At 44.3% G+C, this 62,678-nt stretch overlaps 1 protein-coding gene across 1 annotated transcript; it reads left to right on the top strand.

Moving 5' to 3' along the window:
• Positions 1 to 15,331: 15,331 nt before the first annotated feature.
• Positions 15,332 to 62,429, top strand: SLC6A12 (solute carrier family 6 member 12). Its single transcript, XM_082240524.1, has 15 exons — positions 15,332 to 15,598; positions 23,500 to 23,711; positions 24,829 to 24,963; positions 26,592 to 26,732; positions 31,104 to 31,191; positions 31,729 to 31,861; positions 33,946 to 34,080; positions 37,099 to 37,202; positions 38,251 to 38,375; positions 39,754 to 39,866; positions 41,691 to 41,828; positions 43,338 to 43,440; positions 49,499 to 49,599; positions 50,230 to 50,400; positions 59,047 to 62,429. The coding sequence occupies exons 2-15, from the start codon at positions 23,504 to 23,506 to the stop codon at positions 59,191 to 59,193; spliced, it is 1,842 nt and encodes a 613-aa protein (XP_082096650.1). The 5' UTR covers positions 15,332 to 15,598; positions 23,500 to 23,503; the 3' UTR covers positions 59,194 to 62,429.
• Positions 62,430 to 62,678: the final 249 nt, after the last annotated feature.

Genomic DNA, 62,678 nt, shown 5'->3' with positions numbered 1-62,678 from the left:
GATTTATATCTATTGTAGGGACACGGTGGTGCTGTAGGTTAAACCACAGAGCCTAGGACTTGCTGATCAGAAGGTTGGCGGTTCGAATCCCTGCGACGGGGTGAGCTCCCGTTGCTCGGTCCCAGCTCCTGCCAACCTAGCAGTTCAAAAGCACTTCAAAGTGCAAGTAGATAAATAGGTACCGCTCCAGTGGGAAGGTAAACGGCGTTTCTATGCGCTGCTCTGGTTTGCCAGAAGTGGCTTGGTCATGCTGGCCACATGACCCAGAAGCTGTACGCCGGCTCCCTCGGCCAATAAAGCGAGATGAGCACCGCAACCCCAGAGTCGGCCATGACTGGACCTAGTGGTCAGGGGTCCCTTTACATTTACTTTATATCTATTGTAAATGTGGAGAACCAAACACGAGACTGGAAAAAAGAGAAGGCGAAATCAACATATACGCCCATCCCTAATCGCAATGAGCACAAGCAAGGGCACGGAACATTTTCCTCGTTATTGGCAGTATGGATGTCTTCCTACATGCAGAATTCCTTTTTGAGCTGTTGCTGTGGCTTCTGAGCAGAATAGTGGCTGTCTAGTGGCCCATGGAAGGGGAAAGATTAATTATATAGCAATGCTGTTCAAATATTCAAAGCAAATGTTTTTGCTGAAAATGATGGCCAGCTTTTTTTTAAAAAAAACCAGAAATCCTGCAAGTATTTGTTGCCACAATATTTTTTTTTTGAAAGAAATCATTTTTCTTTTGTAGTCCAGGCATGAAGGCATTTGTTATTCAGCAGTTCATTATTCACTGACTTCATTATTTGTCCATTATTCAGTATAGGTCGGGAAGCTGCAGACTGATGAAACTGCATCACATGATGAAGAAGGAGGTGCTGAGGTGCTGTAGTGTGGAATACTAACAATTATTTGGGCAGCAGTCCAGCATATTGATGGAGCATTGTAAAAAGTCCTAGATTCTTTGAGGGAAATGGATTGAGGATTAAATCTGTAGATTAAAATTTAAACCTCCTATACACGTGTGGGAGAAATGGAAAAGTAAGCAGGCCGTGAAGCCAATGTAGCTGAGCAAAAACACTTATATGTTTTACAGTTTGCTGAAGCTTAAGAATTACGAAATTATAGTGTTTTATCCCCTTTTATTTGTGATCTGCTGACCTTCCTCTCTTCACCCCTGTTGCAGAGAATGAACCAGACATTTTTAGTAAGACAAGCAAAAAGTTTTACTTACATTTCAATGAAGGCAGCAAATGCATCAAAGTAGTGTGCAGAAAAATACTTCTAAGTTACTGTAATATAAAAGTTGGTAGTCTCAAAATAGGTGTGCGTGCGTGTGCATGCGTACTTGAAGCCCCAGACACATATCTGCTTAGCTTGGGAGCATGGTGTAAAGAGAGAGATGCAAAGGAAGTGGCCTCACAAAGAGGGTCCTAGCAAAACATGCACTTGTGATTTGGCTGCAAACCCCACAGATTCCATGTATGATTTCATACATTTTATCTCACTGGTTTTCCAGCTCTAGCTAATTATTCTATTCTATTCTATTCTATTCTATTCTATTCTATTCTATTCTATTCTATTCTATTCTATTCTATTCTATTCTATTCTGTTCTATTAATACACCACTTGATTGTAAAGAAATATATCACAAAGTGGTTTAGAAAAGATAAAACAGAAGCAAGAAACATACAAAAGTTAAAACGCTAAAATTAAGATTACAATTACCTCAACTTTCAAAGCATCTGCAGCAAAGAAGACTGCACAGTGCAGGCCACTGGGGAAATGACTTGTAGAATGAAAGAACACTTGCAGCCAGGGCTGTCTTAAGCATATCCGGTGCCGTGGTGCAAAGATCCCTCCGGTGGCCCCCCCATCCGGTTTCCCAGACTTGACCTTTTTTTAAGCAGGGGGGGGCCAACCCCAAAGTTGTTGACCTTTTTAAGGAAAGGTTCCCCGGACATTTCTGAGATCATGGTCTTTCCAACTAGTGGCTTTGTTAATTGTCTTACTTTGTGATGATCCTCTGCCCTTTTAAAATGTGGTTTTGGGAGTGGGAGCTTATTAGGGCTGTTGTTTTTATTTTGATTATGTATTTTGTGGTTTTATATTTTGATTTTATTCAGTGAAGCGCCCCGAGACCTTGGGGTATAGGGCGGTATATAAATTCTAACAATACTAATAATAATCCCACTTCCCACCATCCACATGCCCCTTTTTGTCCCTTTACACTGTCATGTTTTGCACCAGCTTTCTTTCAACTAGCATAAATAGATAAAACTGAAAGTGGGGGGGAGAGAGGTAGCAGTGAGAGAAGAGAGACAGACATCCCGTCCCATATCCTATGCCTTCCTGCAGCACTACTCAGAAGTAAATCCGACTCTATACAATGGGGCTTACTCTCAGGTGCATTTACATAGGATTATCATTGCTGCAGAAATGATACCTTTATATTGCTTTTAATTATCAGCTGCCCCAGGAAGGTGACCTTTGCAAAATGAAATCGCAAGGCTGTGTTGCAAGATCAGAAATACCGAATATAAAAGTGGTCAGCAAGGGGTGAAGGGTGGAGACAGATGGCTGGTGACGCACAAACTACAATGCTTCACCCAGCCAACATAATAGAAACGGCTCCCCCTCCCCTTTTAATTTCATGGGGAGGGGAGAGCAGGGGACCCTTATCAGCCGCACTCAATAGAAATCATACCCCACCACATAAAGGTAAAGGTAAAGGGACCCCTGACCATTAGGTCCAGTCGTGACCGACTCTGGGGTTGCGGCCCTCATCTCGCTTTATTGGCCGAGGGAGCCGGCATACAGCTTCTGGGTCATGTGGCCAGCATGACTAAGCCGCTTCTGGTGAACCAGAGCAGCGCACGGAAACGCCGTTTACCTTCCTGCCAGAGCAGTACCTATTTATCTACTTTCACTTTGACGTGCTTTCAAACTGCTAGGTTGGCAGGAGCAGGGACCGAGCAACGGGAGCTCACTCAATTGTGGGGATTCGAACCGCCGACCTTCTGATCGGCAAGCCCGAGGCTCTGTGGTTTAACCTACAGCACCACCCGCGTCCCTCTCCCCACCACATATCCAACTATTAAAACTCCCTCTTGCCAAGCAGCAGGCACAGCAACGGAGGAAGTCTCTTGGCACTGCCCATAGGGACGGCATGTGAGCTGCCCAGAAGGCAGCAAAAGGGGGCGTGGGGCTGGGATGGACGCAGACCTTGTCTCACCCCCCACCCACAGCCACCTTCGTGTCCTCCTCCTCCTTTCGGGGCAGGGCGGGGACTCGGAGCCTCGCTGGAAGCTGGAGAAAGCCTCTCTCAGCACAGCTCCTTGACAGCCCTATGCCAATCCCAGGCACGCAGGGAGGAGCCAGGAGGCCACCTCAGCGCCTCGCTTGGCCCCGAACTCACGCAGAGCTGCAGTGAAAGAGCGCCCCAGCGCCCCGGCAGCCCATCACTGTGGTGCCACGTGCCACTAGAGACAACAGTTAAGACGTTCCTGCTTGCAGGCAAGCTTCAAACATCTCAAAAATGTGTGATGAAAGACTCTGCATTCCCCCCGCCCTGCGAAAACTTCACCAAAATTATGTTAACTTTTGAATGCAGTTGGTTTAAAATTAATTGATTGAAAAATAGTCAGGAAAATAGCAGGAGAAGGTTTTGGCCCTTACAATTCAGCATTACTTAAGCTCAGCACTTGAACACAGTAAAGGTGAGCTACACCTGGGATCTTATAGGTACGGAAGGCTCGCATGAACTTGCCTAGGTCTAGAGCAGTGGTTTACAGAGGCCTTTGCTTTTGGCCATTTGATTATTATTATTTAAACAATGAGGGACAAAGAACTAGAATACAGTGGTACCTCGGGTGACATATGCTTCAGGTTACAGACTCTGCTAACCCAGAAATAGTGCTTCAGGTTAAGAACTTTGCTTCAGGATAAGAACAGAAATCGTGCTCCGGCAGCGGGAGGCCCCATTAGCTAAAGTGGTGCTTCAGGTTAAGAACAGTTTCAGGTTCAGAACGGACCTCCAGAATGAATTAAGTACTTAACCCGAGGTACCACTGTATATTGTAAATCAGAGGACTTCTGCAAAAAACAACAACCCCAAAAAACAAACAAACCACACCCCCAAACCCCTATAGTACCAGTGGGGAGTTTTATTTACCAGGAACGTCCATCGCTCAGTGGTAGAGCATCTGTTTTGCATGCAGGTTCAACCTCTTGGCACCTCCAGGTGTGGCTAGGAATGCCCCCTACCTGAACCCCTGGAGCTCCACTGCCTGTCAGTGTAGACCCTTTTGAATGACACCCTACCAAGGGTCTGACTTGGTATATAAGGCAGCTTGCTATGTTCCTACCAGGCAAAAATAAATAAATGACCATTTGAGTACATATAGCTCCCATGATGTCTTACTGATTAGCTTTGTGGGTGATATCCCTCAGCAATCTCTCACAGCAGCAGCAACTGGGATTGCATTTTAAATAAAATTATAAACTTCATTCTAGCAGCCACAAGGTGTCCCCAGTACTTTAGCTCCTTTTGGTGATCTAGGTGCGAAGCACAGCAATCGGATTGGAATTTGGGAAAAGCAATTTAAATGAACTTTAAACAGTTGGATTCAAGGGGGATGCTGAGTCTTCCGCAGCAACAGGATTCCTTTACACTGCAGAGAGTCTAAAATATGCACATGGCATGTACTGTATTTCCTGATCCCAAAGCATCATCCTAAGGGTTCTTTTTTTTTTAAAAAAATGACTCTATGATGGCTGAGTACCCTTGGGGAACTTATTCACGAGAAAGGCTTTGGGAGTAAACCCTGAGGAAAAATCTATACCCACTGCCTTTCAGGACATATTCAGGAGAAGAAAAGGCTAAGGAGTAAATCCTACCCACATCTGGAGTGGAGTCCCTAACATCAGTGGCGTAGCGTGGGGGGTGCAGGGGGGGCTGGCCGCACCGGCCGCAACATCTGGGGGTTAGGGTTAGGGGGCGCAAATCCACGGGTTAGGGGGCGCAAATTACTTGCCTTGCCCCGGGTGCTGACAACCCACGCTACGCCACTGCCTAACATGGTTGCAAGGTGCCTTGTACGCCTCCTTCCAGCAACTCCTGCAGCCAAGTTGGGCCAAGCATATTGCTCTGCTTTCCTTTTGGACCACATCAGTGAGGCCGGGTAGCCCAGGACCTCCGTACACGCTGCTTGTGTCTCAGAGAGGTGACTGCAGCAAAATCAATGCAGGAGGCAGCAGTTACAAGCTACGAGTCTCTGCAGCCACAGAGAATCAGCGCTGTGATTCTCCAGCGGTTTGACTTAATCTCCGGAGGCACACTCCATTGTCTCTCGAGACAGACAGTTGCCAACAACAACAACAACAACCCTTGGGGAACCCAGCTTTCCTGGGTACCCAGTCACTATAGCTCCCACGGTGTCGGATTGGGTAGGATTAATCAGATGGGATGAATCCAGTCAATGAATGGGTGGTACATAAAGGAATATAACTTAAAACTGGCAAGTGGTGTTTATTACTTTATTATACAAGTGGGGAGCCTTTGCACCCCCCAGGTATTGCTAAACTACAGCTTCCATCATCCCTAGCAAGCATGGCCTATAGCAAGGGGTGATGGGAATTGTAGTTTAGCAACATTTGGTGCTTTTTTTAGCTGCTCTGGAATGTGTTTTTGAGTATGGTTTTGCCCAAGGTAAGGTGCAACATCCACCTTACCTTCAAGGAATGGTGTGTTTGCACATGTAGGACCTGCACCATGTACGACAGTGCAATGTCAGGATGTTCTCCTGTTCAGGCTTCCTGCCAACTTGCAAAAAGTGTGAGGAGCTCAAGCAGAACATTCTCTACTCCCTCCCATTTTCCATTTTCCTTCTCCAACAAACACCCAGTTCTCCCTGTGTGTGTTGAGGTTCCTTTGGTTTTTGGCCCCAATAGTGGCGTTGTTTTTTTAAAAAAGGTTTTGTTTCTACATCTGCAAACGCCTGCTCCCCTGTGTAAATGAATGCCTCCCTCTTTCTCAGAGGTCTCATTCTAGCTCTATTTTTTGTCAGCACTCATCATCCGCGTTTGCTATTAGAGGGAGTGATTAATGATCTAGCAGGAATCTTCTCATCTGTCAGACGGTGCTGCTGTTTTGGTTCCTTGCCTAAGACAATCTTGGCGACACAGAAGAGCTGCCACAGTGTGTATGATGCCAGGAGGAGCTGCCTCAGCAGAAGGATTTTCAATGCCGCATCTCCCCTGTGTTTTGGGGAGACTTCTCCTATGCCTCCTGAGATGCACCGCAGCACACAAGGGGTTCCTTGGCAGGAAGGCAATTCAGAAATACTCCAAGTAAATAAATGATGGAGCCTTCTGCATTATCTATAAGGACTGCAGACTTCCTGCTGTTCAGAGGGCTTTACCCTAAATGTTTGATTGCCAGGCAGAATTCTAAACCTCCAAAAAAAGAGAGAAGAAATATTTTCATTTTGCAGTTGGATATGGAGGGTGATTTTAGGTGTCCAAATGGAATACCTGTTGGCCTGGTTCATGACTTGGGCATAGGAGTGTTATGTTACAAATGGCTCAAAGTTTAGAAAAGGATGGGCTGCTCCATGTTACAGAACTGGCTTGGACAGCTGTTTATTGTCCAGGACAGCTGTTTATCAGCTCCATCTGGTACGCAGGCTGAGATCCTATCTGCCCGCAGACTGTCTCGCCAGAGTGGTGCATGCTCTGGTTATCTCTCGCTTGGACTACTGCAATGTGCTCTATGTGGGGCTACCTTTGAAGACTGCAATTAATCCAGAAACTGCAATTAATCCAGAATGCAGCAGCCAGACTGGTGACTGGGAGCAGCTGCCGTGACCATATAACACCGGTCTTGAAAGACCTACACTGGCTCCCAGTACGTTTCCGAGCACAATTCAAAGTGTTGGTGCTGACTTTTAAAGCCCTAAATGGCCTCAGCCCAGTATACCTGAAGAAGCTTCTCCACCTCCATCATTCTGCCCGGACACTGAGGTCCAGCGCTGAGGGCCTTCTGGTGGTTCCCTCACTGCAAGAAGCCAAGTTACAGGGAACCAGGTAGAGGGCCTTCTCGGTAGTGGCGCCCGCCCTGTGGAACACCCTCCCACCAGATGTCAAAGAGAAAAATAACTATCAAACTTTTAGAAGACATCTAAAGGCAGCCCTGTTTACGGAAGCTTTTAATGTTTAATAGGTTATTGTATTTTAGTGTTTTGTTGGAAGCCGCCCAGAGTGTCTGGGGGGACCCAGCCAGATTATTATTATTATTGGTGAAACCAGAGCTACAGAAGCTGCAGATGAAAAGTCCCTCATTTCAGAAGCCTCTGTGCACACTTTGGAAACTGGTCGTGGGCATTGCAGAGCTGATGCCAGCCACCTGCCTGGACCTTCCTGTGGTGTAAGCTGTGCCAGGCATAGAGAGGTAACCAGCAGCACCATTGGTGGTGCCATTTCTGTGCACTGCAGGGGCTTTCAGAGGCCATCAAGTGCACCGCTGTGCCTTTGGAAAATCTCAGAGCAGTTGAGCCCTAAAATCACTGGTGGTATCTCTTCCCCAGATTTCAGGTGACAGCATGGAAAGCTTAAAACATCTGCTTGCTTGTTTCCCCAGCCTTTGAGTAACAAATCCCTTCTCTGATTTTCAGCTTACATAGCATAATCTTGACAAGTGGATCCTTTGGCAGTCTCCTCTTCATGGAGATGCAGCTTTCCCCCCCTATATTTCTTCTCTACTCTTGAGGGGGGGGAAAATGTAGTTTCCATATAAACTAAAATAAATTGGAAAGAGAGCTCCACTAAAGCCCAGGCTTAGGGCACCATTCATGTTTAAAGTGCTATGATATGACTTTAAACAGTCATGGCTTACCCCATGGAATTCTGGGAGCTGTTAAGGGTGCTGAGAGTTTCCTGTGAAAAGGGATTTACTCTTAAATGACCCTGAGAATTGTGGCTCTGGGAGGGGAATAGAGATCTAGCAATTGTTAACAGCCTTAACTACAGCTCCCAGAATACTTTTGGGGAATGTCATGACTGTTTGAAGTGTCATGACAGTGTTTTAAATGTGTGGGATGTGTGTGACTTAGGTATAGAGTCAGGCCACAGAAAGATAACTGGCTTTGCTGATCCTTAAATATAATGGACCGTAGTTCTTGTTCATTCAACCTTCCCCAAGCAGGCATTAGCTGTGTCACAGATGAACACCTAGAACCTCTATAACAGGACATGTATCCAGATGCCTTCACACAATACATTTTTAGCTGTTTACAGATTTCTTGATGAAAGAGTAATGTTTGAAATGTCTAAAAAGCAACAAATGTGCTTTACAAATGCACATCTCATACAGGTGGGCACATCAGGGGGCTGTGATTGGCTAATGACCCACAAGCCCACATTTACTTGGTATGGTGACTCATTGATTTATTATCCCATTAATTTTGGACCTTAGGTCTTCAGCAGCTGCCTGCTTCATGCATTTTAACTTCAGGTTTGCCAATTTTATAACCATGACTTGAGGCACCGAAGCAAAAAATTACTTAACTCCTATGAGCATCTTATGGCAAATGCTCACTGGATCTTCTGTCAGCTGCCAGAGAGTGGTTCCCAAGTGTTAAAATGTAAGACCTGAGCCTTTCCAAAGTTCAGCTGCAGATGTCAACCCAACATTATAACCATTGTATATAAGCTGTAAGTGATATCCATCATACCAGTTAAGGATTGTAACCAATAATTATTTTGGGTTTACTTATGGAGCCTGCAACCCACTTGCACAGGTGAGCCCCAGGTTGGGAAGTGCTGAGTTAGAGACCTGGATTCCAAGTGCTTAGCAACTGATGTAGCACATCAAATCCAAACCATGTGTATATTATCTGGAGGATGTTTCAGAATGCAATCAGGCACATAGAGAACAAATAAGAACTCAAATACTGCATCTAGACTGAGGTTGGTTTTTTTGTCCGGCATCTTTCCAAAACCCACAACTTGCCGGCCAGGATCATGATGATTGACAAGAGCAAACCTAAGCCAAAGAAGCAAGGAAGTGGAAAAGGGTATACCAAGCACAGAAGTACCACAGGTGGAAGTCCAACCATGGGCAATGCAGGAATCTCAGCTATAGCATCCATGACAGATGGCCATCCAACCTCTGCTTAAAAACCGCGAAGGAAGGAGAGTCCACAGCCTCCTGAGGGAGACTGTTCCACAGTTGAACAGCTCTTGTGTGGACAACAATTGCTTGGTGCATGGTCACATAACTTCCCCAGAAACAAATCAGAATGAATTATCACCGAACAGCCAGCATTATATAACGTCCCCATAAGCTTTTGCAAACAATTCAAGATTAATTCTCAATTAATAGGTGGCCTGGAGCTGACCTCTGTGTGGACTTCTGCTTTCTCTGTCTCCAGCGCAAGGCTTGTGTGACAGGAAGGGAGTTCCCTGGAACATCTCCCAATGGATCTTTCAGAAAGACATCCGCAGTGTTAACAGACCAGGTGGGAGGGCCGTGAGTCAGCCCAAGCAGTTCTATTAAAATCTCTGCACCTGTTTCAGGAAGAAAAGGGCCAAGCAGAATAGGAGACAGAGGAGGCTCTGCCAGCTGGCAAGAGATGAATAGAGGAAGAAGAGGGCTTGTCGGAAGAAGAAAACTGCTGAGATGGAGCTTGTTCCCATTGTTAGGTTTAGTATTTGGTAAGACAGGAAGGAGACTGCAGCACAACACAGGTTGTGGAAGAATAACTGAATCCCGACTCAAACACTGGGATTAATCCAGCAGTGGGTGATGGTGTCAGTCAGGGATGGTAGGGAGGAAGACAGCTGGTCTACTGGTTGGTGGAGAGACAAAAGCAGGCAGGTGGGAACTGGCTGAGGGCAGACTTGAGGCTGGTGGGGCAGTGGTCCATTCATCCTCATGGACCAGCCCCCAGCAGATTAGTCTTCTGCCATGTCTGGTGTGCAGTTAGCAGGCCAAATGGAGATATTTTGCATAGGGACAATAAAGAATGCTGGGAACGCATGTAGTTTTTGATACTATAAAAAGTAAAGGTAAAGGTCCATTAGGTTCAGTCGTGGCCGACTCTGGGGTTGCGGCGCTCATCTCACTTTATTGGCCAAGGGAGCCGGCGTCCAGCTTCCGGGTCATGTGGCCAGTATGACAAAGCCACTTTTGGTGAACCAGAGCAGAGCACGGAAACGCTGTTTACCTTCCTGCCAGAGCGGTACCTATTTATCTGCTTGCACTTTGATGTGCTTTTGAACTGCTAGGCTGGCAGGAGCAGGGAACCGAGCAACGGGAGCTCACCCCGTCACGGGGATTTGAACCACTGACCTTCTGATCGGCAAGCCCTAAGCTCTGTGGTTTAACCCACAGCACCACCCGCGTCCCTTTTGATACGATAGTGTTTTTTAAATAAAGCAAAAATTGGGGTGTATGGGGGTGTTGGGGGACACAGTGTGCTCCTTGTGGGGTAGTTTGACCACTTTTGGCCCCCACTCTGTACTCAGCCTGTGGCTCCTAGAAGCTGCCATCAGGCAACAGCAGTCACATCATGGGAATGGCTTCAACTGGCTGGCTAAACCAGGTGAAGGTAGCCAATGGGTCTCAAACTCTTGGTGAATTAGGAACTTCCCTTGCATTTGAAGACAGGCTCTGAGAGATTGAGTGGATGAGATCAATAGTGGGTCCAACAGTCAAGAAAGCAGTTTCTGCACATGCTGGAGAGGAAAGTGAGGGGCAGATGGGGCCTGTCAACTTGGGAAGGTAGTGCACCTAGGAGAAGGAAAACTCTGATCCTTCAAGATAGTGGCTTACATTGAAAAGCAACATTATAAAATGCAATGTAATAAAAGCAAATTAGTTTACAACAATAATTAAAATACACCCAAACACATTTAAAACCAACAATTAGAAACAGCCCTGACAGCGGTCTCCAGTGATCAGCATTGTATATACCTTAATTTTTGGAATTTGTTGGTGGAAGGATAACAAAGAGGGAGCCAAGTGAGCCATTATTGGGAGAGAATTCCATAATATGGGAGCAACCATGGAAAAGGCTCTCTCTTCTGATGATGATGGAACAGAGGGAAGATGCTCACTCAAAGATCTTACCGCCTCGTCAGGTTCATACAACCATATAGGGCTTTATAAGTCATGACCAGCACTTTGAATTGTGCCCAGAAATTAGTAGTTAGTGAAATTGTTTTAACCAAGGGTCAGGGTTGGGGCTTTGTCTTCTGTAACTAAAGGTGACTGGGGCCTCTCCTTTCAGAGGATACTTTATAAACTTCCTAATTTGGCTAGAACAATATAGGTGGCAGCACTAACTGACTTTTAAACTTTTCAACTACAGATCGACAAACTTCTGTCCGTTGAACCCTATTATTGCACTTTGGAACTTTTTTTGTCAACAAAGTTTTTAAATAGATTGTGTAGCGATGTGGCAAGGATAGCAAATTCCCAAATGAACTTCGTATAGTATTCCCTACAAATACAAAGGTTTTCTAATCCTTGTCATAGGATATCCTCATTCATGCAAATCTTCAGTTTCTGACTCTCTGCTGCGATTCCTTCAGCAGAAAAAGATTGCCTCTTTAAAGAGTCTTGTTTAAACAATTAGCTTCTTTAAAATGTTGGCATTTTACTCTAGACCCCTGCCATAAGCAATGATGCCTAGTCAACGTTGATTTTTTTTAAAAAGCAAACCATCTGGCTGCCTAATCATATTTCAATGAAAATTGCTGCTGAATTGCAACTCATTACCAAACTTAAAACCATGGAGAGACCTGGTCTGAACAAAGACATTGGATTCTTATCTCATTATACATGACTAAGCCATTTCTCACCCCTTGCCTTTTCCTGTAAGACCTATTGCAGTTGTTAAGAGTCGTCAACAGGCTCATCTCAGCTATCTGCCAATCTCCCATTCCCACCACCCTTCTGAGTAATACCCCTCCCCACCTTCTCACTATATAGAAGGATCTGGCAACTTCTGTTTCAGTGTATCTGAAGAAGTGTGCATGCACACGAAAGCTCATACCAAGAACTAACTTAGTTGGTCTTTAAGGTGCTACTGGAAGGAATTTTTTTATTTCAATGAAAATGTTATTGTATGGGGTAATATGGTTTGGTGGAATTTTTATATAGATATAAAAAGAGTATCAGGTACCTAGTGTGGTTTTAAAAGGGTTTAGGATATGGCACATGGGTCTATTGTTCATTGAAAAAGTACCCCTAGTTTCAAAAGTGATTTGCCATATGGTACTCAAGGTCTGCTGCCTTAGAACCTCAAGCCCAGAAGAAGAAAAAGAAGAGTTTGGATTTGATAACCCACTTTATCACTACCCGAAGGAGTCTCAAAGTGGCTAACAAGACAGAAGACAGAAGTACTGTTTTTGGGGGACAGGAGGTGGGCAGGTGTGGAGGATTCTCTGGTCCTGAATGGGGTAACTGTGCCCCTGAAGGACCAGGTGCGCAGCCTGGGAGTCATTTTGGACTCACAGCTGTCCATGGAGGCACAAGTCAAATCTGTGTCCAGGGCAGCTGTTTACCAGCTCCATCTGGTACGCAGGCTGAGACCCTATCTGCCTGCGGACTGCCTTGCCAGAGTGGTGCATGCTCTGGTTATCTCCCGCTTGGACTACTGCAATGCGCTCTACGTGGGGCTACCTTTGAAGGTGACCCGGAAACTACAACTAATCCAGAAAATGGCAGCAAGACTGGTGACTGGGAGCGGCCGCAGAGACCACATAACACTGGTCTTGAAAGACCTACACTGGCTCCCAGTACGTTTCCGAGCACAATTCAAACTGTTGGTGCTGACCTTTAAAGCCCTAAACGGCCTTGGTCCAGTATATCTGAAGGAGCGTCTCCACCCCCATCGTTCTACCCGGACACTGAGGTCCAGCGCCGAGGGCCTTCTGGCGGTTCCCTCACTGCGAGAAGCCAAGTTACAGGGAACCAGGCAGAGGGCCTTCTTGGTAGTGGTGCCTTCCTTGTGGAACACCCTCCTACCAGATGTCAAAGAGAACAAAAGTGTGACTGGCCCAAGGTCAGTGGAGGAGTGGAGACACGAACCTGGTTCCCCAGATTACTACTACACCACACGGGCTTAACCACTACACCACACGGGCTTAACCACTACACCACACAGGCTTAACCACTACACCACACAGGCTCTCATTTCTTCTCTGTTGTATCATATGAAAATACAGCTGAGGGAAGAGTGGAATATAAGATATCATAGTCAAGATCAGGAATGTATAGTAGTCAAAGGAGAAATTGTATTTGTTAGGAAAACTGATTGAAAACAAGTCGGACCCAGAGCCTGTTTGCCATGTTGTTCTCAGCATCCTGGCCACTGGGAATTAAGGCTGTGACATTCAACATTCAGCTGCTGTGTTCCCTCACCCCACTTTTCTGGTCAGGCAAACTGACCCAGTCTCCTCCTTATTTATGTCTTTTAATAACATCTATGGGCATTTCAAGGCAGTGGTTCAGGGAAGGTGCTCTAATGTTAGAAGGGTCAAGTGGGTGCAACTGGGTGTGGTGCAAAATGTACAATAGCAAATAATGTGAATATTGTATGAAGGGTTTATCAATTCGGAAAGGCGTGGTAGCGCCCTTATTGCCAGATGTTTTAAAAAGAGCATAGCTTCTGTTTGCTTAACTTAACTGTGCCATTCTGGAGTGTTGCTGATTAGCAATATGCACTGGGAACTAGAGAGTAATCGCTTTTTAAAGAACCTGGCCCTGATTTGGATGTGGTATAGTGGTTAGGCCGTGGGATTTGGAACAGGGAAAATCTGGGTTCAGCTCTCTGATCAACCATCAATTCTCTGGGTTACCTTAGGCAACCCATGACTCTTGGCCAAGATACTATTACAGGATTGTTTTGGAGGACGAACCCATGAATAATGCCCTGATTTCCTTGGAGGAAGCAAGGCATACAATTAAGAAACTTGCAGCTGAGAGGTCCACTACAATTATCTGTCCCCTTGCCAGCCCTTACATTAAATGCTAGTTTTATGGCCCTGGCTGCGTGCCCTAGTCTCTGCAGCCAGTTGTCGAACATTAGTTTCCCAGCTTTTAGAAATCTCCATTCTGGCTGCATAAAGCCAATTAGATATTTATGTGACATTCCTTCATTCTCCCCTTCCCATACATTTAGCAAGCTCTTGCTTTGTAAATTTCATTCCTTGAAAATTAACTCCCAGTGCAATGCCAGCACATGTGAAGATATAAGCCTCTTTGATTGCATTCCCTACCGCTGTATCCATTTACAAATTTTCATAAATAAGTATCCTGTATGAAGTTTCCCAAATTGTTGCCAGAGTGGACTTGATGGGCTGTTTCTTCCGCAATCTAACCAAAGCTAATAACTTTTAAATCCTGTTTATTCAACAAACAAACAAACATTTATTTAATTTATTTCCCAACTCAACTTAGGTCGAGGCGTGATTCGCTTGTCAGCCTCTGCCTCTCAGTTTAAGCTGCCTCCCAGGGTTGTTGTGAGGGTAAAACACTGCCATCCTGAGCATTTTTGAGGCAGGAGAGTGGAGAATAGAAATGAAGTGGATAAATCCAATGCCATAGTTGCAAGACACAGGCCCACTTTGCAGCTCAGTTTCATTGTCCATTCAAACAGCAATAATGTGGTAGCATTCAGGAAGAATTGCACAGCAAATTAAAGCAGCATGAACCCACTGCTGATGCATTATTATGGTGCAAGAACACCCCCCACAAGGTCATGCCCACACCATACATTTATTTTTGCAAAACACTTAGAGGTGTGTGTGTGTGTTTTACAATCAAGTGGTACAGAAATCTTGCTTAAAGAAATACATTCACAGCACCTGGCTTCCTCCAGAGAATCCCAGGGACTGTAGATTACACCCCACAGAGCTACAATTTCCAGACCCTTTTTTAAAAAAAGCATATGGTTCCCAGGATTATTATTTTTTTTGGGGGGGGGGGAGAGCTATGTGCTTTATACATGCTAGAAATGTATGGTTCCAGTAGTAACCTCCCTCCTTCCCTCCCTCTTTGACAGCCAATTGCGATGCCTTTTTACTTGGGCACAAGTCCCACGGAGTTAACTTCCTAGCAAGCACATTTATGATGGCACGGGTCGCATGTGTGAAAAACGCCCCCTCAGCGTTGCGAAATGATCACGGTCTCCACATTTTTGGCCTGCCTGCTGGCCTCCCTCCCGCCTTCTCCTCTCACTGCTTCATAAAGAGAAGTATTATAAGGCAATCCGAGAGAGAGAGAGAGAGAGAGAGAGAGAGAGAGGGCCCTTTCTCCCCCCCCTCTTCAGAAATGCATATACACACCCTGCCCCTCCACCCACAAGAGAACTCTGGTGATAATTCGCTTGGAATATCTCATGTAAGGGGAGGGAAAAGAGGAGGAGAGAAAGAGGAGAGAGAAGGGTTTGTTTGCTCAGCCAACTCTCTCTCCCTCTCTCTTTAGTGGCTCCGGATTTTCTTTTTCCTTAATATTTTGTTGATGTTGTGGCATTCCCCAGCTGGTTTGCGGTGACCTAACAGGAACAGGACGCAGGCGTTTGTGGGACCTCAGGTGAGTGGCTTTTCCTTTCGCCTGTCACTGATTTTGGTGCCCTGCTTCAGGCGAAGAAGCCTTGAGAGGCAGCGCAATGCAACATGGGAAATTGTACCGGAGACAGCAATGCAATGCTTTGGCCCAGGGAGAGTAGACTAACAGCGCAATCCTAAGCCCCTCTGTGTTCAGTGGGGCTTTGGCCCCATCGGCAATATACGTTCAAAACAGCACCATGCCACTTTAAACAGTCACGACTCGCCTGCAAAGAATCCCGGGAGGGTCTAGTTTGTAAAGGGTGGTGAGTGTTGTTAGGAGACCCCTATTCCCCAACATGTGTAGTTACAATTTACAGAGTGATTTAACAGTCAATGCCTGTTCCCAGGGGATTCTGGGAAGTGCAGCTCCACGTGTGCCTAGGATTGCAAGCTGAATTGGCCTTGAGCGAACTCTAAGCAGGATTTCCCCCCCTTTTTTACACTCCTGTCCACTGGGGAGCCCAAAGAAAATGGTGTTGAGAGTAGGGATGGATGAGAAATCTGATTCAGTTCCCATTTGAAGATGAACCCACCAAAATTTCACTTTCTGAAACAATATGCAAACTGAGACCCAGCCATTTTCTGAAATCCACACTTCTCTGAATTTTCAGTGCAGCCAAGTAATGCGTACCAAAATTTTTTTGCATATACTAGGGTAAAAATACACATGTCAGTGGAAAACACCCGCCAAAATGTGTTATATTAAGGAAAATTGCTTTGCAAAATTGCGTATATTGGGAGAAATTCTCATTTAAAATGCTGGTGAATATTCACAAGGGCCATTTAAAAAGAATCACACACACACTTATGTGGAAATGAGGAGAACTGAATTTAAGGTTAGAAAAATGAAAAACGTGGAGAAACTGAAATGGACAGGCTCCCTTATACCTAGTGATGGAAATGGAGAGGAACAGGGCAATGAAGAAGTTGTATGTGGGTGTGGAAGGACAGGCCATGACAGGGTCAAGCAATATGAATCACAGGCTAGAAATGAATTGTGAAACACTGCAGACTGAAGGCCCAGTGGTGTGTGTGTGTACATGTATGGAAAACAGCAGACCGGACTCCAAGAATTTGTTTTCATTTCACTGAGGTTGAGAAATCACATTGCTTCCCTGAAAACAAGCACCTTGGGGAAAACATGGTTTGGTGTTTGGTGTGTGTGCGAGAGCCAGGCTATTGCCTCTGTGAAACAAATCTAGGCTCCTTGATATATTCTTTTTATTGTGCATCCATAACGATTTGGTGTCATGATGTTATTGGAGGGGTCATATGCAATACCATTGGCACTTGCCAACATTTGGGGGCAGGGATACTGCTCCATTCACACCTCTTGCTCCCATGATAGAGGGGACCCAGGGCCATGTGACATCAGTGCAATGTATGTGCATGCCTCACGGTGTGCCCATGTTTTTGCCCTCAAATGAGCACACATCAGCCCAGTGCTGGGCCGCCCATGAGGCCAAGTGAGGCGGCTGCCTTGGGCAGCAGAATCCACGGGGCAGCAGATCCCAAGATGTATATCTTATTTCCCACCCCCTCCTCTTCCTGATGTAGCTTTTCATGCACCCATTTTTTCCCTGGTGGAGAGGAGGATGCCATTCTGTGGTTTGCCTCAGGCACCCAAATGTCTTGAGCAAGCCGTGCATCATCCCATGCGGGGTTTATTGCTGCATATATCAATTTGTCTGTATGTGAGCCTGCAGCAGATAATTTGAAAGAGTTCCTAAAGGAAGTCCCTTATCTATTGACCTTAATATTGCTGCTGTGAGCACAGTTGCGCCACTCCCTCAACTAGCAATTGCTGATACAAGGTGTCAAACCTTGGACTTTACCTCAGGGGCTGTTCCTCAACCGGGCTTGGCAGGCCTGTTCTGAACACTGGCAAAGAGAGTTGCTTCCTTAGAGATGTGGGCAGAGATTAACTTGGCCAAAAGTCACTTGGGATGAACTGCAAATGTCTCGATTGCTTAGCAAATTGACTCTCTCACCTGCATAGGTGTGCAGCAGGACAGCCCACCCACCACAGGGAATTGTGGGCAGTCCAGAGGGCACTGTTGATGATCCCTCATCTCAACCAATGCCATCATCTGAGACAGGGCTATGCCAAACCAAACATTTAGGAATCCCAACCAGCCACCCCTTTTAATGGAACAATTGGTGGTGGTGCTGGTGGTGGGGAACCCTGGTGTTATAGCCATATCTCTGTCTAGAAGCAATCCTTACTAAGTTAGATGGGACCTGCTCCCATGTAAGTGTGGATAGGACCCCAGGTGTGATCTAGTCCAACCCCCTGCAATGCAGGAATCTCAAATACAGTGGTACCTCGGGTTAAGTACTTAATTCGTTCCGGAGGTCTGTTCTTAACCTGCCATGCTGCCGGAGCACGATTTCTGTTCTCATCCTGAAGCAAAGTTCTTAACCTGAAGCACTATTTCTGGGTTAGCGGAGTATGGAACCTGAAGCCTATGTAACCTGAAGCATATGTAACTCGAGGTACCACTGTAAAGCATTTAAGACAGATGGCCATCCAACCTCTGCTTTAAAATCTCCAAGGAAGGGGAATCCTTGGTGGTCATCCCCATTGTGTTGGTATATCTTTTATGGGACTTTGTTGATTTTATTGCTGCATGTATGAACAGGAATTGAAGGCATGAGCGTGCTACAGTGCAATCCTCTGCATATTTACTCAGAAGTAAATCCTACCGAGTTTGCTTACTCCCAGCTAAGTGTGCATTGGATTGAAGTTTTAATTAAGGATCCCAAAGTGCAATCTGCAAGCTCAAAATGGAAGGTCCCCTGCCTTCCATTTCGGAAATGGTCATTCTTTCTAGACTAGTAGGATCCTTGGGGGAAAAGGTGTTTTGCAAAATTTCTGGAAATGGGAATGCAGAGTCCTCCCCTTAGGTGTCTAGTCTAAAGGCAGCAATATATACTGCATACAAACTCTTATAATGTAAACCTGATACCCTTGTCTTATACGGAAAACTTTTTAATTGGACTGCTGTCTCTCTTAAAAAAAAATTTATACAGCCGAGGGGGACCCAATTTGGATTGGAATGGGGGTGCTATGGCTGCTGGAGGTGAGGAAATGCAACACATTTTTTAAAAAGGATAAAAGAGGGTGCAGATTTGAATACATTTTGCATATGCTAATTTATACCTATAAATGTGGATTTAGGAACATAAACACACACACACACACACACACACACACACACACACACAATATTATAGAATAAACATAAATAAATGCATCACACCATACTGGAAAAGACTGTGACTAGAGGCATGTGCAGGCTTGCAATTTCCAGGTGGGATGCATAAAAGGTAAAGGGACCCCTGACCTTTAGGTCCAGTCGTGGCCAACTCTGGGGTTGCGGCGCTCATCTCACTTTATTGGACAAGGGAGCCGGCGTTTGTCTGCAGACAGCTTCCGGGTCATGTGTCCAGCATGACTAAGCCACTTCTGGTGAACCAGAGGAGCGCACGGAAATGCTGTTTACTTTCCAGCCGGAGCAGTACCTATTTATCTACTTGCACTTTGACGTGCTTTCAAACTGCTAAGTTGGCAGGAGCAGGGACCAAGCAATGGGAGCTCACCCCTCACGGGATTCGAACCGCCGACCTTCTGATCGGCAAGCTGTAGGCTCTGTCGTTTAACCCACAGTGCCACCTGCATCCCTTGTGGGATGCATACAAACCAGCAAACTCAGGTTGCACGATTATAGTTGAATGGGAGGTCCTGCGTTACCAGCCAACTTGAAATTGCAAACTTTTTGCAGTAAATAAAATGAAGGGGGAATAGAAAACGAGCAAGGTCCCAACCAATGAAGAATGGTAACTTAAACTGATGGAATATGCAAAGCTTGCAGATTTAACATGTAGAGTAAGAGAACATGAAGAGAACATGAAGAATGAAGTAAGGGAATATGAAGAGAACATGAGGAATGTACATTTAAAGAAGTCTGGAAAATGTTTACTGAATATATGGTGAAAATTGTGTTCATTTAAAAACCCTGGTAGCATTAAGATAAATTCAACAGTGTAAATAAGTTTTGATGGATGTAACAATAGATTACTGAATGGTTTGGTTCATGTAAAATATGCAGGGATGTATGATATGCAAAATGAACCATGGAAAGAGAAGAAGGAAAGTCATTGATTTAAGGTTGTTTAAATGGTTATTTTGAAATATAAATAATTTTATATATATATATATATATATATATATATATATATATATATATATATGAATATGAACTGCACATGCACACATGCACCTGCAGGTGCACGGATCCCTACCTTTCCACCTAGGCATGCAAGAGGCTAGATCCTATTCCTGCACCAGCAAAAGGTGCATGAAAGCACCGACCAGAGGTGGGGAAAGGTGTAGTCTGGGGAGTGGGTATGGGCTGAAGAGAGTCCTGAGGGCCAGTTAGAGAAGCCTGGAGGGCCACATTTGACCTCCAGTTGTAGCTTGTGCAGGGATTTCCATTAGTTTGTCCATTCTGATTCCGATTCTTGTCTACAGAGCTCAGCAAGCCCAGGTCCATCCCTGTAGAGGCGCCAGTAAGGAATGGCGCTGATGAATCCTACAAACAGAGAGACACAATTCAGGCTTTAATCATACTGGACATATGACTTGGGAGTGCTTTGCAAGCGTCATGCCACATTATACGATGCGCTTAAAATAGTCTTCTTAGCAATTTCATAGTGGTCTGTGAATCTTGCAATGATAAATCGATCTACAGAACTCCCCTTTCTCCTCTTGCCTTTAAAAGAATAAGTCAGGAAGCTGACTTATAACACATTTTGGCCAATACGCTCTTCTAGCCCAGGGCTGTTTACCTTGACTGGCTGCTGTTCTCCAGGATTTCTCTGGCAGAAGTGATTAAACCTTGAATTTTGTACATACAAAGTTGCAGGAACTTTGAATTCTGAATGGGGAAATTTTCCAGTAGTTTTTGCTGATGTAAACTACCTTGTGCAAATCTGCATAAGGTCGTTTGCACCAAAAATGTTCCTGCTGCCCTAGAGAGGGATCCAATTTAGCACGTTTGCTTTACTTGCATTTATATGCAGTAAACAAAGTCAAAAACTTTTGAAACTGCCAAGTTGGCTTAATATTATATTTGCACTTGGCATCCATTCATTTCTACTAACAAACTTATGAAATGGACAAAAAAGAATTCTGCAGAAGAGATTCTGCTCCGCATCGCTGTAAGCCCGTCAAGGTTTGTGCTTCATCAGAACAAGTGTCTGATCAAGTGTTCTCATAATGCAAGTAAATAGTTATAAAAACAGGTTGGCAATGGAAACAGGCTTTGTTTTCATCCCTAATAAGCAAATAAATTGAAGTTAGATCTTCTGCTGTCTGCCCATAATGACATTGCTAATAAGCATTGTCCGAAGCATTGCTCTGCTTGATGATATGCATTTGGCAGACACAAATTGGAATGCGGTGAAGACTGTGACAGTTCAGAACAGGTTCCATTACAAAGCATTGGCTTTCGTTCACTTGACAAGCCATGGAGCTCTGACGAGATGGAGGAGGCATCTGCGCTGAACAGGCATTTTCCTTAGCTGATCAGCCAGATGGCATGTTTGCAACAGATCTGGATACAGCAGATGACTCTCTTAGCAATCTGAGGATCTTGGAGAAGCAGGGTGGTGTGTGTGTGTGTGTGTGTGTGTGTTTGCAAGCAGTGAAGCTGATCCTCAGCACAGCAGGTGGCAGGCCATCAGTGAAAAAGGACAAGGTGAAAATAGGGTTCATTGGGTCAGGGTCATTATACAGCAAGCATATCAGGTTTGCTGACACATGCGAGGCACAGACAAGGGAAGGCAATATGGGATAGGACAAGGAGGAGAAGAAGAGGAGTTTGGATTTGATATCCCGCTTTATCACTACCCGAAGGAGTCTCAAAGCGGCTAACATTCTCCTTTCCATTCCTCCCCCACAACAAACACTCTGTGAGGTGAGTGGGGCTGAGAGACTTCAGAAAAGTGTGACTGGCCCAAGGTCACCCAGCAGCTGCATGTGGAGGAGCGGAGACGTGAACCCAGTTCACCAGATTACGAGTCTACTGCTCTTAACCACTACACCAGACTGGCTCTCCACACTGGAGAGGAGGGTGCAGGGCCTGGGATGGAGGAGAGGAAACAGGAGTGAGGGGGAAAGGGGAGAAACACAAATAGTTTTGTGTGCTGCCGCCATTCAGCTTCCTGTGGCGGCCCCTCCCTACAACTGCTGCCGCAGGGATTTCTGAGGGAACATCTTGCCCTGAGGAGAGAAGCAGAAACAACTTCAGGAGTCAGGCTGCCTGCTGCCTTATATAAAGTTTAAAAAGAAAAGATGCTCATTGTAAGGAACTTACGCAAAGTGTCTTGTGAGTTCTGCCTAAAAAGTGGTATATAAATATCTGGAATGAATGAAAAATGGTGCCTTGTAGGAAGGGTATTGTGTGCCTTGTGGTGCTGGTGGGGTTGTCAAGAGAAACTGAAGTTTTTAAATCTTGTCTCACTGCAATTTATATTATGGTTAGGTATTTGGGATTTTTTAAAAATATAAGTTCAGAATTTGAATCACTGAAATTCAACAAGACTGAGTTCAAATTGCACATACAAACCACACTCTTTGAATTTAGTCTTTGGATTGAATTAAATATTGGTGTGTTATAATTGTGCAGGCAGTAGGATGCACACTGTTGTTTTTTTATTTGGAATGATGAATTTTCTTCAGGTTTTTAATCATATACAAAAATGGCTTCACAGATATAAATTAGCTTGCTTTTCACTATTATTGCTTTTACTGATAGATGAAAGTTCTCAAGGTTACTACCAGGGCAAGCCTATATTTGCCTAAGCTGTTGCGAATTAGACTGAAGTGATGCAAAGCTTCTGAGGAATGGTTCAGCTAGATAAGGATTATAGAATCCGTTACTTCTGGTTAAACAGTTACATTCAAAGTTTTAAATTTTAGTTTCATTTTCTTTCCTTTCCTTTTCCTTCCTTCCTTCCTTCCTTCCTTCCTTTCTCACTCAAACTCTGGCCATTGCTGATTCACATAGATGTGAAGAAGTGGTTTTAGACCAGTGAGGGCTGTGGATTGAATCCAATGTAATCCAATCCATAATTGGAGTAGACCCATTGGAATAACGGACACGACTTAGGTTTATTCATTTCAATGGGTGTACTATGAATAGAGTAGATACATCTCTGTATCATTTTCCCCACAAAGGTCTGCCTCAAGTATCAATTTCAGTAGTCTATATTTCTCATTTTTCCAACCTTAAATTCAGTTCTCTACATTGCTGCATTTAATAAAAAATAAAATAAAAAATAAAATAAAATGTGTGTACCTGCTATACCTGCAGGCCTCAGGTTGTTGTTATTTTTTAAAAAGATCCTCATGAAAATTCACCAGCATTTTAGTGCAAATTTCACTGAATAAATACATTTTTGCATGTGGTTTTGACTAATGTACACATTCTTTGCTGATAATTTCACCTAAAATAATGCACTTTTGGATGTTATTTTCATGAATATATTTATTTTTATGCACATCATCTCTAATATATGCATTTTTTTAAATTTTGAAGGATGGCTGTGTTTTAGTTCTCATGTTATTTTGGAAAGTGCAGATTCAATAGATTCACCCTTAGATGCAAACTGGATCCAATTTCACCCTCCTCCCTAGCCCCCCTTATTTTCACTGGCTCACTCCTTGGTTCATGCTCACCTTGAACATAAGAAACTGTTTGGACAAAGCAAAGCAAAGCAAAGCAAAGCAAAGCAAAACAAAACAGCTTGATAGGAATCCTATGAGAATTCCCCATGTCATGTGATCTGCCTTCCCCTCTGCCATCCCTTGCCCTTCAGAGCCATGGAAAGCAAAGGACCTTGGGATGCGGAATCCAGTGGGATTATGGTTGTGCCAGTGGTAGAAGAAAAGCCAGAAGAGAGGAAGGATGAGCTTGAGGACAGAGGACAGTGGACCAACAAAGTGGAGTTTCTACTGTCTGTGGCTGGAGAGATCATTGGTCTGGGCAATGTATGGAGATTCCCTTATCTCTGCTACAAGAACGGAGGTGGTAGGTGCACAGCACCCATAATTTTTCTAGTGCCCTTTCTTTCATTGTAGCCGTTGGTCATCAGGAAACTATTAAAAAATAATCGTAACAGCGCATTTTAAGCTCGCAGTACAGCAAGCCATATGCAATATGCAGACTAAACATAAAACTCACTATAAAATTTACGATGTGCAATGAAGAAACTAATTAAAAATATATCAGATTAAAAAAATCATTAGATAAGATGGTCCCCTTAGCACCTGCTAATCATATTTTGTGCAGCAGATTTATTGCAAAGAGGACTATTTTACGAGCTAGATATTTGTCACAAAGTAGATAACAGATTTCCACAGTCTTGCACAAGACAGTTTTTTTTAAAAAAACCTGTGCAATCATTTTTGTGTGTCAAAGAACTGTGAGCTCAGTTCACCCCCTCCCCAGTGGTGGCACCAGAATTTTTTTGGGGGGAGGAGGACACACATAAGGGGTATAGTATATCTCTAGGTGGATGAGTTGTGTCCCACATGATCACTGAAAAAACATAGCAGCATATGTTATTGACAGGAGTCCAGCAAAGGAGAGGGGCCAGTGGGAGAGGTGAGCACCTTCTTTGGATGGGTGCTTGCCTTCCTTGTCCCCTGTTGAGAGAGGGGGGGGAAGTAGCTGGGGTTATTTTAGAACAGAGAAGAGGTAGTCAGCATAAGGATTGCACTTCCTCACTGCTCTGCTTTTGTTTGTCACTGCCCTCCATTTTGTAAAAACAAAAAATGGCGATGGAACTCTAATACAGCCGTACCTTGGAAGTTGAACGGAATCTGTTCCGGAAGTCCTTTTGACTTCCAAAATATTCAGAAACCAAAGCGCGGCTTCTGATTGGCTGCAGGAAGCCCTGTCAGATTCCCAAAAATGTTCATAAACCGGAACACTCACTTCCAGATTTGTGGTGTTTGGGATCCAAAACGTTTGAGAACTAAGCTGTTTGAAAACCAAGGTACGACTCTTAATGTGCATTTGTGGAGGCAGCTATTTTGCAAGATCATTAATCCAGCCCTGTGAAAATATCACTTCCCCCTCTTTTTAACAAAGGTGTTAATAATGAATTTGCTTCAGCTTCTCTCCCTGCTCTCTTTCCCCACAGGTGCCTTCTTCATCCCATACCTCATATTCCTCTTTGCTTGTGGGATCCCAGTATTCTTGCTGGAGACAGCCCTTGGGCAGTATACCGGTCAGGGTGGGATCACTGCCTGGAGACGGATCTGCCCTATCTTTGAAGGCAAGTTGGTAGTACAAGGGAAGTCCTGGTAGCTTTCCGCCAAACATGCACTGTACTTTTTGATCTAATTCCCTCTGAGCTCCCCTGCTACAGGGCATGGCATAGAGCCAGCTGCCGTTGTACCTGTTCAGAACTGCAGTCTAAGTCAAAAGGGCGAGTCATTCTGAAGTGTAGATATTTGAGGCAGAGCTGGTTCTCAATACAGTGTCAAAAGGTGGTGGCAAAGGAGCAGCCAGAAGCAGAACAAGTTTAAAACTGTGGAGCCCCTGCCAAGGCAGGTGTGAAAGGGCATATATTCAGAGGAGGAAGAAGCGGTGGCAGCAACAAGGAACCACAAGTCTGCAAGTCTTTCTGTGTTTAAGATAAAAACGTGAGCTCCCTGTTTGCAGCAGCAGTGAGGAAGCAGCAGTGAGGAGTTGAAGGGCGAGGTGATTTCCTGCAAGGCGTTGTTTATGCTAGGAGTGGCAGTTTACGCTGCAGAGATACAAACTGATCCTGTACAACAGGGAACCTCATGCAAAGGGCCAAATGTGACCCTCCAGGTCTCTCTGCCTGGCCCTAGGAACTCTCCACAGGCCACACCCCTCATGGCCATTGCTTCACCCCCAAGTGGTTTTGCCTGCCTGGAATGTGTCCCTGAATTCTAGTAATGTTTCTTGCTCGCCTGGATGGAGGATAGAGGTGTGTGTGTGTGTGTGTGTGTGTGTGTGTGTACTAACTTACTGTCTCTGAAAACTTTTACACATCACTTGGGAAGACAGGCGAACTAATACTAGCACACTGGAAGAAGCCTCACCAGTGTTGAAGCAATGATTCTTCAACATCAACTTCGTTGGACTGGTCATGTTGTGCGGTTGCCTGATTATCGTCTTCCAAAGCAACTACTCTATTCCAGACTTAAAAATGGAAAGCGTAATGCTGGTGGTCAACAAAAGAGGTTTAAAGACTCTCTCAAGGCAGATTTTTAAAAATGTAGTATAAACACCAACAATTGGGAAACACTTGCCTGTGAGCACTCCAATTGGAGAACAGCCTTTACCCAAGGTGTAATGGGCTTTGAAGACACTCGAACTCAGGACGCAAGGGAGAAACGTGCTAAGAGGAAGGCACACTTGGCAAATCCACACCGTGATCAACTCCCACCTGGGAACTAATGTCCCCACTGTGGAAGGATGTGTGGATCCAGAATTGGCCTCCACAGTCACTTACGGACTCATTGTTAAAACCATGTTTATGGAAGACAATCTTACTCGGCTACGAGTGATCGCCAAAGAAGAAGAAGACTCTACAAACATGAAATTTGTATCCATTGCCCTGCCCACTGTGAAGCAATGGTTCTGCCCTCCACAGGCATGTGGATCTCACCTGCCTTCAGACCAGAGTGGGAAACTAGTGACCTTCTGGACATTGCTGGACCCCATCAGCCCCTGTGAGCACGGCCTGGGATGATGGCAGTGACATCTGGAGATCCACAGCTTCCCCACCTCTGCTTCTGGCCAGTCTCTGAACTATGTTTGGTCCTATCGGTAACTGAAAACCTAGGTCTTTTTCAATCACAGCTTGGCAGGAAATTGTGGCCCTTTTTTGTCTGTTTTTAACCATCACCTTTATCTCTCTCTGCCACTCAGGAATTGGCTATGCTTCCCAAGTCATCGAATCGTTCCTGAATGTCTACTACATCATCATATTGGCTTGGGCTCTGTTCTACCTATTTAACTCCTTCGCTGCTGTTCTACCCTGGGCCAGCTGCAGTAATACCTGGAACACAGGTATGACTCTGGCAAAATGCCACCTCCTGCATGGCTTTCTGAAGAAATGGAACTGTAGTTCTTCTTACTTTGCTACATAGGTTCAGGCGCAAGATACGTTGGCACACAAAATTAAAAATGCAAATCCTTTTTCTCACCCCCTTGCTGGTGAAAATATAATAAGCAATTGACAATTTAAAGTAGCAAAAAAATTGGCATTTGAATATTGTCACTTCTGATGTGACATTTGTGTCCATTTATTCTTTTGCGTAGACTGACTGGTTAGATGTATGTAGGACATCATTGGCAGATGATAACATACACTGGGTTGTATCCAATGCTACTCAGAATAGACTTATGGAAATTAATGAACATGGCTAATTTAGGCCCACTAATTTCAATGGGTCTGTTCTGAGTTAGGACTTAGATGGGCAGGTGAATGAACCCCAGATGTTGTGGTTGATACTATTGGAAGAATTCAAAGGCTATCCCAAATCTGTTGGCTGAGGTTTCTCCATCATTCTCTGCCTAAGTTACAGATAGTTGGTCTGCCATAGTCAAAATAAAAAAAATTCCTTCCAGTAGCACCTTAAAGACCAACTAAGTTAGTTCTTGGTATGAGCTTTCGTGTGCATGCACACTTCTTCAGATACACTGAAACGACTCTTAACGACTGTAATAGGTCTTACAGGAAAAGGCAAGGGGTGAGGAGGTGAGAAATGGCTTAGTCATGTATAATGGGATAAAACCATGGAGAGACCTGGTTTGAACAAAGACATTGGATTCTTATCCCATTATACATGACTAAGCCATTTCTCACCTCCTCACCCCTTGCCTTTTCCTGTAAGACCTATTGCAGTTGTTAAGAGTCGTCAACAGGCTCATCTCAGCTATCTGCCAATCTCCCATTCCCACCACCCTTCTGAGTAATACCCCTCCCCACCTTCTCACTATATAGAAGGATCTGGCAACTTCTGTTTCAGTGTATCTGAAGAAGTGTGCATGCACACGAAAGCTCATACCAAGAACTAACTTAGTTGGCCTTTAAGGTGCTACTGGAAGGAATTTTCTCTGCCTAAGGTTAGGGATGGCTCCGGACCAAGGCAACCTAGCCCTTGTGATACGTCTTTGTCTTGTCTTTGAGAAGATTTGATACTGCCTATTTTCTCTCTGAGCCCAATCACGATGATAGAGATGTGGGGTGTACCTTTATTTTTTTATTTTTTATTTTAAAAAGACCTCATGATGTCTTGGAAAGAAAAACCCTTGTGCGAAGAGCTTTCTTACAAGGTTGTGGCTGTTTTAATCTCATGAGTGGAACTCCCAGAGAGTGGTTTTTGTTTTGCTTTTGGGGGGGGTGTGGGGGGGGAAGAGAGAGGAAATACTCACTGCACATTCTTCTCTTTGCTTTCCTCCTTAGATATGTTGTAGTCAATTCTGTTCTGAGTAAAAAAAAAAAGGTCTAGTTCTTTTCCCTTAAAGCCTTTGTGTGCCTGGCTGGTTCCTGGCTTTGTGGACAGCCTTTCTGCGAGCTGAACATGACCTTCTGAACTCATGACTGAAAGGATAAGAATGTTGTACCACTGACCTCCTCACATGGCAATAAACACTGCAAACCCCCCTGCCTGCCTCTCTCTTTCAAGTCGCTGAAGAGACCAGAGTCTCATGCAGTGGGGCTGTGAACTGCACCTTTGTACAGTCAGCCTTTGCTTTATTTCATTTTATTCAGAATCCACAGGGCCCTGGAGAAGCAAGGCCAGAGGTTCCACCTGGCCTCTGAATGCCTCTTGCCTTCTGTTACAGTCTTTTGCCTCTTTCTCTGCAGGCGGAACGAGTGTATCCACATTACAAATCGCCATTTTCCTTTTACTCATACCAGGCATTTAATTTTTAATGACATCTTAAGGCTCTGATCCCTGTTCCCAGTCTGGAGGTGGCCTTCCCTTCACAAATTTCCAAGTAGGGCACCCACGCCACAAGTTAACAGTATATCCAGCGCACATCTGAATAGCATGTTGTTGTTGTTTAGTCATTTAGTCGTGTCCGACTCTTCCTGACCCCATGGACCAGAGCACGCCAGGCACTTCTGTCTCCCACTGCCTCCCGCAGTTTGGTCAAACTCATGCTGGTAACATCGAGAACACTGTCCAACCATCTCGTCCTCTGTCGTCCCCTTCTCCTTGTGCCCTCCATCTTTCCCAACAGCAGGGTCTTTTCCAGGGAGTCTTCTTTTCTCGTGAGGTGGCCAAAGTACTGGAGCCTCAGCTTCACGATCTGTCCTTCCAGTGAGCACTCAGGGATGATTTCCAAATAATAACGGGAACTGTGGTTTGTTAACGGTGCTGGGGAATGGCATCTCTGTGAAGGGGAAACTACAGTTCCCAGAATTCTTTGAGGGAGGGTAGTCATGTGCTTTAAACTTGCTTTAAATGTGTGATGTGGATCTGCCCATAGTTTGTTAATTTTAGACTCTTCATGGTCCTCCCTGGGAGGGGGGGGCAAGTGCGGATCATCTCTTTATAAATGGCCATGGGTAAAACATCACTTACTTTAAAATGGAGTAAGCCAGCCCTGCTGCATTTGGGGTCCTTCATGCTCACGGCACTGTGGTCTAAACCACTGAGCCTCTTGGGCTTGCCGATCAGAAGGTCGGTGGTTTGAATCCCCATGACGGAGTGAGCTCCCGTTGCTCTGTCCCAGCTCCTGCCAACCTAGCAGTTCTAAAATACACCAGTGCAAGTAGATAAATAGGTAAAGCTGTGACAGGAAGGTAAATGGCATTTCCGTGCGCTCTGGTTTCCGTTAAGGTGGTTTAGTCAACCAGAGGTGGTTTAGTCAAGCTGGCCCCATAACCCAGAAAGCTGCCTGTGGACAAACCCTTGGCCTGAAAGCATTATGGGGCCACAACCCCATAATCGCCTTTGACAGGACTTAACCGTCCAGGGGTCCTTTACCTTTACCTTTTCCTGTTGGAGGCAGTATGCCTCTGAATATCTGAACGGTCGCTGGGATTGGAGCGGGGGGGGGAGTGTGATGTGAAACTCAAGACCTTCTTTGCAGATTTTCCGTGGGCTTCTGGTTTGCTACTGAGAGAAGAGGGTGATGGACTAGGCTGGACTTTGGCTTGGCTCAGCAGGGCTATTATTATTATTATTATTATTATTATTATTATTATTATTATTATTCCACCCATTTGACTGGATTGCCCCAGCCACTCTGGGCAGCTCCCAACAAAATATTAAAAACACAACAAAACACCAAACTTTCCTGTAAAAGTGAAGTTCTTATCCCACCCTGGGGGCATCACCAAAAAAGAGGACCCATATTTGATTTTTAGATTTATATAAATCTGAAGATTTATATACATAGAGGCAATTTCAAAATTATCACTATCACTTAAAAATGAATACAACACACCCAATGCTTTTTGGGGTATTTTTTTTTTAAAAAGAGGTGCTGGTATTCCTTTCTTGATGTGTGTACCAGCACACAATGGCTGCCAAGGACAACAAAGAAAGAGGTGATGGTCTTCTGTGCTGATTTGTACCACCACAAAAAACCCCCAAACACTGTATGAATTTCCCACAATATTGGGAAAGAAATGACCAAGTGTCTTGGGCAGCTGCTCGGTCTGCTGTCCAGGCACTAAGTGTTGATGGGCAATGTCAAAGTCCTGACTGCTCTCTCTTCTTGTGGTTCTTCTGCCTCTTTAGCATGGACAACTCTTCAGATAGAGAGAGGGCTCCTTCAAACAGAGATCTGCCCTTTCTAAAGTAAGACACAGAGCCACCCTATGAGTGCGTGTGTGTGTGTGTGTAGGGGGCGGTATTGACACCTGCCCCACAGTCTTGCCTTGATGGCACCACTGCAAGAAAGGTTCAGTCCTGCTTCTCCAAATGACTGAGAAGCGAGGATGTTTTCTTGTGAATGTCTTTCCTTCCAAAAATATGATGATGATGATGATTGCTTAATGCTCAACATTTGCCAATTCCTGCTCCTTTTCTTGCATTTCCTCTTGGACTTACTCATTTAAAATACGTTGTTAGCTTCTATCGCCACCACTGCTAGATGCTCTGCAACTTGCTTCCCTCTCTAGGAATTTCACCAATAAACTCTCACACAGCCCCTCCCCACCATTTGTAAGTGAGGGTGGACTTGGATGAATGCAAAGTGATGACAGAAGGCGAGTGTGTGGGGGAAAGGAGGAGGGGAAACGGGAGTTTGTATCTGTGTTGCTCAGTAATAACCTGCATACCACAAACATCTGGATTCTGTATAAATAAGGAGCTCCCATTTCCTTCTGAAACTCTGGTCAGGGGAGGGTCAAAGACAGGCCAGAATGATGTTGGAGTGCTGCAGACTCTCACCCAACCGCTTTCCCCCTTTCCACAGCTCTTTGTGTGGACTTTCTGAACAGCTCGAGTTTGGAGGACAATATCATGCCAGCTAACGCCACCTCTCCAGCCACTGAGTTCTGGGAGTATGTATTCAGATTTTTCTGATTCCTTCCCCCGCCCCCCACCCTATAATTTAAAGGCAGGAGACTTTTGAATTTGGCCTCTGTAATGTTCCAGCAAAAGGAAGCTACAAGGAGCATGCACAGAAGACCCAGGCATAGGGGAACCGCATGAGTTTATTGACAGAGGCACGGGAAAAAAGTCAGGGATTGAACAAGGAAGTGAACATTGGTACGCCTCAAATTCTGTGCAAGATAAAAAGGCTAAATGTCCACTGTCCAAAGGAGGGGAAACCATGCAATGTGATGAGCAGGGAGGGGAAGTCTGTGGAAAGAAGGCGATGGCCATTGCTCAAGATAATAAGATAAATTGAAACCAAGTACAAAGATCAAATGGAGGAAAGTCATTTAGCATCGGCACTGTAAGTGATGGGTTCTAAAGGAAACCGACTATATGGGGGTCTAAGTCAAAATAATCAGGAAGGGGCTGGAGTTGGCTAATAGTGAAATGTCAGGCTTGGGACATCACCCTGTATCTCGTCTTTTAATCCACCCTGGCAGGAGGAGAGTCTTGGGAATAACAGATGGGATACATAATCTGGGCACCGTGAGGTGGGAACTGGCTCTCTGTCTCTTGCTGGCCTGGATCATCTGCTACTTCTGCATCTGGAAAGGAGTCAAGTCCACTGGCAAAGTAGGAGCAACCGTGTGTTTGTCATTTCCTAAAATATATTGATCTGATCTGTCAGGTTCCCTGTGTCAAAGAAGGAGCAGAAAGGAAGAGGGAGGAGACCCAAGGGTTCCTTCCTTCCTTCCTTCCTTCCTTCCTTCCTCTCTCTCCTTCTCTCTCTCTCTGATATTTATTTATTAGTTTACAATTACAATAATCCAATAATAGCCTCATCATACATAGCTGTCAACTTCCCCCTTTTCTTGCGAGAATTCTGTTTGGAATAAGGGAATTTACCTTAAAAATAGGGGAAAGTTGCCAGCTATGTCATTATAACAATGCCAAATTATAATACAATTACTAAAACCAAAGGTTCAGATGCCAAATTATGTAATTTAGGCGGCCCCCCATGCTAGAATTGATGGTTTGATTATTTATATATTTCAGTGTTCCAAAATCTTATTAACTTCAATTACACTCCAGTCAAAATTGCAACCCCTTATACAACAACTGCAATATTAACAACTTCTATTCATATAGACACATTAAATGATTTATAAATCAACAGGTGAAGCATTCAAACGATATCCTTGTTCTTCCTGTGTGTGGCAATTATTCTGTCCACGATGTTTCTTTCTGTCCCGGTTGTTGTTGTTGTTCTCCTTTATGCCTTAGGTGGAGCTAATATCCCATTGTTGTTTCAGAAGTTCTCCATTGCTCTGTCCCGTGCTTGATTGTTCTGCAACTTCAACAGCAGCTGCAAAACCCACAGTGTCCCAGTAAATAACCTGTTTTCGCCATTTCCCCCCTCTCAGCCTGGGAAGGAGAGTGATCTGCAAATAACTCAGTAATGACCCGACCAACTCCTTGGCAAGCTCACAGATTCCTTTCATCCCTCCGTTCAGCCGAAGATAAACTCGAGGGTCAATTTCAGGTAGCATCACCTGCCGTGTGTGGTGATGTTATGGCAAGGTGTATTCCAGCATCCTTGGCTCACAGCATGCTCATGTTGGAGGCAGGGAAATGTGCAGTGCTCTGTCACCCAAGGATGCTGGGTAATTTCACACATAATATTAGTTCACATGTTATGCTAAGCTCTGGAAGAGGAGATGGCAGGTGCTTTGCTTCTGCCTGGTGGTTCTGCTACAGAGCTGAGCTGAGCCATGGGTTGGTTTAGAGTGTTGTCTGAACCCAGGCTTGTGGTTTAGCTCTCTCTAGACTAACAAGGTTTGTCCGATGGATTATGTCTTGTAATCTGAAACCATGAGCTGTGATTAATGCCATGCAGTGAAGCAATGCAGCTGAATGACTGAGGAAAAGCAAAGCAGCCACCTTCTCCTGATTCAGAAGCCTATGCATATTCACACTAAACCATGGCTTGGCTTAGCGTGATATGTGAACATAGTTACTAGGCTTGAGTTGATTGGCAGTTCTGACTGCCAATGAGACATCCCTAAATGTCACCTGCTTTTAACAGCAGCAACAATAGTTCTTTTTTTAAAAAAAGTTTTTGCTCAGCCCAGGATAAAATAATCTGTTTTAGCACCTTTAAAATGCCCAGTGAATTTAATTGTTTCATTCTTATAATATTCCCATAATATTGCTGTTACAGATAGGTAGCCGTGTTGGTCTGCCATAGTCAAAATAAAAAAATTCCTTCCAGTAGCACCTTAAAGACCAACTAAGTTAGTTCTTGGTATGAGCTTTCGTGTGCATGCACACTTCTTCAGATACACTGAAACAGAAGTTGCCAGATCCTTCTATATAGTGAGAAGGTGGGGAGGGGTATTACTCAGAAGGGTGGTGGGAATGGGAGATTGGCTCATCTCAGCTATCTGCCAATCTTTTTATTTTGACCATAATATTGCTGTAACCGTCATACCTTCCTTCAGGGTTATGTCTGTTTAAGTACCTAGTACTAACCTAATTATTTCTATATTCCCCCTGCATGGGTTGATTGTGTCTTGGATCTTAGTATTCCTGTATGTTGTAAATAAGCTCCACTTTTCTACAATGTTGTTCTCAGATTACCTTCCTTCTCTAACCCCGATCACAGTCCTAAGTTCAGGAGGACTTTGTCTCTACATCTCCATTCTGCTTGCCTGTAGGTGGTCTACTTCACTGCCACATTTCCTTACCTGATGTTGATTGTTCTGCTGGTTCGAGGAGTGACCCTTCCTGGTGCAACCGAAGGGATTCTGTTCTATTTGAAGCCAGACATTTCAAGACTAGCAGATCCCCAGGTGAGTTTATGAATGATTCTGATCTGATGGTTAGATTTGGTGGTTAGAAATCACAAGATCTGATTTTTCTCCTCCATACCTACCTAAAGAACCAAAGATCTAAGAACATGATTAAACCAGTAGAATAAAATGTCCATGCAAACATAAAAGATTACATATTAAAGAGGATGGGGGAAATCTGTCAGTTTCTCTCAGTTTCTCATTTTTCTCAATCTTAAGTTCATATTTCTGCATCAGTTTGGATATATATTTATTTTTTTTAAAAAGAATCCTCATGGACAAAAATATCTAGGTCACACAGGGCACCCTTGCTCCCTCTAAAGCAGTTTTTAGCATTCCACCTTAAAGGCAACAGCCCTTTATAAAGGGCAGCAGAAGTTTACTCTAGCACGAGGACTGCGGTTTGCCAGAATATTTTAAAATATGGATATGTTAGGCCATTGGCACTTAAGGCACAGCAAATGCGGCCGCTCCCATTAAATATTCAATACCTGACAGATGGCTTCACCGAGCCCTAAGTGAAAATGATTAAGAAAGAGAAAGATAATGTCTCTTCTAATTTACTGGGATCTGGCTTGAGTTTCTCATGGATAACGTCAGAATTTCCCCAGAGAGGCCAGAGTTTCTAGCCAAAGAAAACCCCCTGAAAAAAATCACATAGTTATCATCTCAACTGCAAGCAGTCAGGAATATTGGAAATATGGGAACTATTTCTGCATAGTTTGTGGTTCAACAATTATGAACAGGGTAGCTGGGTGCTTTTTTTTTTACAGTGGACAGTCCTCTATTTGAAAGGCTGTTGGGTCCAAGACTGGTTTAAAGATAACATTCAGACTGAGCAGTTAACATTCAGACTGAGCAGGCAAAGAGGCCGCCATTTTCTCACTGTAGTGAGATGTGTTGCATTGGTATTGAAATTATAGTAATTGGGTTGTGATCAACTAAGTCCTACTCAGAGTAGACCCACTGAAATAAATGCACCTAAGTGATTCAGGGTAATTGATTTCAATGGTTCTACTCTGAGTAGGACCAGCAAATATTATGCAAATATTATGAAATTCTTCTGCACTACTATTTTTTGGGGGGAGTGGATTTCCTCTATTTTTGTGGTTCTTTGTGATTATACCTGCTGGTACAGAGTACCATCCACTTTTGTAGCCTTTTACTGTGTAGGTACCCACAGCACTTGGATCAAGATATGAGCACTGGCATCTCATTATTTTTTACCAAAAAATAATAATAATCACTGTACAGTACAAGTGGCTACTCTAAATATGAAACTAGTGATGGGCTGTCCATTTTTGCTACAGGTTTATGCCCCATTGCCATTCTTTTTTTAAAAAGATGGTGTTTTGTGTCCTTTGTTTCTAAAGACATTTCTACCATGCTTTTTGGTCACACGGGCTACCCATACATTGCTTACATGTTGGGTGGTGATGGTGTGAGAATTGTCTGAAGCTCTCCTGTTGGCACCATGGTCACATGACTGCTTGATCCCATGCCAAGTCACATTGCCAATCAGTCACATTGCCAAGGTTGGGCAGGCAGCTCCACCCAACCCCACATGCCACTGCAGATAACTTACCGGTATATCTTTAGCAATAGAAAATAAACAATAATAAAACCAAGGCAAGCTGAAAATGCAACCCAGAAAGCAGATTAAACAAATAGTTTCAGCAGCCAAGAAATGAACGGAGAGCACAAGCAACCAAATAATGCTCGAAGCCAAGCAGTCAACAAATCAGTAAATGGGCACAACTAAAACATAAATATATCAGACATGCTTCATAAATATGGTAGTATTAGCAATTGTAGTGATTATTAGCCAGCAATGCAAAACATTTCGTAGAAACAGACTGCAGCTGGCATCATTTAGGGCCCTGCCCTCCTAGGCCAAGTGGAAATGAATGAGACAGAAAATGGGAGACCAACCCTTTCAAGACTCAAGGGTTCGCATTTTAGTACCAACCTATATAACTCACATTTCTTGAATGGCTTAGTTGTTGAACAAATCGGCTCCCAAATGCTGCAAACCCAGAAGTAAGTGTCCCAGTTTGTGAACGATTTTCGGAAGCTGAACGTCCGACGCAGCTTCCGCTTGAGTGCAGGAAGCTCCTGCAGCCAATTGGAAGCTGTGCCTTGGTTTTTGAATGGTTTCGGGAGTCGAAGGGACTTCTGGAACGGATTAAGTCAGAGAACCAAAATACCACTGTATATGAAAAACAGTTATCCTCTGAATTTTTCACTTCCCTGAAGTTTGCAATAGTGTTCTCAACCCCAAAGTGTGCCCTAAAGTACATATATTAATGAAAATAAAGCACACATAAACACTACATTGCATTAGAGGAGGAAGTTTCCAGAAATGCATATATTGTGCAAAATTGTATACAAAAAATAAAGATCACATATTAGGAGGAGAATTCTGCACACAGATGCGCATGAATTTTCTTGTGAATGTTTTGTAGGAAAATGTGCAAATGCAGAAATGGAGTAAGCCAAGCATAAAGTAGGGAAGAGAACAAAGTGAGAGAAATGGAAGTTGAGAGATTCCTCTGTCCCGATGCTCAGCTAAATGTATAGCATGGTGGAAATGACAGGTGCTGCATCTTCATCTTTAGTCATCTCATTTATATACCGCTTTATATATTGGTTTTTTTAAAAAAACCCTTAAACCATCAAATAAAACAACCCAGAATAAAACATCATCAAAGAAAGTCGGATATAAAGTGTACATTCAAAGCAGCATAATAAACAGGAAACTAAAATATATCTTAAAGATTTCAAAATAAAACATTAAAAAGGTCAAGAATGCACATTTAACACAAGAAAGTTAATAGGGCTTCTCCTACTCTGTTGCCAAAGCAGCAACTGTCACATGGGCATAAAAGACGTCACCTAAACACAGCAGTTGACACAGATGCAGGATTTGTGCCTGGCATCTCAAACGATGCCCTGTCTGCCAAACTGTGATTGTTTGCTTTCTGAATCTAGATATGATTCCCCTTTGCTTTGCTCTAGGTATGGATGGACGCAGGCACTCAAATCTTCTTCTCTTATGCCATCTGCCAGGGGTGCCTCATAGCTTTGGGCAGCTACAACAAGTACAACAACAATTGCTACAGGTAAGGAGATGTTCCCCCAAAAATCTCAGTTACTTTGACAAAAAGTAAACAAACAAAAACTCAAAAACTTTGTCCAGATTTTCACTTTGGGGAATATTGCAACCCTACTCAGCCGTGCTTCACTGTGATCAGACTCCCTTGGGATTCTGCAGCAAGCAGTTCCAAATTCTATGACTGGAGTAGAATTTTCCACCCTATCAAGGTTTGGGACATGGATTTTCCTCTACTCATGATGCTTCCTTTTGAGTTGCCCAAATAATTTCATCGCACCCCACCCCCAATATGCTCATCATGATTCAACCAATCTCATTCGCAGAGAATACCCTTCCCATAAAAGTCCACTTGGTGCCAATACAGGTATAATTTTGATGCCAATTAAAGGCTTGTCTCTTTGCCTTTGCAGTAGTTACTTTATCATTTAGTTGATGGAAGGTAAGCCGGTTCTCTTGTTTTAGCTGCTCTTATTGTTTATTGATGATTTATTATTGAGCCTTATATGATTTTATACCTTCTCTGGTTTGAGCTGTGGGATCTGCTGAGGTGAAGGGCACACTACAAAGGCTCTTCATAAGTAACGTAAATAAAGTAATGACCTAGATTAATTTTGTGAGGACATTCAGCTAACAATGATTTAATGGTTGCTTTTGGAGTGTGGGTTTTTTTGGACTGATGGCCTCTGTGTGTGTGTGTGAGAGAGAGAGAGTGTGTGTGTACACACATACACACACACACACACACACACCCGCCATATATGAAGTCATAACACTGTTGCCTATGATGAGACTAGGAACCATACTCCACGCTCCTCAGCAAAGGTCTCTTGGAGACCTATCAGGAGATGTGAGGGCTTGAATGTAAGATCTTCTGCCTTTCAAACTGTTTGCTCTGCTAATGAGTACTGGTAGGTCCAGTGCTCAAATTCTGGGATAAAAGCTGGAGGGGGAGCTTTAATTTAATTTAATGCACATTCCCCACCTCCAGCCTGGTGGTGCAAAGGACAGGAGCATCCTCCAGTTGTAACCTACTCACCTTCGTTTTGCCCCGGCAGGGATTGCTTTATGCTCTGCTTCCTGAATAGTGCCACCAGTTTTGTGGCTGGCTTTGCCATCTTCTCCGTGTTGGGCTTCATGGCTCACGAACAGGGTGTGCCCGTCTCATATGTGGCTGAATCAGGTGAGCATGCAGGGACTGCAACAAAGAGACTGGTGAAATATAAAGCATGGCTTGGGGTCTTAAGAATGGAACTATGAACAGGAAGCTGCCATATACTGAGCCCATTGGTCCATCTAGCTCAGTATTGTCCACAATGACCAGCAGTGGCTCTCCAGGACTTCAGGCAGGGGGCATTCCCAACCCTACCTTGAAATGCTGGGGTTTGAACCCAGGACCTTTTGTATGCAAAGCAGATGTTCTACCACTGAGCTATGGCCCTTCCCAAACCTGAAGAGACGCGTAAAAGTTATCAGGACTATGGGTGGAAAACATTTTTATTGCCTCTAAAACTGTTGATGTTCTGAGTTTGTTCTTTGCCCAGAACCAGCTGACATTACATATCAGGGCATAAACGGAGTGGAATAATGCATATCTTCATGCCACTTCTCAGAGCCAAGATTGCATTCACCCCCGGCAAAAATTCCTAGAACATGTGATCCATTCTGTATTATTGTGCAATACCTGGCTTTTCATATGGTGGCTCAGTTATGGATCATTATGAGAGCTAGTTAAATCCACTGACTGAGACCATTGAGACAATGGGAAAACCCCACTCCACCAGGAAGCTCTAAACCTAAGCTACTTCGTGGGGTTGTTATGAAGGTAAAATAGATGTGGGGAGGAATAATAGACCCCCCACCCTGATGGGATGGACTGAGCATGTTTAGAGGGTGTGGAATCCAGACTGACTGTTGGGAATGAGAGGACCAGAATTGAGTGGATGGGTTTCCAGAACCTGGAAGCTTTTGTTGTAGGTCCCACTACGACACTAAAGGAGGTTTAAAAAAAATTGCTAAAAAGGCCAGCATAAAATATTAGATTGAGCATCTGGTTAGAAAGATAAAGGGCACTGGGTTGTATCTAATAAATTATATCCCGAGTAGACCCATTGAGTTCAACGGACTTGACTAACTTGAGTCCATTGGTGTGAATAGGTCTACTATGAGTATGACTTGGTTTGATGCAACTGTTTGGGTAAAATTCTGTGTAGCACGAAGGAGATTGTTCTATCAGCACAACCATTATATGCTTGTCTGATGGAAGAATATCTCCTTTCCTCCCACCTGTTCACTGTTCTGGGATTTTGCCAAATCCTCCAGAGCAGATTTGGGGGATGCACAGGGTGAATGAGGGGAGGGAGCAGAAAGTCCTCTTCTGCTAGTGGAAGTCCTTGCACCAACTTTTGACAGCTGAATGGGGTAGCTGAATCTGGCCCTTTCCCTCCACCTTGTTGTACATGGAAGGACACCTCATAATAGATGTAGATGTGTCTATATCAACCCAGTTTATCTATTGGGTTAGTGAAACATCAGTTCACCTGTTTCTGCTCAATTGGTAGGTCCTGGATTAGCATTTATCGCCTACCCAAAAGCTGTCACCATGATGCCTGTGTCTCAGATCTGGGCCTGCTTGTTCTTCCTTATGCTGATCTTCTTGGGACTGGACAGTCAAGTATGGAAAAATATTTATCATTTTCCTGAGTTTGGGGGTGGTATGTCTGTAATAGTATCTTGCAGGGGGAAAACCTACTAAATGGTACCTGGAAAAAAGGAGTGACACGAATAAATGAAAAGCATTAATTTGTTGTATAGATTGGTGAAAAGATGTGGGAAGCTGTCACTTCGACCTGCATCAGATGTGCATTATTAATTAACTAACTGATCAATTAATTAATTTTTTATACTTCCCTTCATCCAAAGATCAGAGGGAAGTTCACAACATAAAAATACATAATACATAAGAAAACAAAACAAACCATCACCACCACCACCAATAACCCCCTCTCACAAACACATTTAAAAGGCCATAGAATGTTAATCAGCCAAAGGCCTGGTTATAGAGAAATATTTTTGCCTGGAGCCTAAAGGCAGGAAATGAAGGTGCCAGGTGAGCTGTCATGATCCACAGATTTTACTAACACAAATGCAAACTTCATTCTTGTTGCATCCATTCCCCCCCCCCACTTTTTGGTTTCCCAAATGAAACTTCATTTCCCAAGCTGCTTACATGGTTAAATATTATGAGGTGGGGAGAGATGACAACAACAACAACAACAATTTATTATTTCTACCCTTCCCATCTGGCTGGGTTTCCCCAGCCATTCCGGGTGGCTTCCAACAAAAGATTAAAAATGCATTAAAACATCAGTCATTAAAAATTTCCTTAAGCAGGGCTGCCTTCAGATGTCTTCTAAATGTCAGATAGTTGTTTATTTCTTTGACAACTGATGGGAGGGCATTCCACAGGGCGGGTGCCACTACCAAGAAGTCCTCTGCCTGGTTCCCTGTAACTTCCCTTTTTGCAGTGAGGGAACCGCCAGAAGGCTCTCAGCGCTGGACCTCAGTCCAGGCCGAACGATGGGGTGGAGATGCTCCTTCAGGTATACTGGGCTGAGGCCGTTTAGGGCTTTAAAGGTCAGCACCAACACTTTGAATTGTGCTTGGAAATGTATTGGGAGCCAATGTAGGTCTTTCAAGACTGGTGTTATGTGGTCTCAGCGGCTGCTCCCAGTCAGCAGTCTAGAGAAGAAAAAGCAGCTGAATTGGCTAACTAAGGATATACTAACACGCATCCATTACAATGCATGGTGGTCACTATTTATAGATCTACACACACACACACACACACACACACACACACACACACACACATGACAGCCCATCTAATGCAGTACTGTCTATGGTGACTGGCACAGTCTTTCTAGGGTCTTGTATGGAGGTATCTTCTGAGCCTTTTAACTGGAACTGCCAAGAATTAACCGCGGGTCTTCTGCATGCAGAAAAAATGTTCTCCCATCGCTGAGTTACAAACCCTCCCCAGGGGCAAGGGGAAGTTTTGGCTTCCAGCCACTTTGACTTGTGCCAAGGCAGTCATGCACACACCCACATGGAAGGATTCAGGCCACGTGAGGCATGCCATTGCAAACACTGTGTGTGGCAGGGTGGGGTTGGTTTCCAGCAGTGTATCTCAAGTCCAGTCCTGCATCTGCTGGGAGATGTGTGTGACTGGGTTGTGGCTACAAGAAGTTATGACTAAGAGCAGGCATAGGCAAACTCTGACCCTCCAGATGTTTGGGACTACAATTCCCATCATCCCTGACCACTGGTCCTGTTAAGCTAAGGAAGATGGGAATTGTAGTCCCAAACATTTGGAGGGTCGGAGTTTGCCTATGCCTGGCTAAGAGTGAACACTGACAAGGAAATTGGAGGAGAGGGAGGACCGAGGAAGGGGAGCTCTGGAACGTGGTATTTCCTGATACAACTATTTCTTCCATAGTTTGTCTGTGTCGAGAGCCTGGTGACAGCCATTGTTGACTTGTTCCCGGACATCTTCCGTAAGAAAGGACGTCGGGAGATGCTGATCCTGGGCATTGCAGTTATCTGCTACTTGATTGGCTTGCTACTGGTCACTGAGGTGAGAAGCAGAGCTCAGCAAGAGGGCAGAAGAGGCATTTGGAAATAACACCTGCCCCAACAACCACACAATGGCATACAATCATTATTATCCAGCACTCTAAGCTCACATAAATGGTTAGAAAAAGCTGCAACGTGATTTGCATTTCCATATGCTATACAGTTGTACCTTGGAAGTCGAACGGAATGTGTTCCAGGAGTCTGGTTGACTTCCAAAACATTCAAAAACCGAAGTGCGGCTTCTGATTGGCTGCAGGAAGCTCCTGCAGCCAATTGGAAGCCGTGGAAGCCTCACTGGATGTTTGGCTTCCAAAAATCGTTCAAAAACTGGAACACTCAAGGTTTTGATTGTTCAGGAGCTGATTTGTTCAGGAGCCAAGGCATTTGAGATCCAAGGTATGACTGCATATGTCCTTTCCCCCAGGGACAGTCCATGTATTTTGGTGCCTGACCCAAATCAATCACTACCCCTCTTTTCTTCCTGGTTTTGTCTCTGGGGTGCCTTTTGAACCAGGGATGGAGAACTATTTTCAGCCTGAGAGCTGTGTTCCTTCATAGGTCATCTTCTGGAGGCAAAAGTGGGTGGAACAACAAATACGATTTTTATCTTTGTACATTAGGCTACATATCCGGCCACACTGAAGTTATTGGTTTCTACATGCAAACCCATCCTCCACCCAGGCAAGCAATCAAAAAAGCCCCCAAAGGCTCCATTCACTGTGAGAGGAGAAGCTGGGGGCCTTGGTGAAGGTTTGAGAGTGCTTTGATGCCAATGGGTGTCACACAAGGGACCCCAGAGGCAAGTGTCCCCATTTCCATCTGTGAAATGATGGAGAATGTGAGGCACATCTGTACTATGTGAGGATTCAAAGTCTGTGCACCAAGCCCCCAAATGGCCCACCTTAGAGAACATACATCTACCATCTGTGCAAAGAACCCAGAGCTGGCACCAAAGGTCAGCATGGTCAGGCATGTTCTCAGCAGCAGAAGAGCATAGGAGTCCCGTTCCATGTCCTCTTTCAGGCCTCTATTCCATGGAGTATTGGGAACTTGCGCCAGAGGCACTTGGATCATTGCATTTTCCAGGTGGATCAAGTCCTTCTGCCTTGTGGAATTGCAAAAATGTGTAGGCATTCTGTGGAATGTAGGAAATGAGAAGGGCTGTGATCCTCGTTCACTGAGACCTGTAATCCAGGAAGGGGGAACCTGGTGCTCTCCAATTGTTGCTGGACAACAACTCCCAGCATCCTTAAGCACCAGCCATGTGGGCTGGGCCTGATGGGAGCTGGAGTCCACCAACATCTGTGTCAAGGCATTTTGACAACACCCGGCCACAGTGAAGAGGCATTTAGATGGGTTTGCTTGACAGATTTTTTTTAAATAGCAAGGTGAGTTCTTCTGTGCTTCTTAACACCATGCTAATATAGCTCACTGGTTTGTTGGCTTCTTCAGACATTTTGCTCTAGTTGTTTGCAAATGGGCTTCCTTTCCCCCTTTGTGCCTCTTGCAGGGTGGAATGTACATCTTCCAGCTGTTTGATTATTACGCAGCCAGTGGGACATGCCTGCTTTTCCTTGCTATCTTTGAAGTCGTCTGCATTGGATGGGTTTATGGTATGTAGAATTCTGAGATTGGGGAAAAATTTGGTTCGTGTTCACATTTTAAGGCATATATCCACAATTTGCACTTCCTGAAATGATGTGTGAATTGAGATGCAACTGTCCTTTGAAAATCACCGGTGAATTTTGCAATACACTTTTCCAGCCCCAAAATGTGCACAAAAATGTCTGTCTTAGTGAAAACAAGGAGTGAAACTACAAGGATCTTTCCCTCCAATCAGTAAGGAGAGGGGAGGGGGAAGTTTAAACTTTCTCTTCTCCTGATCTCTCCTCTGCCAGTTAGCAGGAAACAGCTCAGCAGCAGAGAACAGGGTGCAAGGCTGAGTCTGTCTCCTGAGCTGTCCATGCCAGGAAGAGAGCAAACCTGCACTTCCTTTTTATAAATAATAATAATTTTTATTAGTTTTCAATTACAATCCAATAATAGCCTCATTATAACAATGCTTATGTATAATGTAATTATTAATACCAATGGTTTGAGTACTGAATTATATAATTTAGATAAAGTGGCCCCCTGCATGCTAGAATTGATGGCTTGATTATTTGCTTTATTTCTGCATTCCAAAATCTTATTAATTTCCATAACCTTCCAGTCATAATAATAATCCTTTATACAACAACTGCAATATTAATAACTTCGATTCGTGTTGACACATTAAATGATTTCTAAAACTACAAGTGGGGAACTCAAACTATAGCCTTGTTCTTCCAGTGTGTGTGGAGGTTATTCTGTCCATGGTGTTTCTTCCAGTCCTTGTAAGATGTTACATCTTTCTATCCCCCGGCTGCTGCTTCCACACCCCAATCCCAAGGTGTGCCCCTTGGGGGCAGGCAGTTATCACATTCTTGACCTGCATGACAACTGTATTTCTCAACACATGCTTATCTCATTCGTGTGACATATTTAGGTGTACATCTAAATAGGTTTATTTGTTTTTCCTGCTGGTTAATTTCAAAATTTGACTGGTGTGCTCTCTTGTTATACCAGTTGCCCATCCTGAACTATCCCAGTGTCAACATCCCAGCAACTCCTTCTGCAAACAAGGGACTTGTTGGAAGACTAATAATAATAATAATAATAATAATAATAATAATATATTTATACCCCGCCCATCTGGTTGGGCCTCCCCAGCCACTCTGGGCGGCTTCCAACAGAATATTAAAATACAATAACCTATTAAACATTAAAAGCTTCCTTAAACAGGGTGCCTTCAGATGTTTTCTAAAAGTCTGGTAGTTGTTTTTCTCTTTGACATCTGGTGGGAGGGCGTTCCACAGGGAGGGCGCCACTACTGAGAAGGCCCTCTGCCTGGTACCCTATAACTTGGCTTCTTGCAGTGGGGGAACTGCCGGAAGGCCCTTGGCGCTGGACCTCAGTGTCCGGGTAAAATGATGGGGTTGGAGACGCTCCTTCAGATATACTGGACTCATAGTTCTATTGGTGACAGAACGCTATTTCTGGAAAGGCTTAGGAAGGATCCCCTGACTTCCTGTGTGCAAGCTCACATGCCTAATTATATGCGCTCTATTCTAAATCTCTTTCCTCCCCCATCGAAAACCTCACTCCATGTTGGCATGAAATACCATGTAGGCAAACGGGCAACTTGTGCCCAGGGATTGTTGCTCCTCTTGCCCTCTCTCCACCTGAGGATATGTAGTTTGGCAGCCCAGATCTGCTTTGCTTATGCTGCAAAGGTTTACAGCAAACATCGTAAATAAAGACACATGTTTCAGACTTTCCTGTTGGCAGCCATGATGGTGCCACCCACAAAGCCTGGCAGCTTTCCCCCTGCCTGTCAAGCAGACATCGTGACAAAGATTTGAGGATTTCCTGCATATGGCTTTATTTCTGTGAAAGGAGTATGCCATTTCCAGCCAACTTTTGGTTGCTGTTGCAGTTGCCAAAAGTAAGAGTCTAGATGGGAGTCTTCTCTCCCTCCCTCTGTCCCTCCCTCCCCCCTCCCCCCCTCTCTCTCACACACCATGCATGTTTTAAAAAGATTGGAATAATAACACAGCCCAGGGAGCATTTTCTGAACAGCGCCAGTGTATATGACCCCAAGATTACTTGTTCTCCTGCTGGAGAAGAATTCGGGTTTAAGCTGTTGGAATCTTAGATAACCAGGTTTGGCACTGGGTGAAAGAATGCTCAGGGCAATTTTCTGTGTGGCCTTGAAATGAATCCATGGCCTGTCTCTAACAATTTCCAATAAGTGTATCTTTCTTGCACAAGCACACAGACAAATTTGGATAGGCAGAGTTGGTGTGGCAAAGAGTGCGAGCTGTGAAATGGGATATTCCCACCCCCTTCAGATCCTACCCAGTTGCAAACTTGCAAGATCGCATTAAGATTAGGGTAATATGCAGTTCCCTCAGCTTTTCTCTGCAATATTCAGAGTGAGTGGGTAATAATATTGCTGGCCTTTAATTCAGAACTGTTATAAAGGATTCTGCAATAATAGGCAGGGAGGGTGTGTGTTCAGAATGCTTGAGATGTGCTATTAAAATGCTAAGTATGGTTATGCTAGTATCTGGGCACAGGCATTGCAAGTTGGACACCTATGCCCGGTGAGCAACCAGGAGCAGACTGAAGATACACTATGGTACAGAGGTGGAGCACTGACCACTTCTTGGGGCATGGGGGGCACCTTGTTGCAAGGTAGTTGCTGGGATGACCGAGGACCGAGCAGCTCTTTGAGTCGGGGTTCATACTTCTTCCATGGACTGCTGCTTTGTGACCGTATTTGCGCTTTAGGTTGTCCAGGATAACAGCAAACACCTCCATTTACTTAAACAAAGCTCTCCCTAAGGAGTTATTCAAGGCCCTTCTCTACGGCAGTGTACATAATCCTTTTGAATAGATGACCGGGGGTGGGGAGGCTGAGCCACATCCTTCTTCCAGCTTCCACTTTTGCCAGAAAGCAGCACAGGCTGACTGAACTGATGACTCCTTAAGCCTGATTAATTTCTTTTCATCATCATTTTGAAATATAGAGCATGCCAACCTCCCCGTTCAAGGACTCAGTAAATCCATTCGTGTCAGGTTCCATTGCTTTCTCCTATGTCACCCCTTGCCTTTGATGGGTTGGGCTGAAACCTTTGCAGTGTAGCATTTCTGCAAGGAGGCAGATGAGTAAATAAAGCTTTAACAATGCTACCCTAGTCATAGAATCGTAGAACTGCAGAGTTGGAAGGGACCACGGGGGTCATCTAGTCCAACCCCTGCAATGCAGGAACCTTTTGCCTAACATGGGACTCAGACCCACTATCCTGAGATTAAGAGTCTCATGCTCTACCAGCTGGACAGTGTTGGTGAATATGTCCCAAATTGCTGCTGTTACTCACTTTTTGCTTATCCATAATGTTTCCTTTTCTCTTCCCACCCACTAGATTATCATTCCCCTCCACTAGCAAAATGTCTGCTTTTTTATAAAAAGTTGTATCTCAGTATCTCATAATAAGTCATCCTTGACTTCTGATGTTGCTTGCATTCCAATTCGCTAATCTTCCCTGATGTCACAGCAGGCATATGTGCATTGGGGTGTGGGGAAGGTTTCATAGTAACTTGCCAGTGGTTTACTTGCTGTGATTCGCAGAGGGACTGAGCCGCTTGGGATCAGGCACTTGGACCTTTGACTCTGAATCCCAGCTCCAGAAGTAACTTTTTAATTAAATGCAACTTTTTCATTTCTGTCTAAATGCTATGGGCTTTGGAATATGATTCCTTGTTTGCTCAGTCAGAGCCTGAAGATGAAAAGAGAGCAATGGAACTTGCTGCTTGTTTGACTCCGAAATTTAAAAGCTAGCATCAACTTCAACGGTGCTACAAGCAGGACAAGTTATGGCTAATGTTTAGTGATACTCCATTTCAAATGTTCACAGAGCAGGGAGCAGGCCTGAGCCTACAGTTCCAGTTCCTGACCCCCACACATTCATCCATAGATCTGAATAAAGTACTGCTGGGTCAAAGTATCACCCACAAATTTGGTGTAAAATGTGGAGGATTGGGTTTTTGTTGGGAGTGAAATGCACCAGTGTACCATGGGCAAGGTTGGGTTGTGGTGGCTCAGTGACTGCCCCAGGATTGTAGAGATGAATGGAGCCATACTCTGGTCTCTGTCACTAGCCAGGCCATCAAGATTGACTGGGACCCAGGACCCCTGCTTCCTCTTCTAACTACGGTACATTTCCTCCTCTTTTCTGTAATATCTATTAGATTGTGCTCTTTAAGGGAAACATGCCTTATCTTTTTATATATGTACAGCCCTTAGAAAACATTAGGTGCCCTATAAGTGAAGAATATTAATAATATTAATAATAATAATGCCCGCAGCACAGAAAGACTTCTAGTGCTATGCTCCAGCCTAGCACCATAAATTTGGGCAAGTATCCCTGCATTGCCCAGATGGTTGGGCAATGCTTGCTGTCACTGGTAGAGAGTGAGCATTGTACAATCACCTAGGCAACAGAGGGCCATTTTGTCTCCTCATGTCACTGCCCCAGAAGCTAGGCAAGCATCCCTGGGTTGCCTAGGCAACTGTGCAATGCTCACTCTCTTCTGGCAAGAAGGACCAGTGCACAGTTTTTTAGGCAATGCAGGGATGCCTAATGTCCAGAGCCATGGGAGGTGGAGACTCAAAGTGGAAGCAGGCAGTGACTGGTGCTAGTGAAATGTGGGCAGGTAAGAACAGGACAGCTCTGAAAGCCAGTAGCAACTGTAGATGTTGCCTCTGCAGGGAGTTGGTGCCACACAAAGCCTTATGTAAGCAGAAAAAACCTGGAGTGTGGTAGGCCTTGCCTTGCAGGAGTTGTTAAAGGGGAATCACCTCATTCTGTAGTCCTCAAGGCAGCGGAGACAGAGGTACTGCAAAGGACTCATCCCCTGAGTCAGAGAATGCTGGCAGGGCTGTGGCTTCTGGCTGGGAGTGTCCTGAACAAGATACTGGCAGATCTTTCCCACATCCATGAAGGAAGCAGTCTGTCATACCCTACAACAACCTTGTCCAAGAAATATGGCCCTCTTGCTGAGAGTGGCCAAACTCTGGTTTGAAGGCTTTCTTTTGGGTTAAAAAGGATGAGGGGAATCACTGGCCATCTCATAACGCCCCACCTTGACAGTTCTTAGAATTTCACCCTACCTCTAAAGATTAATCCAATCTTCAGAGGGTGTCGCCCTCCCCCAGCCAAGCTTATAAAACTCACCAGACCCAGCACTCCTTATGACTAAACAGATAAGACACTACTAAAACCGACCAACTGTATAAGAACAACAACTGCTATTTTTATGGAACATAAAACAGCATTATGCCTAAAGATGAAAAAGAACAATAAAACATTTTAACTCTGAAGATAAGATACGAGAAGACAATAAATAAAATGCCTTGTAAATCACCAAAAAGGTTTACTTCTAACAGAACTTTGTTTGCATTCTAAAGCACTATAGAAGTTTTCAGGTTTCCCTTCAATTCATAAAAAAATGGTCTAACAACAATAACAATAATTTTATTATTTATAACCTGCCCATCTGGCTGGGTTGCCCCGGTCACTCTGGGAGGCTTCCAACACATATAAAAACATAATGATACGAATACACCATTTAATCTTATTCATAACAGCAAGATCTTCTTAGTTTACTTCATCCCTGGTAATGAAGTGAAGTTGCTAGAACAGGGATGAGGAGTTTGTGGCCCTCTGAACAAGGTGGGGAGTCCCATCTTGCCCCAGCAAGCGAGACCCATTATCAGGGATGATGGGAGTTAGTGTTCAACAGCATCTGGAGGTGGTCCCCATCCCTGGGTTAGTGATATAGGAAACCCAGCTTCAAAACCCCAGTCGGCCATGAAGTTGACAAAATGGTCTCCTGATATGGTTGTTGTTCGGTTGCCCAGATCTATTTGGAGAAAAGAGGGAATGGAAACATACAAATAAGCTAGAGAGCTGATGATTGTCTGGATGTGTGTGTGTATAAAATCAAGTGAATCTGTGTTCATAATATTATGGATTTATGTTGATTTTTTAAAAACCACCCTTCTCTTTCTTTGTGGGCATCAAGGAGCAGACCGTTTCTATGACAACATCGAGGATATGATTGGCTACCGACCATGGCCCTTGGTTAAAGTGTGCTGGCTCTTTCTCACACCTGGAGTTTGTCTGGTAGGTAGATTGAATCTTTTGTGCCATGTTTTAGGTCATTAAGGCATCTCTGAATGAGGATGAAACATTGAACCTTCCATGAGGATTGCAGTAAAGAACTTCTTGTTCTTCTGTTGCAGTGTTGCTGAAGTAACAATGGAGTTCAGAATACTAATAACAGAATAAAACTTCAAACATTAAAAACTACCCTAAACATGGCTGCCTTCAGATGTCTTCTAAAAGTCAGATAGTTGTTTATTTCCTTGACATCTGATGGAAGGGTGTTCCACAGGGCGGGCACCATTACAGAGAAGGCCCTCTGCCTGGTTCCCTGTAACCTCACTTCTCACAGTGAGGGAACCGCTAGAAGGCCCCCATTACCCCTGCTTATTGGCCATACTAGCTGGGAACTGTAGTCCACACCATCTGGAGGGTGCCAGGTCAGGAAGGGCAGCCCAAGAGGATCTTCACAACCACCTCTCCATGGGCTACCATGACTCAAGTTCAGTGTGGGTTGTCTTCCTCTCCACAGCTTAAATCATTCTGCTACCAAGTATCAAGCTATAAATATCAGTATACAGCTCTTTTCCAGAGTTATCTTCTCATTGCACTTAGCATAGCAGTCATGCTTTCTGCTTTTGTCTTCTTCAGGCCACCTTCCTGTTTTCACTCATTAGGTACACACCACTCACATATAACAAAGTATACGAATATCCGCCATGGGGTATTGCTGTGGGCTGGTTGATGGCGCTGTCCTCTATCATCTGCATCCCGCTGTATGCTGTGTTCATCCTCCTGAAAACCAAAGGATCATTAAAAGAGGTAAAAGAAAGTGAAGCATCTCTAAGGTCACAGAACTTTGGTTTGCTTTTGGCTAGGGCTGTTCACTGGCTTGCAAGATGTGAAATTGGCAGCTTCGGTGATTTCCGTTGTAGTACAGAAAGTCAGAATGGCCTTGGTTTGCTGTGTCCCAAAATAATTGGGTGTTAGTGACATCCTAAGCCATGAAGCAATGCTATGGTTTTTTCAGAGGACCTAACCCTGAATTCTGCTTAATTGCAGGCATTCATTTTTTTATGAACTTATTAGCATATTTAAAAGCGTACCTGGCTTGATATACATGCAGTTCCCCATGAACAGCAGATTGCCACCATACATTGGATTGAGTATGGCAGACCAAGAGCCGTATGCAAGGCCCTTGTTGGACTGTTACATCAAGGTAATGGCCAATCTGTTTGGATAAAGGAAGACCCCTATACAACAGCAGGAATCATGCCAAACTATGGTTTAGGAATGTTTACTCTGCTTTTGGGTAATGTGTGAATGGGCAGATCATTGTTTGTGCTTTGTGATGTTGATGTTATTTATTTATTTAATAAATGTTTAACCCACCTTCAACACCCCAAGGCTGCTAAAAACCCAATCAATATAACAAGAGCATGCTAAAAGTCAAGTTATTAAAATCTGACTGGCAAACTCAAATCAGAGGCCGTGGTTTGAAGTCAGTTGGCAAACCAGGGTTTGTCACAGCTATGGTTTGATGCGGTGTCTGAATTGACAAGTTACAGCTCAAAAAGTTGGAGTGCTGAGCAGATGAGAGCAACCAAGAAGTTCTAAACTATGATTTGCTTGCAAATTTGGAACAGGGGTGGGCAACCTGCAGACCTTGACCTAATTTTATGCAGCCCTGAGCCTTGGGAGAGGAAAAATGGAGAAGGGAGTCAAAATTAGCGGAGTGACGGGAAGATGAGAGGGGAAAGCTCTCTGCAGGCGATCAGTTCATAACTCTGGCAAGAATGATCTGTCTAGTCCCCAGCTACCTGTTGGCAGGAAGTGGGAGGGAAGGCAAATAGGGTGGGGGAGAGGTGGCAGAAAGATAGAGTGAGAAGGGGCAGCCCTGCCTGCCTCTGGTGTCATCTCCTCCCACCACTGGCATGAAATCCCTGGCAGACCACTGCTGAGAGAATGAGGCCTTCAATAGAAGAAAGTTCCCTCACCCCGATTTGGACCCTTGCAGCTTGTTCTGGGGTTCTAAAACAACGCTTCATACAAACCACAGTTTGATGTGATGTCTAAATCGGGCCGTTGACTTTTAATCTTGTGCATTTTTGGTGCAAGATCATTGTTGTTGGCTTGCTGAAAACTGCAGCTTTTGGAATGACAGATAATTTGAAAAGGATGAAATGCAACCTTCTAGGCGCACACCTCGTTGGGTGGTGTGTCTGCATGTTTCCTGGTGAAGCAATTTAAGTCGCAGTGACAAGTGGCTGGGAAATCTCACACACTAGCACTGAAGAGAATGAACTTTGCAGAGGGTGCCCTTCCTAGTGCTCTGACCTCCGGGAAGGTGATGTTGTGCCCGCAGGCCCTTGTTTACTGACTAGGGATTCTAACATAATGAGGAATGACAGGCTGTACGCCGGCGCTGATTTAATGTCCACCTCAGGTGGACAAGTTGTGAGGCAAAGCCCCGGACAGGGAAGAAAAGGAAGGGGAGCCTTGAGGAAAACACACAGATGAGGCAAAGGGCACAAACAAATGAAAAATATGCAGTGGGAAGGAAAGATCAGAAATATTGCATTATAAAAAGACCTCACTGTTTCCAGTTGGGTGTATCCACAGCTACATGTAGTACAATGACCCTTTTTCTTGTGTGTGATGAGGAGGGCACCTACCTGAAGGGGAACGAGGGATGTGACTCACTTGTTGACAGGGAGTGAATTGCTGGTGGAGTTTTTGACAGGTGGACAACTTTTTGTTCGGAGAGGGAAAGCAAAGGTGTGTTTTCAGGAGACAATTTGGTTCCACCTTGATGTTGCCTTTAACACCTTTGAAGACAGCTGCACCATTTCCAGTCAACTGTGTTGACACAGCATGCCTCATACGGTCAAAGTGGAATGAAAAGGAATATTCTTTGTTCTCTGGAGGTTTCAATTCACTGCTTCTGAGGTATTAACTGTAAGATCTTTAAATGATCTTTAAATGTATTGTCTTCAATATGCAGTACTTTCCTGTCTTCAAGTCATAACATGATGAGCTTAGGGATGTGAATGAATATCTCCATTGTTGAGGATCGCACTCAAAAGGAATAATAATAATTGCCGCAATTTAATAGGTTTCTGAGCCTCTTTTCTCCTTGCAACACTCTAACAGCACAGAAGTAAGTCCTTTTGAATTCAGTGAGGACCACTCCCTGGCAAATGGGGTTAGGACTGTAGCCTTAGTGATTTCCAGAAAGCAAAAAACATGTGAAATTGACAATTCTTAATTTACACACTTATTATGGAGACATTGATTTACTGGCTAGCTACAAAAGAGGAGTGCAAGTGTAGCTGCCTGGCAAGTTACAGCTGCTGAAATTCTCTCTTCTACACAACAAGGACCAGAAAGTGGCCAATATAACTCCATTTAAAGGTGGGGGGAGGATCCAGAGTGGAATTTGGGAAGTTACAGGTCAGTTACCTTGACATCTGTTCTGGGAAAGCTGGTAGAAAGCATAAATATAGAATTACCAAGCACACAGAAAAATGAGTCTTGCTGAAGCAAAACCAGCAAGGCTTCTGTAAGGGTAAGGTCTGTCTTACTAACCCAGGCATAGGAGACATCTGAGCCATGGGTCTTACTAGGGCCACCAGGCCTCTGAATTGGCCTGCCAGACCATTTTGGGCAAACCACACCTAGCTGTCATTCACCTGACATCAGGGATGGAGATAAGACATTTATTATCTTCGCTCTTAGCACTGAGCACCATAGCTCTAAGATCAGAGATAAGCCTCTAACTTCTTTTTGACAATGAATTGTCAAAGTTCAGGCAGCACCTGCAATCTTAGTGTTGTGAGACCACACCGCTAAGATAAGAAATAGGTCTCTGCTGCTCCCTTTTACCATCAAAGAGCAACCAGAGGCACCAGATGACTTTAAATCTAGGGTTGCTTTTCCTCAGTTCTAGGGCACAGTCTCTTAGGCTATCTAGCAATGTTACCTCTTTGTTTATGTGAACAAACATTTACCAGTCTATGTGAAGATATTGGTCCATTATTGCATTTCCTCTTATGGATGCTTCCTTAGTTTCATTCAGCATCTCAGGATAACTCTGGACATTTAGTATATTCACACCTTGAAAGTCGAGTAGCTTAGTTCCCGAATGTTTTGGCTCCCAAACGCCGCAAACTTCGAAGTGACTGTTCCGGTTTGCGAACTATTTTTGGAAACCAAACGTCCGAAGGGGCTTTCACGGCTTCCGATTGGCTGCAGGAGCTTCTAGCAGCCAATCAGAAACCACACTTTGGTTTCTGAACATTCTGAATGTCGAACAGACTTCCAGAATGGATTTTGTTCGACTTCCAAGGTACGACTGTATGTTCCTAGTACTAACTTACTCTTTGCTCCAGGTATTACCATCCACAGTGAGTATGTGGATGAGTCTGCCCTTTTTTGGGCTTTCTAGCTTGTATGTCTTTGGCATACATATTGGTGTCTCCATTATGCCCTCCCTTGTTCTTCCTATAGACTTTTATCTCGAGATAAGTGCCCACCACTGTTTCTGTCACTATACCCCCAGGTTTCTGCTGTGCTCACTATATCATCTATCCTTTCCTTTAAAATCAAACACTTCAGCTCACCCATCTCAGCTTGGAGTCTTCAAGCATGAGTACATAAACAACTGCACACGATGTGTCTTCATGTCTCTGTCATATGCATTTTGCCCTACGATGCTCTGGCTTCTTTGAATCAGCCTCTGTTCCAGCTGGCTGTGGAACAGCAATGCCTGAGCAGCATTAAAGGGCCCTGGTGAGGAATCAGCTTAAGACAATAAAAAGAAACTACAGTACCAATAACCCAAGAAATAGACAGCATTAAACCATTTGTACTGGATTGCCTTGTTGATTTCAGTTTATTGTCGTAGCCAAAGGCCATAACAAATACCACTGAATATCGTTAGCATGCACAGATGGGGAAAACATTACAAAACAGAACAATTAAATATATACAAATGGAACAAATATCAACTCTCCCCACTTTCTGTTTTAATAAAATTAAAATAATAAAGATTTATTTTTTAAGAGAAATCATTTGGTTCAGAGCAATTCTTGCACAACTTTTAATTAGGTAAAACAAAACAAATATTATTATCTTTTTAAAACCCCCAGTGCAAAACATCCTAGCAGCAAGATGATCTGGTTTGCCAAGTTACTTAATTCCACCAGAAATGAAATCCAGGCCTTTAGGAAACCCAGAAAAGCAAGAGGAGCACCAGTTTTGCCCTTCAAGCTTAATTTCTGATATTAACTGGATTGCATAACAGGAAAGCTAATATTTTCTTCTATCATTCAAGTAGCTTAGAAAAATAGCAAAAATGAAACAAAAAAATGCAATTCTTAAAGTACAACTGGATGAGAACAGAGTTGTCATAACAATTCTTTTAACAATAAATGACACTGAGAAGGTCATTGTGAAGTACAGCCACCAATTCAAATAGAAACACATATCCAGTGTTTATAGCACTATTCACCTGGTCACGGGGGGCATCACAACCACTCTTGGTGCTTTGGCACATGATAGTAGATTCAGATTTGAAGAAAATCTCCTAGGGAAATACAGGCAGTGAAGAACTAGTGAGAAACCCAAGTGCATGGAAGTGGGGATCTCCCCCCCCCCGCAGGCATCATTCCAGTTGTGGGCGGGGCTAGAGGCAAAAGTGGGCGGTGCAATGGATGGGATTCTTACAGGAGGCTACATTCCACCCATGCAGAAGTCAGATGTTTCTACCTTCCTATATAGACACATATTACTCTCCATCCAGACAAGCAAATGGCATTATAATAGTACAAGGACATATTCCAGCTAGGCAAAAGCACTTGAGGAGAGTGCAGAGCAGGGGGCCATGAGGGGCATGGCCAGGGAAGTGGCTGTGGCTTGGGGGAATCCTGAGGACCAGGAAAAGAGGCCTGGAGAGCTGCATTTGACCAAGTGGAGAAGTGGAACCTTCTTGGAGCAGCCTAGGCTGGCTGATTAGCTCCTGCTATTGCTTCATTCATTTATTTATAGCATTTTCAAACCAACACTTTCTCCAGAGGGTTTACAGCTAGGAGTGGACTAAATAGGCTGATTCCATCCGCATGCAGTTTTGCTGGCATTTAATGTTCCGTTCCTCTTTGTGTGGAGTATATTTTTTAAAGAGCACATGAAAAGCCCACCTTGAAATTGTGCATGTTTTCTATGTACATAAAACACACATTTGCAATGTTTTTCAATGCAAAATAGGCATCTTTATGTGAAATACATATTCCCCCCCCCCCACACATGTGTTTTGCACACTGGAGCTGTGTTGCAAAATCTGTGAGCAGACGTGGGGGTCAGGGCTCAATTGTGATAGGTGGGCAGGTCCAGTAACATACCAATCACCTTACACCACCGGGCGTCACTGTCAGAGGCAATAATGCTTCGGAATACCAGTTGCTGGAAGCCACAGCTGTTGCGCTGAGGTCCTGCTTGCAGGTTTCCCATAAACGTCTGGCTGGACATTGTGAGAACAGGTTGTTGGGCACTGCCTTTTACTGAATCAAACCATTGCTCAATCTAATTTAGTCTTCCCTATACTGACTGGCTTGGGACGTGGGTGACGCTGTGGGTTAAACCACAGAGCCTAGGGCTTCCTGATCAGAAGGTTGGCAGTTCAAATCCCCACAACGGGGTGAGCTCCCGTTGCTCGGTCCCTGCTCCTGCCAACCTAGCAGTTTGAAAGCACGTCAAAGTGCAAGTAGATAAATAGGTACCGCTCCTGCGGGAAGGTAAACGGCGTTTCCGTGCGCTGCCCTGGTTCGGCAGAAGCGGCTTAGTCATGCTGGCCGCATGACCCAGAAGCTGTACGCCAGCTCCCTCGGCCAATAAAGCGAGATGAGCGCCGCAACCCCAGAGTCGGCCACGACTGGACCTAATTCTCAGGGGTCCCTTTACCTTTATACGGACTGGCAATGGCTCTCCAGGGTTTCAGGCAGGAAACTTTCCCATCCGTACCTGGAAGCACCAGTGATTGGACTTGGGACCTTCTGCAAGCCAAGCAGTTGCCCTACAGTTGAACCACATCCCTTCTGCTACTTTCCTCCTACTTTATGCTATAAAGTGTGCATCACGTTGGCGTTACTGAAAGTCACTTTTTTTGACATGGGTTTGGGAGGAGGAAGGGGCCTCATACTTTGAGTCAATCCCAGAAGTGATTTAAGACAACAACCTACACACTTTGCAGCAAACTGCATTTCTGTGAATTTCTTCTCGTCTTTGAAAAGTTTTGAAAAATTAAATGATAAAAAAACCTTTCAGTTAACAGCCCACTCCCTTGCTGACATCTCATTCTGATTTGGTGCCTTCTGTTCACATGAAGAATTCTCGATTTATTATGTTTAGAAGGCTTTTGTAGAAACATCAGAGTAACTAATTAACTCTAGGAAACACTTTCAAAAACGAAAGCATTTCTTCTTGCTTCTTGGATTCCAGTAATGATAGGAACAGGCAGGCATATGTACTTTCCTGCCATCATATTTTTCAAACTCCTCTCAGCGATCCTGAGGGCTAGAGACTTCATTAAACAAAAACAAAAAAATGAGAACTGAGATTCTTAAGGCTTCATCACAAGCTTCCAGGCCTCATGTTGCTCACAGCAGCTGGGGTAACCAGTGCTTCATGAATCAGAGCAATGTACCCAGTCCTGAAATCGTGAAGTGCCAAGGTTAATTAACTTTGCAAAACTCCCAGATGCAAATTCTGACATTTAACTGACCTATGCTAGTGCATGCTTTTAGTTTAAGGATGTGAAGTGTGCTGTTTTCCTCTATTGCATTAGACAGGTACTTCCTGTATGCCTGTGTGCCATTTTGAGTCTCGGTCTGAGCAAAAGGCGGGGTATTAATATTACTAGTATTAATAATAAGTGGATGCTCTTGCCATGGCACCAGATTGGGCCAGATCTTGAGCATTTTATCAAAAAGAGAAAGCAACTCCATGGCACTGAAAAAATTGCACTGTATTAAGTGATTCACCATTTCTGTATTCCATAGTGGGGCGCCTAATCTGCATTGGCATTGCAATGAGCATAGGAGTCCCCTGCTCCTTAAGTTGATGGCTGGAGTGAACGGCTACTGCTTGAAATGATGGTTACAAATAAGCCATTCGAGGGCTTGCTCTGGATGAAAGGCAGGCAGTGCAGCAGCCTGAAAAATGAGAAGCTTAAGAAGGTTCAGCACAGCCAGCAGTGGCTTGTGAGGCTGGTGGATGGAGCATCCTTCCATTGGCAGCTTTGCACTTGTCAAGATGGGGCAAGGCAAGAGAGTGAGATCAGGGGTACTCCAGGTGAGAATGTATCTGTGGGGCTGCTGCCATCCCACCCCTCTCTCAACCTTGTCCCAACCTTGTCCCAGCACACCCACCAAGAGGTCACCATTGCCACCATCGCCAGCCGCAAGTAGCATAGGGGAGGAATTCGATTCAGGTTGCATTTGAAGTCCATCTATCGCTATGCACTTTCTGAAATCAAAAGCAACTGAAACACAGCCAACCTGTATTTCAAGCCAAACATATATTTACTTGGTTAACATAAGGGTAGTTGAAGCTGTCCATTATCACAAGCAGAGATACTGCTCTGGCCTACTGAATCTAATGCTGAAATAAGATGGATTAGTATATTGTTCTGCTGCGGGTTGGGGCGCACGGAGGAAGTGGCAATAAATCTTAGGATTTCATCCAGTGAGTCATGTCTGAAACGAGGCAAGTCAGGACCCTGGTCAGCTCCCATGGGGCCCTGCTACTCGAGTTGGCGAGATGTCTCTGCTAACAAAGCTATAAAAAGGCTAGCAGGGCCTGTCTTTCAAATGTCTCTGTCCCCTTGGCAGAGCTGTTTGCATTGTTTTAAAGGACCTAGTCTGCAGCTGCATGCTCCTCCAGGGGAATCACCTACTAATTCACACCGTTCTTCTGTCATTCCTCCAGACGAGCAAGAAGCACTATCAGAGTTTGAGGACACATTCCAGCCAGGCAAAAACACTCCACTGTGGGGTGTGGCTGGGGAAGAGGGGTGTGGCTGAGGAGGTGTGGCCTAGGGAGTGTCCCAAGGACCAGATAGAGAGGCCTGGAGGATCACACTTTGAGGTGTCCCAGGATGCTTTGCTGTTCTCCCCAAACCTGTGCCAACAGCGCTACCTATCCACTCATCTGTAAGCACTGCTGAATGTTCATTGGGCTCTACCACATGGCGACAAAAAGTGAGCCTAAAGGCAAAATGGATCAGAATGTTACGTTGTTTCCCTTCTGCTCTTTTAGACGTGTCTTCCAATAATCATGCATTAGGAAGTACAATGGATTTGCTCATGGAATGTCTTTGCCCAGAGCAATGGATACAGATGGCTATTGAGTGGTTGTCTGTCTAACAGCTATATTGACGGCTACATTGTCTGCTCCCTGCTTGTCTTTCTACAGCGGTTACGCCAGCTCGCTTCTGCAGCAGAGGACTTGCCCCAGCCCAAGAAGCACCTGATTGCCTTATCTGGACAGTACTTCAAGCAGGGAGGTCAACATCCATGCAAGGATGTGCTCATCACCACAGAGAAGGAAACCAACTTCTAGACCTCCCAGGGAAGAACTTCTTTACCTTCTGGAGACATCTCTCCTTATTTCTTTTGTCTTCTGCTTACATCTGGGATGAGTTGCTGCTCAGGGTCTCTTAAGATGCCAGCACCTTCTTCCCTTTTACTTAGCATACAGACTGGAATAGGGCCAATGGAACAGTCACTGTACAGGTGAAAAATTGTCTGTGAAGGGTCCAGAGCTCAGAGGAAACCTGAATTCCTGTTTACTGGCAGTGCTAGGAGATTGAACCTGGCATATTGTGCTTGCAACACAGGTGCTCTAACCACTGTGCTATACACCCCTCCCCATTTATAAGAAATAAATTAGCAGCAAGATGTTGGAAAAGACAGTGAATAAAGCTAGCCAGTTCAAGTTCCCAGTGACTTCCTGAAAGTTTATTCCACACCTGGCTTAACTCCCTGGCAAAAGCATTTCACGTTCCTTGAACACCTGAATCTTCAGCCATACCTGCATGACCTAACTGCAGGAATTGTAGCAAATTTGGTGGATTACTGTTGCGTTGTTTTTAAATTTAAAATTCACAAAGATCTCTGCTGTAGGTGAGATTCCTTTTTTGCTCTTATCTTAAGAAGAGTGGCAACAATCCTCATTTGGATGTAGAAACCAGAGCTTGATCACTCAGCCTCTCCCATTACGCAGGAGGCCCTGGAGGGGGGAAAGGCGATAAATTGGAAGCAAGATGAGTTTGTCAGAAAAAGAGCATGTCAAAGCCACTTAAGATCTTTCTCTTTTTTTCCCTTTGAGAAGAGACTAGTGCAGAAAGGAAATGGAGCAGGCAGACAGTATTTCAGCTTGAATATCCATTGTTTGATTCAGCTCTGTGTGACATCCTTGAGTTGCTGGGAAAACCTGAGAAATGCAAGTTGAATGCAACTGCCATATAAGTAAATGCCAAAACTGCATTAAAAGTGCAGGACAGTCTGGATCATATAGGAGATAACAAAGCTGAAGTCTCTGACCGCATGATGCTAGCTTAGCATTTGTGATACAGAGGTTGGCATATGGTCTGTGGCACAAAATAAGAGGTAGTGGGGGTGGGAGGGAAATGGAAGACGCAACAAGCTAGAAAATCAATTTCTGTGCAGAGAGTCCTGGCTTGTTTTCATTTATTTCTTGTGTAAATGTTCACTGCTAACCAAGGTCAATTCAATATCCTAAACACCAAGAGGGAACTCTTTTTGCATTGTGAATGTTGTGGCTGCAGCTAGGGATGTTGGAGAATTCTGACGAAAATGGAAACAGGAGTGGAAATTGCCTGTGTTTGTTTATTTGTCCCATGTCCGGAAATCCTTTGAGTATGATCAGTAATTGCTGCTGTTGTTGCTTTCAGCCCTCAAATGCTAAGCAATTGATTCCAAACCCTTCTCTCCCATATTTGCACTGTGTTTCCTTTGTATTCCTTGCAGAATTTTGGAGAAGAGCAAAAGAGTTAAAGGTTTACTGCATCTCAGTTTGCCTGTTGCTTCAAGGAGTGTGAATTACATAAACTTGGATTAAAATGCAAGTGGAGCCAAATTTCACCTCCACCCCTAGATTGGGCAAGGTGTGCTGTCTCAGTAATGGAAAGGCTGGTCCTGAAATGGTCAAATCATATACCACGAATGTCAACAGGAGACAGATGTGGAGCCAGGGTCCATTTCAGCACTTGGAACTCCTTGACCAGTTGTTGAGAGCCCAGTGCCTGGTAGGGCACTAACACCTACCTATGGCCCTCATGTCAGGTATATGGGTCTGTGAGTCACCATTCACATTTCCCACAATGACCCAGAACAGCTGACTGTTTCTTGTTCTGCTATGACAAAACTTATGCACACTTACCTAGGACAGTCTCTTCAAACGTTCATAGGATCTGTTTGTAGACAATAGTTTGACCCAATGTACCGCTAAGTTGAAGTCTCTTAGTGGTATACTTGTTTCACTGGAAAAATGTGTTGCACCAATGGAGCACTGATGCATGAGAGAATGCATAAGCAGCTTGCTGGTAACTTTATTGTACAATAGACTGTGCAGTCTCGCATGGAACAAGTTTCTGCCAGCACAACTGTTGCAGTAGATTCCTCTTGCATAACATTAAAACTCAGCCACCCATTTGCACAAGTACCCTTGTGCTAGTGGACAGAAAACACTGAATACAGCCTATAGAAATGATGTGCTCATCAGAGTTTTGATCTGTCAGGGTTTTTTTTCCACCAGCAGAAGTTATTCCCAACTCCAAGGTGTTCATCAGCAACTTGAATGTTCATTAAAAAGCCATCTAACTCTTGTTTACAGCATTTGTGTGTACAGAAGACATCCCATAAAGGATTGACAAGTGTTCCCCCCGCCCCCCGCTCCCATGCCTTCCCTAGCAGCCTGGTATGCAGAAATGAAGCAACCGAAGTGTTTCCTATCACTTTGGGCCAATCCCCAGTCTTCAGTAGTTCCTGGTAGAGCGCCACAGAAGCACAGGAGGCAATAGGTTTGCAGCCAGGTGGTGTCCATGCCGTTTGCCAGAATCCTAAGCTACCACTATTTTGCAAATCGCAACAGCCCCAGAAGTCTTTGCATTATCTATCCAAATAGTACTTCCATCTGACAATCTCTCAGCTGCCAGCAATGGCCCTGCATGTTCCTTTGGCACCCTGTTTGCAAAATTTAACAATTCCAAAATACAGATGCGCTTTCACTTTCACAAGATTAATATACTGTCTTTGGCTGTACTTAAGGGTTGATTTCAAAAAAAAAACCCACTGGAAAAACGGTTATGTCCATGTGGTAATGGCAATATAGAGTCAGTGGCTCGTGTGCCTCTGGCTTGCACTCTTTATAAAGATTTGAGGAGTGAGGTTATTATCCCTCTATTGTTGTCCATGCCGGGTCGCTCAACCATTGCTACTGTGTCCTTTCTTTTAGCAGATCAAGATGATCATGGTTGTAAACCTTCAAAATGTATTTTGTATAGTTACGTTTTTACCTCTATCTTTAGTACATTTTGTTTTGCTTTATTGCTATGGCTAGTGGCCGATGCAAATACAGATCCTTCTGATTCTGATTGTTCCAAACCGGGGGATGCATCATTGGCTAAATGTCAGGCTGCACAGGAAGAAAGAGCTGGCAACACCAGCTCACTGAGTTTTATTTGTCATAGATGTACATTTATATCTTTATATTTTTCATAAACTTTTGTACTTAAGATATACACAATAAACAGCATTTCTTTCATTAGGAACCAACAGTGGTTGTGGTTTTGCTTTCTTTCCTATGGAGAAGAGGAGGTCCAGAAGATGTAACCTCTGGTCAAGAGAAAAACCCAGAGAATTACTACAACATATCCTGTCTGGACCTCCTGGCCATAGCAATCCTTTTGGAAGGAGATTGACTGAGTGGTGCAGAGATTTGATTGGCCAGGGATTGGAGAGGGACAGAAAAAGCCTCTCTCTGTTAAAATGGATTGTAGAAGGATCTGTGTAACAGGAAAGAGC

Source organism: Podarcis vaucheri (assembly GCF_965113315.1).
Source record: "Podarcis vaucheri genome assembly, chromosome: 10".
Taxonomy (NCBI): Eukaryota; Metazoa; Chordata; class Lepidosauria; order Squamata; family Lacertidae; genus Podarcis; species Podarcis vaucheri.
This window is presented reverse-complemented; position numbering and strand designations above follow the sequence as displayed.

Bases quoted from the DNA above. Each gene is read 5' to 3' on its own strand.
- SLC6A12 (XM_082240524.1), top strand. From the start codon at position 23,504: ATGGAAAGCAAAGGACCTTGGGATGCGGAATCCAGTGGGATTATGGTT. The intron at 34,081-37,098 runs GTGAGTTTATGA...GCTTTGCTCTAG, and splicing joins CAAGACTAGCAGATCCCCAG to GTATGGATGGACGCAGGCAC. The intron at 39,867-41,690 runs GTATGGAAAAAT...TTTCTTCCATAG, and splicing joins TCTTGGGACTGGACAGTCAA to TTTGTCTGTGTCGAGAGCCT.